The 62,762-nt window shown below is 44.3% G+C and overlaps 4 protein-coding genes and 1 pseudogene across 5 annotated transcripts; 3 read left to right on the top strand and 2 right to left on the bottom strand.

Moving 5' to 3' along the window:
• Positions 1-4,166: 4,166 nt before the first annotated feature.
• Positions 4,167-15,567, top strand: LOC118389360 (cryptochrome-2-like; annotated as a pseudogene).
• Positions 15,568-23,384: 7,817 nt separating this feature from the next.
• On the top strand, positions 23,385-26,754 carry LOC118388838 (transmembrane protein 263-like). The gene is made up of 3 exons (XM_035778353.2): positions 23,385-23,716; positions 24,484-24,568; positions 25,550-26,754. Exons 1-3 carry the CDS (start codon positions 23,708-23,710, stop codon positions 25,855-25,857), a joined length of 402 nt encoding a protein of 133 aa, XP_035634246.1. The 5' UTR covers positions 23,385-23,707; the 3' UTR covers positions 25,858-26,754.
• Positions 26,755-27,726: 972 nt separating this feature from the next.
• Positions 27,727-37,406, bottom strand: cry3b (cryptochrome circadian regulator 3b). Its single transcript, XM_052527170.1, has 14 exons — positions 36,545-37,406; positions 35,349-35,521; positions 33,097-33,205; positions 32,798-32,940; positions 32,533-32,717; positions 32,260-32,357; positions 32,026-32,166; positions 30,736-31,047; positions 30,418-30,569; positions 29,985-30,187; positions 29,700-29,798; positions 29,466-29,549; positions 29,139-29,341; positions 27,727-28,829 (listed from the first exon to the last, which is right to left on the bottom strand). The coding sequence occupies exons 2-14, from the start codon at positions 35,504-35,506 to the stop codon at positions 28,785-28,787; spliced, it is 1,932 nt and encodes a 643-aa protein (XP_052383130.1). The 5' UTR covers positions 35,507-35,521; positions 36,545-37,406; the 3' UTR covers positions 27,727-28,784.
• Positions 37,407-37,878: 472 nt separating this feature from the next.
• Positions 37,879-46,053, top strand: rbbp5 (retinoblastoma binding protein 5). 2 transcript variants are annotated; one of them, XM_035778350.2, is made up of 14 exons: positions 37,879-38,224; positions 38,651-38,676; positions 38,810-38,982; positions 39,358-39,498; positions 39,806-39,968; positions 40,096-40,205; positions 40,398-40,517; positions 40,621-40,774; positions 40,967-41,038; positions 41,224-41,341; positions 41,434-41,503; positions 41,647-41,888; positions 41,975-42,199; positions 45,381-46,053. In XM_035778350.2, the coding sequence occupies exons 1-14, from the start codon at positions 38,206-38,208 to the stop codon at positions 45,431-45,433; spliced, it is 1,686 nt and encodes a 561-aa protein (XP_035634243.1). In that variant the 5' UTR covers positions 37,879-38,205; the 3' UTR covers positions 45,434-46,053. The 2 variants fall into 2 exon arrangements, with proteins under 2 accessions (XP_035634243.1, XP_035634244.1); XM_035778351.2 differs by having other exon boundaries at positions 37,881-38,224; positions 41,975-42,052.
• A 2,439-nt stretch (positions 46,054-48,492) lies between these two features.
• LOC118389358 (uncharacterized) lies at positions 48,493-61,012 on the bottom strand. The gene is made up of 6 exons (XM_052527169.1): positions 60,572-61,012; positions 55,123-55,391; positions 54,862-54,973; positions 52,650-52,742; positions 51,972-52,474; positions 48,493-51,796 (listed from the first exon to the last, which is right to left on the bottom strand). The coding sequence occupies exons 1-6, from the start codon at positions 60,614-60,616 to the stop codon at positions 50,350-50,352; spliced, it is 2,469 nt and encodes an 822-aa protein (XP_052383129.1). The 5' UTR covers positions 60,617-61,012; the 3' UTR covers positions 48,493-50,349.
• Positions 61,013-62,762: the final 1,750 nt, after the last annotated feature.

Below are 62,762 nucleotides of genomic sequence, written 5' to 3'. Positions count from 1 at the left end.
GCGGCGTTGATGGAAGCCCGAGAGTCAGCACCAAAACATTTCTTGGGGGGGGCACACAGGAAGTGTGGTGAAGCCAGGTAGGAGACCTGCGCCAACTTCCTATGCTTTACCGGGGGGTTGGAGAGACCGGGCAGGCACCGTGTTATACTGTGAAGCGCATGGTGTCCCCAGTGCGGGTGCATAGCCCGGTGCGGTACATTCCAGCTCAGTGTATCGGCCAGGCTAGAGTGGGCATCGAGCCAAGTGCCATGAAGCCGGCTCTACGCATCTGGTCTCCAGTGCGTCTCCTTGGGCCGGCTTACATGGCACCAGCCTTGCGCACGGTGTCCCCGGTTCGCCTGCATAGCCCAGTGAGGGCTATTCCACCTCGCCGCACTGGCAGGGCGACCGGGACCATTCAACCGGGTAAGGTTGGGCAGGCTCGGTGCTCAAGAGCTCCAGTGCACCTGCACGGTCCGGTCTATCCGTCACCACCTCCACGCACCAGCCCTCCGGTGGCAGCCCCCCCGCACCAGGCTGTCTCTCCAGCTCATCCTTACAGAGCGCTGCCGGAGCCTTCCTCCTCTCCAGCGCAGCCGAAGTCTCCCGCCTGTTCGGCGCTACCAGAGCTCCCGCCCCTCAGTCCAGAGGTGCCAGAGCTACTCAGTCCAGCGCTGCCAGAGCCTTCCTCTCCAGCGTTGCCGTAGCTTCCCGTCTGCCCAGCGTTGCCGTAGCTTCCCGTCTGCCCAGCGTTGCCGTAGCTTCCTGTCTGCCCAGCGTTGCCGGAGCTTCCCGTCTGCCCAGCGTTGCCGGAGCTTCCTGTCTGCCCAGCGCCATCTGTGCTTCCCGTCTGCCCAGCGCCATCTGAGCTTCCCATCTGCCCAGCGCCATCTGAGCCACCCGTCTGCCCAGCGCCGCCTGAGCCACCCGTCTGCCCAGCGCCATCCGAGCCACCCATCTGCCCAGCGCCGTCTGAGCCACCCGTCTGCCCAGCGCCGTCTGTGCCGCTAGTCAGCCAGGGTCCGCCAGTGCCGCCAGTCAGCCAGGGGTCGCCAGTCAGCCAGGGGCCGCCAGTGCCGCCAGTCAGCCAGGGGCCGCCAGTGCCGCCCCTCAGCCCAGAGCCGCCAGAGCCCCTCAGCCAAGAGTCAAGTGGTCCTGTAGCTCAGTTGGTAGAGCATGGCGCTTGTAACGCCAGGGTAGTGGGTTCGATCCCGGGACCACCCATACGTAGAATGTATGCACACATGACTGTAAGTCGCTTTGGATAAAAGCGTCTGCTAAATGGCATATATTATTATTATTATTAGCTTCCGCCCCTCTGTCCCGAGCTGCCGCCCCTCTGTCCCGAGCTGCCGCCCCTCTGTCCCGAGTTGCCGCCCCTCTGTCCATTGCGAAGAGTTGCCATGGTTAGGAAGCCACGGAGGCGGACAATGAGGCGGACTAAGACAATTGTGAAGTGGGTTCCGCGTTCCGCGCCAGAGCCGCCACCGCGGACAGACGCCCACCCAGACCCTCCCCTATAGGTTAAGGTTTTGCGGCCCGGAGTCCGCACCTTTGGGGGGGGGATGTACTGTCACGTTCTGACCTTTATTTCCTTTATTTTGTATTTATTTAGTATGGTCAGGGCGTGAGTTGGGTGGGCAGTCTATGTTTGTTTTTCTATGTTTTGGGGTATTTCTGTATTTCGGCCTAGTATGGTTCTCAATCAGAGGCAGGTGTCATCTTTGTTTATTAAACATGAATCAATATAATAACGCTGCGTTTTGGTCCGCCTCTACTTCACCCCAAGAGAACCGTTACAGCCAGGCTGAAACACTTGCATTTTGGAGCTGCCTTACTCAAGAAAGAACAAAAGAGACCCGTTGTTTGCATACTGATGTGACACATATTAATCCAAAATAACATGCAAAACAGGCACACACAAAAAAAATGGGTAAACAATGCATTCCGAAAGTTTTCAGACTCGTTGACTTTTTCTACATTTTGGCAGCTTCAGTAAATAGTACCCGCAAAACATCAGTCTCAACGTCAACAGTGAAGAGGCGACTCCGGGATGCTGGCCTTCTAGGCAGAGTTCCTCTGTCCAGTGTCTGTGTTCTTTGGCCCATCTTAATATTTTATTTTTATTGGCCAGTCTGAGATATGGCTTTTTCTTTGCATCCCGTAGTCGCTTCTTCACTGTTGATGTTGAGACTGGTGTTTTGCGGGTACTTGTAATGGATTTCCTCCTCTTCGTCTGAGGAGGAGTACGGATCGGACCAAAGCGCAGCGTGGTAAGTGTTCATGATGATGTTTAATTAAAACTCAGAACACTAAACAATAAATGACAACGTGAATATACAAAACCGAAACAGTACCGTGTGGCCGAAACACTCACACAGAAACAAACACCCACAAGCCAAAAGTGAAACCCAGGCTACCTAAGTATGATTCTCAATCAGGGACAACAATTGACAGCTGCCTCTGATTGAGAACCATACTGGACCGAACTCAAAAAAACAACACAGACTGCCCACTTAAACTCTGACCATACTAAAACAAAGACAAAAACAAATGGAACTAAGGTCAGAACGTGACAGTACTATTTAATGAAGCTGCCAGTTGAGGACTTGTGAGGCATTTGTTTCTCAAGCTAGACACACTTATGTACTTGTCCTCTAGCTCAGTTGTGCACCGGGGTCTCCCACTCCTCTTTCTATTCTGGTTAGAGCCAGTTTGCATTGTACTGCGAAGGAAGTAGTACACGAGAACTTCAGTCTCTTGGCAATTTCTTGCATGGAATAGCCTTCATTTCTCAAAACAAGAATAGACTGACGAGTTTGAGAAGAAAGATATTTGTTTCTGGCCTTTTTGAACCTGTAATCGAACCCACAAATGCTGATGCATTTAAAGTCTAAAGAAGGCCAGTTTTATAGCTTATTTTAATCAGCACAAAAGTTTGCAACTGTGCTAACATAATTGAAAAAGGGTTTTCTAAATATTAATTAACCTTTTAAAATGATAAACCTGAATTAGCTAACACAACGTGCCATTGGAACACAGGAGTGATGGTTGCTGTTAATGGGCCTCTGTACGCCTATGTAGATATTCCAAAAAGAATCAGCCGTTTCCAGCTCCAATAGTCAATTACAACATTAACAATGTCTACACTGTATCAATGATCAATTTGATGTTATTTTAATGTACAAAAACGGACATTTCTAAGTGACCCCAAACTTTTGAACTGTAGTGTATTTCTAATTTGTATATCTTTTTTAAACTAATGTTATAATTTTTCATCCACTTTGACATTACAGAGTATTTTGTGCAGATGGTTGACAAAAAATACAATTAAATACATTTTAATCCAACTTTGTAACACAACAAAATGTGGAAAAGGTAAAGGGGTGTGAATACGTTCTGAAGGCAGCATAGATTAAGAAATTATACACTTTCTGGAGCACTAGTCATTGTCATGTCCCATCTCTTTGATCTGCCAAAAATGTTCCCTTTATTCTATTATGATACAGCAAAGGCCACTCTAACCTCTAAAGTCTGTTGGTCTCCTACCTTTTTGGGGGCACTTCCTTATCTATTCTGATGCACATTTGTATTCGGATAACTTGTAAATAAAGTGCTAGTATTACACTCTTTTACATTTACATTACATTTAAGTCATTTAGCAGACGCTCTTATCCAGAGCGACTTACAAATTGGTGCATTCACCTTATGACATCCAGTGGAACAGCCACTTTACAATAGTGCATCTACATTTTTTAAGGGGGGGGGGGGGTGAGAAGGATTACTTTATCCTATCCTAGGTATTCCTTAAAGAGGTGGGGTTTCAGGTGTCTCCGGAAGGTGGTGATTGATTCCGCTGTCCTGGCGTCGTGAGGGAGTTTGTTCCACCATTGGGGGGCCAGAGCAGCGAACAGTTTTGACTGGGCTGAGCGGGAACTGTACTTCCTCAGTGGTAGGGAGGCGAGCAGGCCAGAGGTGGATGAACACAGTGCCCTTGTTTGGGTGTAGGGCCTGATCAGAGCCTGGAGGTACTGAGGTGCCGTTTCCCTCACAGCTCCGTAGGCCTCCTACTTCCTCTCCTACAGATATTAATCAAGAGCTTGATTGTTGCTGAGCATACACACACTGTTGTGTGTTTGCATAAGAAGCCAACCAGATCCAACCATAACACCATGAGCCAACACTGAATCATCCACCTGTTCCAGAAGGGCCTGCGTCTCCATGACAACCTGTCCCGGTTGGGGGCCCTGGAGTCATCAGTGTGTGTGTGTACCCCGTGTTCATCCTGGACATGCGCACTGGGGCCGTGCGCTGGAGATTCCTCCTGAAGATCAGTGAGCTATCTTGGGTATCCTGATACAGGGCTTATAGTAGCACATACAGTTACCTAGCCTGGGTACCAGTCTGTTTTGCTAACATTCCACTCCTTGTACTCTGTGTCATACGCCAAAGATGTTTAGCATGACAGGAACTGCAAGGAGTGGAAAGATGGCAAAACAGACTGGTACCCAGGCTAAACATTATCAGGTATTTTATAAATGATATGGTTACATGGTAATTACACTGTAATAACCTATGAATTGATTGTTTGGAATTGTCCTTTGCCCGTACTTTTCTTTTTCTATAAGAAACTCAATATGTTATGAAAGGGACTAGTTGGTCTCTAGAAACGTTAATAACAACAAGATGCACCAACAGAACTGGCAAATGAGTGGTCGGTACTCACAGATTGGTTTGAAATCATATTGATGTGTTCTTCTACCTGGCCCTGCAGTGTCTGGAAGACCTCCACCATAGCCTCCAGGCCATGGGCACCAGGCTGTATGTGCTCCAGGGGCCCTACCAGGGTACAGTGATGCATCCGGTGGCCCAGTGGGGCACCACCCAGCTCAGCATGGACACTGAGATAGAGCCCCACAACACCCAGCTGGACCAGCAGCACCGCATCATGGCCAGGGAGCAGGGACTCAACATACATGCCACCGTGGCACACACACTCTATTATGTCAAGAGGTGGGTCACAGTGGTGAGTGTTTGAAAGCAAAGTACTTCAATGCCTGCTTTTCTTCTTGGCTGTGTATGTGTGCGTGTTTGTGTGTGTGTGTGTGTGTGTCTTTGTATCTCCAACTGTAAACCCTCCTTGCTTGTCTTCTGACCTCTCTCTCTCCCCCCTCTCCATACTTCCCACTCTCTATCCCTCTCTCCCCTCTCACTCTTCCCTCTCTCTCCCCACTGTAGGATATTGAAGGCCAACGGAAGGGGAACCACCTCTGACATACAAGAAGTTTCTACGCATCCTGTCCAATCTGGGGGAGCCAGACAAACCTGCCAGGGAGATCACAGCTCAGGACTTCCAGTGAGTGCAGTTTATTACTTCTGCTCAAATTGAGGCCTCTATTTAGGCCGCCATTAAGGCGGTGCTGATGTCAAACGCGCGCTCTTTAGCAATTTCGACTTGTAAAAGCGAGCTATTTTTCAACCCTGGTGCCAGGGTTCGGAATTTACCTGTCTTATCAGCTCGCTTCCGCTGAGGTGAGAGGGGTGGAAATATTTGAGATGTGTCCTTAAAACTGTGAGCCAATCTTGGCAGTCTTGTCAGTAACGCAATTGGTTATGGCTTCCATTTTGCCAGCAGAGGCACACAGTAGTCTAATCAGTAGCCAATGTTTTATTAAAATATCAGGAGCAGCAAAACAGTCAACAAACAACATGAAGGGTGACAAACCGCCCTTGCTGTCTCTGCCTGGCCGGTTCCCCTCTCTCCACTGGGATTCTCGGCCTCTAACCCTACTCCGGGGGCTGAGTCAGTGGCTTAATGGTGCCCTTCCATGCCGTTCCTAGGAGAGGTGCGTCACTTGAGGGGGTTGAGTTACTGACGTGATCTTCCTGTCCGGGTTGGCGCCCCCCTCGGGTTCATGCCGGGTGGGAGATCTTAATGGGCTATACTCTGCCTTGTCTCAGTATAGTAAGTTGGTGGTTGAAGATATCCCTCTATTGGTGTGGTGGCTGTGCTTTGGCAAAGTGGGTTGGGTTATATCATGCCTGGTTGGCCTTGTCCGGGGGTATAGTCGAGACGGGGCCAAAGTGTCTCCCGACCCTTCCTGTCTCAGCCTCCAGTAATTATGCTGCAATTGTTTATGTGTCGGGGGCTAGGGTCAGTCTGTTATATCTGGAGTATTTCTCCTGTCTTATTCGGTGTCCTGTGTGAATTTAAGTATGCTCCCTCTAATTCTCTCTCTCTTTCTCTCTTTCTCTCTCTTTCTCTCTCTCAGAGGACCATGCCTCAGGACTACCTGGCCTGATGACTCCTTTGCTGTCCCCAGTCCACCTGATCGTGCTGCAGCTCCAGTTTCAACTGTTCTGCCTGCGGCTATGGAACCCTGACCTGTTCACCGGACGTGATACCTTGTCCCGGACCTGCTGTTTTCGACTCTCTCTCTCTACCGCACCTGCTGTCTCTAACTCTGAATGATTGGCTATGAAAAGCCAACTGACATTTACTCCTGAGGTGCTGACCTGTTGCACCCTCTACAACCACTGTGATTATTATTATTACTTGACCCTGCTGGTCATTTATGAACGTCTTGAACATCTTGGCCATGTACTGTAATAATTTCCTCCCTGCACAGCCAGAAGAGGACTGGTCACCCCTCATAGTCTGGTTATTCTCTACGTTCCTGTCTTTCTAAGGAGTTATTCCTAGCCACCGTGCTTCTACATCTGCATTGCTTGCTGTTTGGAGTTTTAGGCTGGTGTCACGTTCTGACCTTAGTTCCTTTGTTATGTCTTTGTTTTAGTATGGTCAGGGCGTGAGTTGGGTGGGTTGTCTATGTTCGTTTTTCTATAATTTGGGATTTCTGTTTTTGGCCTAGTATGGTCCTCAATCAGAGGCAGCTGTCAATCGTTGTCCCCGATTGAGAATCATACTTAGGTAGCCTGGTTTCACTTTTGAGTTGTGGGTGTTTGTCTTCCGTGTCAGTGCTTGTTGCCACACGGGACTGTTTCATTTATTCATGTTTAATGTTTTGTTCCAGTGTTCTGTTGTGTTTGATTAAACATTATGGACACTTACCACGCTGCGCATTGGTCCTCCGATCCTTCTCACTACTCCTCCTCAGAAGAGGAGGACGAGATCCGTTACAGCTGGGTTTCTCTATAGCACTTTGTGACATTGGGTGATGTTAAAAGGGCTTTATAAATACATATTCCAGTTTTTAATATTGGACATTATTTTAGAAAAAACAATGTGTCCATGCACCTTGAAAAGTTGGGCTTCATTTGGCCTTTAAGTGGAATAGTCATTGAATGAAAGGTGTCAGTGACTGTAGGAAGTCTGTTTAGGAGCATCAAGTTATTACAATAGACTGATTATTGTTTTTCCTTTATCATTTTGTTAAAAAATGTGCATCTTCCACTTTCACCTATTGGATCTGTGAAGTCGGGGGAATACCGATGGCTGTCCGTGGTGCTGAATCAGCTTGTAGCCTAGACTATTGTCCTGTAGTGACAAAGTCACTAACAGGCCATATCTACGGCGATGGTAGGCTATTCTTATTATAATGTTTGGCAAATGTTCAATTGTCCATGGCTCGAACATGTGTGTTGACAAATGTTGACAAATGTTTCCATGTTAAATCCAATTTAAAAAAAAATCTGATTGGCTACATGTTTGTTATAACTAGGCCTATTTGGCCGATATACCACGGCTAAGGGCTTTTCTTACGCACGATGCAACAGCGAGTGCTTCGGTACAGCCCTTAGCCATGGTTTATTGGCAATATAACACAAACCCCGAGGTGCCTTATTGCTATTATAAACTGATTACCGACATAATTAGATCTGATATATCATGGCTTTCAGCCAATCAAAATTTAGTGCCCGAACCACTCAGTTTATAATATTTAATAAACTATATTCAATGATAGGACAAACATCCATGCTTCCTGCCGAAGAGCCCCTTAGGCCTACAGATGTCAGATCTTAATTTGACCTCTTTCATTGCAGGAGGAAAATAATCCTGCAGCAGGAGGATTTTAATATCTGAAGAAATATTTTGAATCGCTGCCAGGGGGCAGGTGGAAGCGATGATTGTATTCATTGCAGTACTGTAGCTACATTGTACCTTATGTAGGCTACATGCGTATCTCGTGTGAATTCTTATTATAATAAATTGACATATTTGCAGGGGGTAGATGTATTTTTCGTGAGGGAAAATCTGTTTAATTTTTGTATCAATTGTTTTATTATGTGTTGAAGGCAAGCAATACGTTACATTACTTTGGTTGCCTTAGTGCCTGTGTGACCTTGCGGTTACAGGCACTGACCCCAGCACACATATGCCAGAGTCAGCATGGGTTCAAATCCGCGTGGTTACAGGGTGAAAACAGAAACCACTCGAAGGTTAACAGTTTAGGCATTCAGTGCTTAAGGTCATCAGTATTCATAGTATTCTTAGTCCTTGCTTGAGCATTGTGAACCGCCGTGACCCGATGGTATAAACAGCGCGCCCCCTGGCTCTGAGCCTCGTGAGAGCTGGGCCATTTAGTGACCAGCCTAAAGACACATTAGGCCCACAAGTTCATTGAGTTTATTTAAATGTTTCCAAGAAGTGAAACGAATAGTCTAATAATTTGGACATCAAAGAAAAGTGTCACAGATCAACGAAATCTTCTTTGGATGGGCTCAAGTGCATGAACATCTTGCCAACTTTACAAATATAAATATTACTTTATAAATATTAACGCCACACAATACAGGCTTTCAATCCACACCAAAGCCCATAATTATATTGACAAATTATACATAGTCTAACTATAAAACGTGGGTGAGCATCCACACTGGAGGAAAGTTCATCGTACTACATTAGGCCTACATCTGTCAATCAACTGATGGCCCATATCAGCTCATCAACTCAGCCAGGGAAACACAAACAGTAGGCTAGTCTATTATCGTTTTTTCACACCTTTCGTTATGTAACAATGGATAGGCTAACGATGGCCTACAGAATGTAGCCTACTGGAATATAATCAAATAGCAAGGCACCTATTGAAACCATCAATGGCACAAGATTATCTACATCTGATCGTTAAACTGTGCGTGCTAAATTCACTCGCACAGCTGATCTCAATTGCAACCATTATTGTTCACCTCATTACCGCTTCCTAAAAGATGTCAGTGTTACCTTAACGTTAGTCCTGTTTGCAACCACAGTCTTTCAAGATATGTTCATCCTCTGGTTAGTATTGTAATCGGAACAACTGAATAAGGGTGATTTATCTATATGGCAAGAATTCTGTACAATATAAATAAAGTGTTTCCTCGTTTACCACGTCAAATCTACTGTGGCAATTTATCCGACACTTTGTATGAATAGAAGCTGTTGGCGTAGCTTATTGTTATTAATTGATTTGTTTCCTATTTAGACAAAAGTGTCTGGTATGGTCATTTCTTATCAAGACCGGGGGTTAAATCCATAGACTGTCCATATTTTAAATGTGTAAAGGAATCAAGTCAATTCGGGGGGGACTGAGTTAATTGTGCCAGAAGGGTGTGGGCCGGAATCAAACCCACGCTGACTCTAACCACTAGACCAACCTAGGCCACAATTGAATTTTGATACACTTGACACTTGTATGTCGTAGACTAGACCAATATCTAACTTGTATTTTTAAAACGACGGTTGTTAATGTGTATGGCTGCATTTCCGATCCATTTTTGCACATTTTAGTGTTGCAGTAATAGGATCTAGACCTAGCGTTTGAGCGAGCGAGCGAGAGAGACAATTATTTTGATAGCAAGCCCTGATCCCAATGACTCCATGGAGAGAAAGAGAATCGCTCTTTCAGGGACTCAAGACTTGAGGCTCATTTGAATTTCCTGAAGCAACAGAAAAATTATCTGCGACAAAGAGCAATCAAGTTAAGATTAAGTTCTGACTTGATTCCATTGAGAAATATTGTTGTTAGTTTAAAAAAACAGACAGAATTTTTTTAGGCCTTAGCAATAGTCTATTGAATTGAATCTTGTTTATTGAGTACGTTTTGCATATCCATGTCCAGACTGCTATTTACAGAAGGCCTAGCCCCTATTTCAAGGTGAATACTCTAGCCTATGTTTAACAATGTATTTCCATATTGAAGCCATGCATTTAGAACAATGTGGACTGCAAACATGTTCAAAACATTTTAGCGAATATGGGTCAGGCTTGTTAACGAACTAGGCTATAACGGACTAACATTCGAATGGAGTTGATGACAACGCAATACATAAAAGACAGTCAAAACACAACTTGAAGCAACCACACATTTAGCCATGGAGCACGTTTTTAAGGATCGTTGTCCCACTAAGCGCAATTCAAATAAATAATCATAAATGTTATGGATTTGAAACATTTATGTACATATAAGTGTCTTACATTGGCTGGAAGTTTAAATTCTTGTTAATCTAACTGCACTGTCCGATTTACAGTAGCTATTACAGTGAAAACATGCCATGTGATTGTTTGAGGACGTTGCCCCACATCAAAATATTTTTCCACCGGCACAGGTTTTATACATTCACAAATAACGATTAAATATTCACTTACTTTTTGAAAATCTTCCTCTGATTTGTCATCCAAAGGGTCCCAGCTATAACATGTAGTGTTGTTTTGTTGCATAAAATTCTTCTTTATATCCCAAAAAGTCAGTTTAGTTGGCGCTATCGATTTGAGTAATCTACTCATTCAACATGCAGAGAAAGGAATCAGAAAATCTACCCCTAAAGTCAGAATACGTTTCTATTTAATCCTCAGATACCCTAAAATGTAATCAAACTATATTATTTATTTTTCAGAAAGAAGTATGTTCAATAGGAAACCGATTTTAGCAGGCGCGTAATGTCTTCATGGCGCACGCAAACACGAATTTACAAGACTGTGTCCCACTACTAATAGTTTTTTAATTTACAAGCCTGAAACCTTGAACATAGACTGCTGACACCCTGTGGAAGCCATAGGAATTTCCTCCAGGGAGCAATGACCTTACTCTTGCATTTCTAAGAGTATGGTCTTTCAACAAAAAAAATAATTCAGGTTGGTTTTTCTTTGGATTTTCTCCTACCATATCTATTATGTTATATTCTCCTACATTATTTCAACATTTCTACAAACTGCAAAGTGTTTTCTTTCCAATGGTACCAATTATATGCATATCTTGGCGTCAGGGCCTGATCTACAGGCAGTTTACTTTGGACACGTCATTCAGACAGGAAGTGGAGAAAAAATGGGCCTATCCCTAAGAAGATTTATTAATGAAGGGGCTAAGCCTCGGCATAACCACAACTTGTTTATTCATCAAAACCCAGCCCTTTCGTGCCACCACCAGCTACTGCACCCATAATTCCTGGCTCAAATATTTCTGACACCCCCCAAACCTATAACTCTACCGCCAGTGCTAAGATTTACCATTGTGTTGGGTTTGTTAAAGTAGAGCACTTAGTGTCAAAAATTACACACTTATGGAGTGTATACCTAGATCAAGCAAGATATGTGGGCTCTACAGGTTGCCATACATCTCGGGTAGTCAACATGTAAGCACTTGAGATTTTCTGAGCAGGTACTAAGAAGTCACACAGTAAGTGCAGTTTTCAGTTGCCACCATAAAACCTTCCATGTTCCCCACTCAGCACCAACAGGAATGGGATAAAGAAGGATAGGGTGCACAGACAGTTTAATGTTATTTTCTATGGGTCATATGCTGCAGGGATTCCTTTTGTTCTGATTGTGGTATGAGACCCTTCTGGTCCCTTTGGGAGCTTCAGTCAGCAGCACACAGAGAGCATAATTTCTCTCCACTGTCCTCTCCTGCGAACACAATGCGTGCCAGTTAATTAGACAGCCTCTACTATAATCAACCAATATTTTGATCTAAGTAGGACAATTTAATCCAAAATACTATTTGCCATAATAGAGAATTAAAACCTCTCTCCCTGTGCTAATTGTATGCTAATTATGGCATTAATAGATAGTGTTGATTGGGCACAGCTTCTGTTGTTATTTCCGTGTGTGCGTCATTGAGTCACTGAGGGAACAGATGCCTCTCTCTGCTGCTAGATTGCTTGTGTTGGGTAAACTCGCCCCCCAAGGAAGGAATGGGTGTGTCCATATGTTCTAAAGAGATAGTTGACTGAGAAATAACCTGAGATTGACCCTGCCGGTGCCTTTTGTGTGTGTGCTTCAGTGGGAGCACTCTGTTTGTTCCGTTAGTGCTCTAATCTACAAGAAATGCCAGCTGTTCAAGCTTCAAAGCAGTGATCTCTGTGTTTTGTTTTATGTGTGCATGTATGCTATATATTTGAGGCCCTGTGACCCAGTCAAACGCAGATTAACTCTGTGAGCCAGTCAGGCCATCAAAAGCACAGCAAAACCCTACTCCCTGCTGGTCTGCTGCTGTTTGATGTGATCTGGGAGCAGTGTTCTGGGGAGACATACAGGCTTTTCTCCTGTGATGTGAACAGGTGCCACTGTTCTCTGTACATTATGAATGTGAATAGGGATAAGAGCCTTGAAGACTGGCTCGAAGCCCAGTTTAGACCTACTGGCTGTTGTTAGTGGCTGGAAATGAAGCTTTGGAACACGGAGAGGGCTTGAACATGAACATGAAAGGGTTTGTCGTCCAGGGAGAGGGGGAATAAACTAGACATTCGTGATGGGCTGGAGGAAAACAAAAATAAATATTGTGACACTGCAGTCGTGATGTTTGAAAAAAAGGAAAAGGGAGCAGAATAGAAACAGATCCAATAACACTCACGGCTGCCCAACATTATTTATATTTGTACTAGGGTAACATTGTATGGATGTTTCCCTTGTATTGTAGGAAGTGTCCTTCCCTGTTGTATTGTAGTAACGTTATAATTATGTTTCCCTTGCAGGACGTGCCCTTCCCCGGCAGCTGACGAGTAAATCAAATCAAATCAAATCAAATGTATTTATATAGCCCTTCGTACATCAGCTGATATCTCAAAGTGCTGTACAGAAACCCAGCCTAAAACCCCAAACAGCAAACAATGCAGGTGTAAAAGCACGGTGGCTAGGAAAAACTCCCTAGAAAGGCCAAAACCTAGGAAGAAACCTAGAGAGGAACCGGGCTATGTGGGGTGGCCAGTCCTCTTCTGGCTGTGCCGGGTAGAGATTATAACAGAACATGACCAAGATGTTCAAATGTTCATAAATGACCAGCATGGTCGAATAATAATAAGGCAGAACAGTTGAAACTGGAGCAGCAGCACAGTCAGGTGGACTGGGGACAGCAAGGAGCCATCATGTCAGGTAGTCCTGGGGCACGGTCCTAGGGCTCAGGTCCTCCGAGAGAGAGAAAGAAAGAGAGAATTAGAGAGCATATGTGGGGTGGCCAGTCCTCTTCTGGCTGTGCCGGGTGGAGATTATAACAGAACGTGGCCAAGATGTTCAAATGTTCATAAATGACCAGCATGGTTGAATAATAGTAAGGCAGAACAGTTGAAACTGGAGCAGCAGCATGGCCAGGTGGACTGGGGACAGCAAGGAGTCATCATGTCAGGTAGTCCTGGGACATGGTCCTAGGGCCCAGGCCAGTTGAAACTGGAGCAGCAGCATGGCCAGGTGGACTGGGGACAGCAAGGAGTCATCATGTCAGGTAGTCCTGGGGCATGGTCCTAGGGCTCAGGTCCTCCGAGAGAGAGAAAGAAAGAGAGAAAGGACACTTAGATTCACACAGGACACCGAATAGGACAGGAGAAGTACTCCAGATATAACAAACTGACCCTAGCCCCCCGACACATAAACTACTGCAGCATAAATACTGGAGGCTGAGACAGGAGGGGTCAGGAGACACTGTGGCCCCATCCGAGGACACCCCCGGACAGGGCCAAACAGGAAGGATATAACCCCACCCACTTTGCCAAAGCACAGTCCCCACACCACTAGAGGGATATCTTCAACCACCAACTTACCATCCTGAGACAAGGCCGAGTATAGCCCACAAAGATCTCCGCCACGGTACAACCCAAGGGGGGGCGCCAACCCAGACAGGCCGACCACAACAGTGAATCAACCCACCCAGGTGACGCACCCCCCCCCCAGGGTACAGTGAAGGTTAGTACAGGGTTCCCTCTGTCTGTTGAGGATCTGGGCATAGAAGGGCAGGCAGATGTGTTGTGGCCTGGAGGAGAGAGCCATGCCTTGATGAGGCTACAGAGCACAGGAGGTTGGTGGCACCTTAACTGGGGAGAACGGGCTCATGGTAATGGCTAGTGTGGATTTGTTGGAATGGTATCAAATACATCAAACACATGGTTAGATGCCATTCTATCCTCTCCGTTCCAGTCATTATTATGAGCTGTCCTCCCCTCAGCAGCCTCTACTGCTACAGAGACACATTGAGAGCCAGGTACTTTATTACAGCTACCGATTCATATTTAAAGGGACAGTGAAACATTTTGGCAATTTTGCCATGCATGCTAGCTGTTCCTATAGACTTACAGTCATTGTGCTAGCGCTAGTTAGCAATGGCGCCAGAAACTACCTTCAACTTTCTTCAAACTACACACGGAGACATACAAATGGTATCCATGAGTTCATTTGACTCTGGGTAGTAAATATTGCACTATCCATTTAATCATGTGAATCCACTCCGAAGTAGATCGACCCCAGTGGCTGCATTTTCAATAGATTCATTCGTTTTAGATGTTCATTTTGAAGACCTGAATTTATTTAAATTGCACTAACTCAGATAAATGAACATTCAGACAACATGTGTGATTGTCAATGACGCCCCTGTCCTTGTCCCCGTCTCCCTCCCTCAGGAACAGACAGGCTTAACCTGGATCAACGCCATCATGACTCAGCTGAGGCAGGAGGGCTGGATCCACCACTTGGCCAGACACGCTGTGGCCTGCTTTCTGACCAGAGGAGACCTGTGGATCAGCTGGGAGGAGGGCATGAAGGTAGGGAGGGAGGCATGAAGGTAGGGATGGAGGTGTGGGAGACATGTGGATCAGCTGGAAGGAGGACATCAAGGTATAGGTGGAGGGAGGGAAGGATGGGTAGGGAGGAGTGGGGAGACCTGTGGATCAACAGGGAGGAGGGCATCAAGGTACCAAAAAGGAGGAAAAGTAGGGCAGCGTGGCTGCTGGCTCTAAAATCGGTTACTTTGCAAGGTGTCTACAGTTGTTGGTGTGCTCCTCCAGTAGCTGACTGTGCTTCTCTCTGCATCTCCCTGTGCCCTCTGTGTGTCAGGTGTTTGAGGGGCACCTGTTGGATGCAGACTACAGTTTAAATGCAGGGAACTGGATGTGGCTGTCTGCCAGTGCCTTCTTTCACCAGTCCACACGTATCTTCTGCCCTGTACTCTTTGGGTGACGCACAGACAGAGAATACCTCAGGTAGGGCCCCTGAACACACACACACACTTCCTCAAACCCCAGATTTATATTTCAGCCTTGTGATTCATGTCTCTCTCTTTGTGTGTCTTCAGGAAGTATTTCCCCTCTAAGTCTATGAGCCCTAGATGGCTGCAGGCTTGCTGCATCATTGGTACGATGCTGCTTCTGTATTACCATAACTACTGTTAAAGCTACTAGTCCCCTTTTTCAGACTGCTGCTTGTACTGGGCATTTCCATCTTAAAGGACCCATGAGCACCAAGGTGAAATTCATAGGAACATGTCAAATTGGGTTTCAAATTAAAGCTACGAGTCAAGATTTTTGAGAAATTAACGAATACATATATTTTTCAACCATTTTCCGTCCTAAAAATGTATTCGTACTGTGATGTCCAAACTTGTGAAATACAAACTTCTATGATTGGTTCAGATTTTGTCTGGTCTGGACCAACAAAACATGCTCTTGTTTGGGGACAGAGCTCATTAAAATAAGGATATTGCATATTTCTACCTTTGTATACCTGTTTGTGATACATTACAATAATGATATTTTGGTATTTGGTATTTTATTAGGGTCCCCATTAGCTGTAGCAAAAGCAGCAGCTACTCTTCCTGGGGTCCACACAGAACATGAAACATAATACAGAATGACATAATACAGAACATCAATAGACAAGAAGAGTTCAAGGACAGAATTAAATTTTTAAAAATTAAAGGCGCACGTAGCCTACATATCAATGCATACACACAATATGAGACTGAAGGAAGTTCCATGCAGTAAGGGCTCTATATAATACTGTACACTTTCTTGAATTTGTTCTGGATTTGGGGACTGTGAAAAAAAACCTGGTGGCATGTCTGGTGGGATAAGTGTGTGTGTCAGAGCTGTGTGTAGGTTGACTATGTAAACTATTTGGGATTTTCAACACATTAATGTTTCTTGAAAAGAAGAAGTGATGCAGTCAGTCTCTCCTCAACACTTAGCCAAGAGAGACAATTAAGAGTAAATTAAGAGCAAAACGTGTGGCCGTGTTCTGGGCCAGTTGCAGCTTAACTAGGTCTTTCCTTGCAGCACTGGACCACATGACTGGACAATAATCAAGATTAGACAAAACTAGAGCCAAAACTAGAGTGGTGTCAAAAAAGCAGAGCATCTCTTTATTACGGCTAGACCTCTCCCCATCTTTACAACCATTGAATCAATGTGTTTTGACCATGACAGTTTACAATCTAAGGTAATGACAAGTAATTTAGTCTCCTCAACTTGTTCAACAGCCACATCATTCATTACCGGATTCAGCTGAGGTCTAGAACTTAAGGAATAATTTGTACCAAATATAATGCTCTTAGTTTCAGAGATGTTCAGGACCAGTTTATTACTGGCCACCCATTTCAAACCAGACTGCAACTATTTGTGAAGGGTTTGAGTGACTTCCTTAGCTGTGGTTGCTGATGTGTATATGGTTGAATCATCAGCATACATGGACACACACGCTTTGTTTAATGCCAGTGGCAGCTCATTGGTAAAAATAGAAAAGAGTAGAGGGCCTAGTGAGCTGCCCTGCGGTACACCAAACTTGACATGTTTGACATTAGAGAAGCTTCCATTAAAGAAAACCCTCTGAGTTATATTTGATTGTCACGCCCTGACCTTAGAGATCCTTTCATTTCTCTATTTGGTTAGGTCAGGGTGTGACTAGGGTGGTATTCTAGTTTTTAATTTCTAGGTTGGCTTAGTATGGTTACCAATCAGAGGCAGCTGTCTATCATTGTCTCTGATTGGGGACCATATTTAGGCAGCCTTTTTCCACCTGTTGTGTGTGGGATCTTGTTTTTGTATTGTAGCCTTTTTGCACTACAAAGCTGCACGTTCGTTTTGTTACTCTTTATTGTTTTGTTGCTGGTTCACATTAATAAACATGATGAATGCCTTCCATGCTGCACCTTGGTCGCTGCACCTTCCAACAACGATCGTTACATAGATAGATAGCTCTGAATCCAGGATATGGCAGAGGTTGAAAAGCCATAGCACATACGTTTTTTCAACAACAGGTTATGGTCAATAATATCGAACGCTGCACTGAAATCTAAGAGTACAGCTCCCATAATCTTCTTATTATCAATTTCTTTCGACCAATCATCAGTCAATTGTGTCAGTGCAGTACATGTTGAGTGCCCTTCTCTATAAGCATGCTGTAAGTCTGTTAATTTGTTTACAGAGAAATATCATTGTATTTGGTCAAACCCAATTTTTTCCAACAGTTTGCTAAGAGCTGGCAGCAAGCTTATAGGTCTGCTGTTAGAACCAGTAAAGGCCGCTATACCAGTCTTGGGTAACGTAATTCCTTTGGCTTCCCTCCAGCCCTGAGGACAAAGACTTTCCTCTAGGCTCAGATTAAACATATGACAGATAGGAGTGGCTCTATAGAGTAAGCTACCATCCTCAGTAGCTTTCCATCTAAGTTAAATTATTGATAGATTACACTTATTTTACCACCTCTTCCACACTAACTTTACAAAATACAAACTTGCACTGCTTTTCTTTCATTATTCGTTTTTTTATGCATGTATACAATTGTTCACTGTTCGTTGTTGTCATTTCCTGCCGAAGTTTGCCCACCTTACCAATAAAATAATCATTAAAATAATTGTCAACATCAAATGTTTTTGTGATGAATAAGGTATCTGATTTAGTGAAAGATGGAGCTGGATTTGTCATTCTGCCCATAATTTAATTCAAAGTACTCCAACGCTTTTTCCCCCATCATTCTTTATGTCATTGATCTTGGCTTCATAATAAAGTTTATTCTTCTTTTGTTGAGTTTAGTCACATAATTTCTCAATTTGCAGTAAGTAAGCCAGTCAGATATGCAGCCAGACTTATTAGCCACTCCTTTTGCCCCATCTCTTTCAGCCATTCAGTTTTTCAATTCCTCATCAATCCATGGAACCTTAACAGTCAGTTTCTTAACAGGTGCATGTTGATCAATAATTGGAGGAAGCAATTTCATAAATTCATCAAATGCAGTGGCTGGATGCTCCTCAATCACATCAGACCAACAAATATTTTTTACATCATCCACATAAGAGTCAGAGCAAAATCTTTTGTATCATCTCTTATACACTATTTTAGGCCCAGCTGTTGTAACATTGGCTTTCCTGGATATAGCCACTATATTGTGATCACTGCATCCAATGGGTACGGATACAGCTTTAGAACAAAGTTCTACAGTATTAGTAAAAATGTGATAGATACATGTGGATGATCTTGTTCCTGTAGTGTTTGTAAAATGTACAGCAACACGTCCCCCCATAAGCATTTATGTCTCTTTTATAGATGTTATACCCTTGTATTCCTACTGATGTATCATCAAAAGTGAGTCTCAGAAATGGCTAATATATGAATGTTATCTGATGTTAGCAAGTTATTGATTTCATTAACCTTATTTCTGAGGATACATATATTAATATGGGCTATTTTCAGCCCTTTCCTGGGTAGCTTATCAGAGAAAGACATAATACTGAAGAGAGCAGACAAAGCAGGAGAAAAATATATACATTCTGAAGTCCATTAATCAATTGGTGTGTGTGTGTGTGAGAGCGTGTGTGTGTGAGTGTGTGAGAGCTGAAGTGGGAGAAAGACAGACAGAGCAGCGAGGCACAGTTAAAAACTTCTGAGGGCTAGTCCCCTTTTTTCTCAATTTCTGCCTGAATGACATGCCCAAAGTAAACTACCTGTTGTTCAGGCCCTGAAGCCAGGATATGCATATAATTGGTACCATTGGAAAGAAAACACTTTGAAGTTTGTAGAAATGTTAAAATAATGTAGGAGAATATAACACAATAGATATGGTAGGAGAACATCCAAAGAAAGACCAACCAGAATTATTTCGTTTTTTAGGCCATGCTCTTACAATGGCAAGTATAGGGGCATACTGAATTCTAGCTCCCAGGATGCAATTTCTATGGCTTCTGCATGGTGTCAGTAGTCTATGTTCAAGGTTTCAGGCTTGTAACTTCCAAAGCAAACAAGAAAAATCAGTTTTAGTACAGGGACACAGTCTTGGAAATGTGTGTATGTGCGCGCCATGAAGACATTACGCACCTGCTAAAATCGGTTTCCTATTAAACATACTTCTTTCTGTAAGAAATATTATAGCTTTATTACATTTTATGGTATCTGAGGTGTAAATAGAAATGTATTTTGACTTGTTGAAACAAAGTTTAGGGGTAGATATTCGTATTCCTTTCTCTACATGTTGAACTAGTGGATTACTCAAATTCATGGCGCCAACTAAACTGACTTTTTGGGATATAAAGAAAGATTTTATCTGACAAAACAACACTACATGTTATAGCTGGGACCCGTTGGATGACAAATCAGAGAGGAAGATTTTCCAAAAGTAGGTGAATATTTAATCGCTATTTGTGAATTTATGAAACTGTGCCGATGGGAAAGGTTTTTTGATGTGGGGCGCCATCATCAAACAATCGCAAAGCATGCTTTCGCTGTAATGGTTACTGTAAATCTGACAGTGCAGTTAGATTAACAAGAATTTAAGCTTTCAACTGATACAGTGGGGCAAAAAAGTATTAGGTCAGCCACCAATTGTGCAGGTTTTCCCACTTAAAAAGATGAGAGAGGCCTGTAATTTCATCATAGGTACACTTCAACTATGACAGACAAAATTTGAAAAAAAAATCCAGAAAATTACATTGTAGGATTTTTAATGAATTTATTTGCAAATTATGGTGGAAAATAAGTATTTGGTCACCTACAAACAAGCAAGATTTCTGGCTCTCACAGATTTCTGGCTCCACTCGTTACCTGTATTAAATGGCACCTGTTTGAACTTGTTATCAGTATAAATGACACCTGTCCACAACCTCAAACAGTCACACTCCAAACTCCACTATGGCCAAGACCAAAGAGCTGTCAAAGGACACCAGAAACAAAATTGTAGACCCGCACCAGGCTGGGAAGACTGAATCTGCAATAGGTAAGCAGCTTGATTTGAAGAAATCAACTGTGGGAGCAATTATTAGGAAATGGAAAACATACAAGACCACTGATAATCTCCCTCGATCTGGGGCTCCACGCAAGATCTCACCCCGTGGGGTCAAAATAATCACAAGAACGGTGAGCAAAAATCCCAGAACCACACGGGGGGACCTAGTGAATGACCTGCAGAGAGCTGGGACCAAAGTAACAAAGCCCTCCATCAGTAACACCACCAGGGACTCAAATCCTGCAGTGCCAGACGTGTCCCCCTGCTTAAGACAGTAAATGTCCAGGCCCGTCTGAAGTTTGAAGTTTGTTAGAGAGCATTTGGATGATCCAGAAGAAGATTGGGAGAATATCATATGGTCAGATGAAACCAAAATATAACTTTTTGGTAAAAACTAAACTCGTCGTGTTTGGAGGACAAAGAATGCTGAGTTGCACCCAAAGAACACCATACCTACTGTGAAGCATGGGGGTGGAAACATCATGCTTTGGGGCTGTTTTTCTGCAAAGTGACCAGCACGACTGATCCGTGTAAAGGAAAGAATGAATGGGGCCATGTATCGTGAGATTTTGAGTGAAAACCTCCTTCCATCAGCAAGGGCATTAAAGATGAAACGTGGCTGGGTCTTTCAACATGACAATGATCCCAAACACACCACCCGGGCAACGAAGGAGTGGCTTCGTAAGAAGCATTTCAAGGTCCTGGAGTGGCCTAGCCAGTCTCCAGATCTCAACCCCATAGAAAATCTTTGGAGGGAGTTGAAAGTCCATGTTGCCTGGCAACAGCCCCAAAACATCACTGCTCTAGAGGAGATCTGCATGGAGGAATGGGCCAAAATACCAGCAACAGTGTGTAAAAACCTTGTGAAGACTTACAGAAAATGTTTGACCTCTGTCATTGCCAACAAAGGGTATATAACAAAGTATTGAGAAACTTTTGTTATTGACCAAATACTTATTTTCCACCATAATTTGCAAATAAATTCATTAAAAATCCTACAATGTGATTTGCTGGATTATTTTTTCTTATTTTGTCTGTCATAGTTGAAGTGTACCTATGATGAAAATTACAGGCCTCTCTCATCTTTTTAAGTGGGAGAACTTGCACAATTCGTGGCTGACTAAATACTTTTTTGCCCCACTGTATAAGACACTTGTATTTACCTAAATGTTTAATATCCATCATTTTTATGATTATTTCTTTGAATTGCGCTCCCTCCAGTTTCCCCGGAAGTTGTCCCGCTAGCGGGATGCCTAGCCCTAAGTCCCAGGGCCTTGTCTGTCTGTCTGTCTGCCTGTCTGTCTGTTTGTATATCATATCCATAATAATGGATGTCATTATGTTACCCTAATTCCGTTACCAGTTGTAAATCCTTAGCTCTGACACCAATGCAATAGGACCGACACGCCCCCCCCCCAAAAAACAATGGCAATAACAGTAAAAACACGGACCAAGTCGGTAACAAACGAGACCCTTACCCCCAACAATCTGGATCAGGCCTCTGTCATAGAGTCCCGCCCCCTCTTGAATAATTGATCAATGGCCTCCTCTTCCACCTTCAACATCTGATCTGATCTGAAAGCAGTGGCCAGCTTTTCCATGCAGAGTAGTCTTTTTCCCATCAGTGTTTTTGAATCATTGATGAATGATTTTGAGGCTGATTCCCTGACCTGTCAATGTTTTTAATTAGCTGTTTTAAGATTTTGTTATACTCTTGTGAATTCTTTTTTTTTACTAGATTGCCTATAGTTTTTCATGTTGTCTGTCTGGAATTGGGTACTGATTTGGTGCCGCCTGTCTTGCCCAGAACGCTCTTGAAAAAGAGATTTCAAATCTCAATGAGCCCTTCCTGGTTAAATAAAGGTTAAATAAAAAATAAAAAATGTCTTCAGGACAATCTCTGGTAGGAAGCATCAACGAAGCATCAACTGTGACTGCTTTCTTCGCTGTATGCCTGACGAAGAGAGGCCAGATGAAGAGGAACCATGTTGGGTACAGAGGCTGGGAACCGACGACATGTGATCAGGGGAGATAAGAAGAGTCTCCTGTTGGAGTGGCTGTATGGATTCCCAAGCCTTTGCACGGAGACTCCGCCCTTACAATCACAGAGTTGTCAGACAGTCCATTTCACTGTCAGTGTCCACGCACACAGTTGTTCTGACACTCAAGACCAGGAGTGAAATATTAGCCACATCATAGAAGAAGCTAGCAAAAGAGCAGTTATCATGATGGTGCATACACCGCCATTTCTTTGCACTTCATTGGTAGCCTTGTAGTCTTATAGGTACAGAGACTGGGAAACAGACTGTTGCATTGCATTTCACATGCACCTGTTCTGCTGCGTCTTGCTGTAGAAGGCTGGCTCTGAAGCCGAGACGTAAACATCGCAGAACATGTTCATTCAACCGTCATACTTTATCTGCTCCACAGGCCACGGTAAGGCAGGACGTCAAAGGGGCTTGAATCTAGGACGTGACAGAGAGAAGTAGGCTGCAGGTGTGACAGGCAGTACTCACATCTATTATTGGAAGAGCCACAGTTTTCTTCATTACAGCCTATATGGCATGTGACTCACTTCCGTCACAGGAGACCATTCAGCAGCGGAGAGATGTTTTTCTCTGGGCTGGCAGTGGTGCAGCTGTCTGTCTATTCAGAACAACCTTATCACCGTTGGCATGGCAACCAACACTCACTCTTATGATGTTGGTATGGAGTAACATACCAACATGAACAAATACTGAATAAATAAGCCTTATAAACAACTCATCTTTTGTGTTATTTGGGTGAATGAATGTATTACCAAAATATAAAATATGTACTGATCCTTGTGAATGAATCATATGTCATGATCTTTTTGACCAATATAGTCCAAAAGCCCACTCGAAATTCGGCACCATTACATAACATGTTCTCTTTAATAAGTGAATCCTGAAAAAAATATGTATTCCGTCTGCCCTGTAGAACACATAAGACGTGTTGCATTCATGAATAAAATAGAGAGCAGCAGCCTGTTTGAGGTGACGCAAGATCCGGAGAAAACGAGTGCAGTAGTTGAGGCGCCACGTCGGCAGAACCAACAAGATACATCCTATATTTTTTAAAGGAAAGTTTGAAACCGCGAAAGTACGATTTTACGTGCGTTAAAATACAGGACAACACGCTCTTAAAGTATAGCTTTGAAGAGAGGAGTTTGAACAAAAGTATAAAGGCACAGGCTGAAAATTGCGTTAATATTTTCAGGAAACAAACGAGCGCACCAAATATTCGTCTCAGGTGCGTAGCAGTCCGTTCTACAAGCGGACATCAGAAATTACTGGAAACATGGTGAAGGTAAGGATAAGTCTGGCCCTTTGTATCGATTTATGTATTTGCGTACGATAAGTAAAGTGATAGGCTACTGCATATAAATTGGGGTATGATAAAACCAATTGCGCACGAACGAAATAAACGGAATTGATAAGATCCGGACTGAGTGATGCACTGTGCTTACTTTCAAGCAAAATATTACCCTAAATCTACAGCCCAAATTATTGACGTTATGTGTGTTATGAAATGTCGCTTGCGTTATCGTTTGAGTGTTTTCCCTGTGCAGCCCATGTAACCATCTAATTGGAGCTTCCACAACAGGATTACTTTTTTTTATGACTCATTTTAAAAAGCCTGTAGCCTTAGCTTTGTCATCTTTTTGTGATTTTTGGTTGATATAACAAAAGGGCATTTTAAATCAACACGAAGCAAACGAGGATTGTCGTATGGTTTTGCAACAAGAGTAAGAATTTTGAACATCCAACAAGCACTGGTTTTGAATGTTTGCTTGACGGGCTCCGTCAAAATTGAACGTTTTGTGCAAGAAATCCCAGAACATAACCGTACTAATAACCTACTTATTTATGCCTTTGAGCACTGTTTCGTGGCTGCTCAGAATTTGCATCGATCTTTCAATTCAGAAAAACATTTCTACGTGTTAGATTATACTGTTTTGATTTTTCCAACAGGCGTATAGTGTTGGTGGTTTAACAATTTGTAAGATGTACTACTTGTATGAACTTATTAAATTGCATTTATTCTAGCCTAATCAATATTGTTTGTTCTTTAAGAACGTGAACGCCACCCCAGAGCCCCAGCCTGAAGGTTGTCTCGTGGAAGAAGAAGCTGAGTTTACTGAAAGCGAGCCCACAGCAGGTAAATAACACAATCATCAACAGTGCCCCCACTGCGTTGAACAACATCTCTCTGCGCTGTAGCCATCTCTCTTGGTGGGCATATTTTAAAGCCCAGTTTGTCAAGGGACAGTTGAACCATCTGGGATAAGGTGCAATTCAGGGTAAAGGGTTGTGTTGCTATTTTAAGAAACTGTAGAGATGTATTAAGGGAATATGTTTGTTTGTGATTGGCTAAGGTTGTAGCTCTCAAACTCAAGGTGGCATTCTGCCTTCTCCCTACAGTTTTGAGTCATTAGCTTCGTTCCCAAAAGACCTTGTGTACTACAATCTTGCAGCTGTTTTTTTAAACGTTTAGAAATGCCAATCATCGCTTGCAATATGGTTTTTGAAACCATATGGCCCTTATTTTTCATCAGCATAAGAATCCTTCAACAACAAAAAATATGCACACACTGTAGCAGTTTTGCACATTGGTTTCATGTACCATATAAAAAAATGGAATGTTTCCATCGCCTCTTCAACTCTGCCAATAGTTTGTCACAACTGTTGCGTTAAATAGCAAATGTGCTTACTCTGGATGATCATTCTCATACCATGCTATTTAAACTGCATGGTTTCCCAATGTTGCAGTGTGGGGGACCACACACCATGTCATCGTGTGACTCGGTTTACTTCGATATGATGGTTATGTCGTACCAAAACTTCCTGTTCTGTCACAGCTGTTTTGATTTTTATCTGGTATGACTTTACTCACATAACTGGATGGAAATGTGGTTACTAAGTAGAATACCTCCATGTATTGACATGCCTGACTATTGTTTAATGATATGATTCATTGTGTGTAGGCCAATATCCAAGCACAAAAGCTGTTTTCTCTCTGGCCTCTCTCTGCTGATGGTCTGTTTCACAAACATGATGTGTGGTCCTCACTCTCTGGTCTTTCGCTATCTTTCTAAAAACCATTTTTGCATGTGTTCTAAAACTCATCTCTCTCTCATAGATGAGGGGAAGGAGGCAGGTAAGGAGCACCCCGTGGCCCAGCCGGGTATGATCTGGCGGGTCGGGGGTGGCCTGTTCCGTGCCAGTAAAACTGTGGTGGGTGCCACGGTAGGAGGAGTCGCCTGGCTCGGTGGGAAGAGTCTGGAGTACACTAAATCAGCAGTTACTTCAGTCCCCTCGATGAGCGTCAGCCTGGTGAAAGGGGTCGCCGGGGGAGTGTCGTCGGTCGCCGGGGGCGTGTCATCAGTGGGTTCCACGGTAGCTGGCAGAGTTCCGTTCAGAGCCAAGACAAAGGACAAGGCAGAGTGAGGAGGAGATGATGACGATGATGTACACGCAACACGATGCATCGCCCCACCGACTGAGCCATAAGAGAAAGTGATGAGTTGAAGCTAGTCGCCATGTTTTCAAAGTGGATTGATTTTGTTCTTTTTTTTTCTTTTTTTTCGTTTGTACATCATTCACTAAGTTGTACCTGGGGAAACATGTTCAGTCGTGCCTTCTGTAGCCTCCCCCTTCTTTCCCTGTGTCCCCCCCCAAAAACACTTTCACTGAGCAGTGTGTACAGGGGGTCTTCATCCAAACCTACATGATCCCCTGAAGCCTTAAGACAATGTAGAGCAGTTCTATAAGGAGGGAGAGAGATAAACAGGCATGCTAGGTTGGGTTCTTCTCTTCCACCATTTAAAGCCTGGTTTGTGGTTTCTAATGTGCTGGAATTTTTGTATGGGCTTTTTTTGTGACCGCAAACCCAAACGCAGAACATTAGCTTGTTTCAAAATGCTACAGTGAACCATGTGAAGATAGCTTTTTGGGTCTTCTGAAAAGTGTTTGATAGCATTTCCAAAATAAGAGTTGGAGGTGATGTGGTTCTGAGAGCCAATAGCCCTGTTTAGGTTGATGTTGTGGCAAAATGATATGATCACTTTAATCATGGTTATTCAGTAGATCCATATGAAATGGAGACGTCATACATTTTACAGAAAATAAAATCTATTTATTGATGGACTAGTTTCTCTACTGTCTGTCTTTGGTCCTTTTTTATAATGTTTCTATGGAAACTCAACATTTCAATGCAACAGTTTGGGTTTGTTTCTGTATTCTGCCATGACTTGGCTGTTGCTGGTAGAGAATGCTGATATGACTGTCTGGCATGCATGTACTTTCCAACATAATAATAATAATAAAGTCTCGTGGGAAGTTTGACATTGCCTCTGTCTCATTCACAATTTGGGATGTACCTTGTTGTCTCAAGTCAATGCTACCGGGGTGTACTCACTAGGAAGCAAACGCATTGCAATGGTGAGAGACTTACCTGAATTTGTCCAATAAACTTGTTTTTGATAAATGTTTTCCCTTTGGAGTAAATGTTTTCTGTTGTGGAAGGTTTTGCAACTGTTAGTCTAAATGAGGCCTGGGGTGTACCCAGGCATTAAGTGGTGAAGCCAAATTAATAGTTGGAGACGGTACTAGATTTGCGAAGTCCATTGGGACTGCATTTCTTCAGTGGCAACATACTCTGGAATGTCTGCCATGTTGAAGGGCTCTTGAGTGTTGCTGATTCTCAAGGGTCTGAGTGTTTGGGTCAATTATGGGGTCCTATTATTAGCCTTTGTACCAAACCGTTACTGCATTACTTATCACTATGGACAACACAACAGGTGGACTATTCTACTGCTGAACCTAAGTGCTAGATTCAATCCAATCACATCTGCATGTATCAATCGGAAATTACCGTTTGAATGTCGATCGTACTGTAACGCAGATCATCTGCAGTCTGTATTGAATCTAGGCATTACTGGCAACCAGCCAGACATATTGAATCCTCTCTTGACGTTCTGTTGTCTGCCCTGCAATGGTGTACTTTGAAACTTCTCCATGTACTAAAAAGATAAAGTACTTGTAAGTGTTTAACTTTTGTCAAGTGTATTTAAATAAACTGCTGATAAGTCAAGTGTTGTAGCTTTCCTGCTCACATCCTTGGTGCCAGTCTGGAACCAACATGGGTCTTGCTAAAAGGCAACCCATTCCAAACTGGTTCAACTCAGAACCAGAAGCGGGCCCCAGCTAATGTATTGTACCAATGTTCATGAATTATTACCAATATCTGAAAATTAGCCTAATGAAATGAAAACATTCATGAACAGAAATGAAATTAGACAAGGAATCCCACATATGTCTTGTGTTTCAACTATTTAATTTCAGTTAAAATAATAGTTTCCAGCTAATGTTTTTTTAAACCAGTAATGTACAGCCCCAGAGGGAGAACAAAAAACAGATTTATGAAAACAACCTACATGATAGCAGCCAACATAAAATAGATTGACTTCCTGCTAGCTTTTGAAACTGAAGATTGACTTTCTGCTTGAAAGTTGACTTTACATTTGACATTTTGGTCATTTAGCAGACGCTCTTATCCAGAGTGACTTATGGTTAGTGCATTATACTATGGAAGACAGTATTAAAGCAATGTCACCATAAATACATCTTTCAGAAGCTAGTGAATCTGGGAAGAACTCCCAATGGCAGTGTCCCCAGCAGAGGCAATGGTAGATTACTACTGGGTGTCTAATACAGTAGGCCACTTGTTCACCACCAGCAGTAACACTGATCTTCCATCCAGGCAGTTCACATCCTCTACCCAGAATAACATTCTTCACCCTCCATTTGAGAAAAAATAAGAAACATGGTGAAAGAACACATGATGAACTGCTGAGGCTATTACATATACTTTCCCTACAGAGAGCAGGTGATTTGATTTGACCAATCAGCCTGCTGTGATCCTCAGGGTTAGAGGTCAAAGGTCATGGCTAGTCCAGACCTAAATATCAGGTCTCCAGTGAAATGGTTTGTCTTCAGGCTATATGGCTATGTGTCACACACATACAGTAAGGCACAGTATGGTAAAATGTCATCCACAGTCTAACTGACATATTTACAGAAATTACATCATAACATATTATAGACTATCTCATATTCAACCCAGGTGGGGTATTTAGGGTCATTATAAGCGCTCAAGATTAGATTACGAAAAACCCAAACTGATTGACCCTTTTGCCTAATTGAAATAGTACATCTTTGAGTTCGCAACTCTCAAACCTAAGATGTCTCAGGGACTTTCATGTGACATCGCATAGAGAATTTTCCCTTTTTATACAAAAAATTAAAATGTGTCTTTAAACATCTCTGTACAGTATATATCATACAAAATAATATCTATCTATGACGGCAGCAGCTTATGAAGACACAGCCATCCTCTCATCCTGTCGACCCGTACTCTTCTGAAACACAAACACAGAACAAAGACAACATTGTAAAATATTACGACATCGTTTTACCATGTTTATACAGTCGTATGTAAATACCAGAGGGGTTTATAGTTTCACAAAGCAGAAGCTCTGATAAACTGATCATGTGGAGTCTATTTTACTATGCTCCTAAAAGTCTATATTTATGAACTCAGAAATATGAATATTTAAGACTATTTAATAACTTATCGATCATGCTTTGTGACATCACCCCAGGTACATAACATCGACTTTAGAAAAGAGAATGTAAACACAAATATTGACCCCTGATCCCTGACTTACATGTTGGTGGTGTCGCTGCACCTTGAAGGCAGGGGCCGGAAAGTCGCTGCCCGCTTCCTGTTCCGACTCCCGCCCCCTCTTCCCAGTCCCGCCCCGTGCCAAATGACCTGGATAGTGAGGCACAGCAAACTCATGGGCACATCTTGTCCGACAGAGTTGCTGATTGGACGATCCTGCCTGCTCTGCGTGCGCCATTCCACAGCCTGCAGTGACCAAGAGGCAAACAGAAATAAACCCATAAGAATGTCCTCATCTACATAACACTGCAAGTGACTGTTGTGACCAGTCTGTGTCCAGTCAGATATGAAATACTGTGTCTAGACTTACTCTGAGTGCATGTTGGTCCAGGTCGTGGCCTCACTCCACTGAGTCCCAGCAGCTCCTCACCGTTCACATTTACTCTACTACGGCCTGGAGAGAGGAGAAGAGAGGGAGAGGGGAGGGTAGAGGAGAGGTGGAGTGTGGGTTAGAGTGTGCTCACTTTGCAGTCGTGGTGTGATATTATTTGGGATAATGTATGAATGGTATCTAAGGAGGTTTAGGCGAATGAGCCTTGCTCACCATGATGGCTGTTGAGCCCGCTGTGTTTTCTACCAGTAGAGGGCGATGCCACCGCATTCAGATCCTCAATGGGACTGGTCGGCACAGCTGCTAGTAAGCCTATTGGGCGAGAGACACACGTTATAATGAATTACCAAGTGTGAGAAAGAGAGCGATAGAGACAGACAGAAAGAAAGTGTGAGAGAGAGCGAGAGAAAAAGAGAGTGGGCAGGTGATAGGAAGAGAGTGAAAAAGAAAAGCGAGAGAGAGTTCAATACAAAGTGAGGGAGGGAGAAAAATACTTACTGAGTCCTCTGTATCTGGACAGCTGCTGGTACATTTGTCTCATCCTCTCTATGTTGAGTCGGCTGGCCTCTGCATGGTTCACCATGGGTTTGGGGTAGTCCACCCCGACCACACATTTGGCCGCCCGCTGCACCTCTATGGGGGCGTTCCAAGGGTCGTAGATGTACTTGTCTGGCATGTCTTTCAGGACAGGTAGGTAGTGTCTGCAAGCAGAGGGAGAAATTAAATCTCAGCACCTCGTCACAACTGCCAGAGGAGTTGGTTCAGCATAACATACAGACAGTAGTCAGACAGAACAGCCTTGCTAATGCATATATATATATATATATATATATATATATATATATATATATATATGTGTGTGTGTGTGTGCGTCTTGTGTGCGTCTTGTGTGTGTGGGTGTTTGTGTGTGCGTGCATGTAGCTATACCAACCTAACGAAGTCTCCTTCGGGATCTATTTTTCGTCCAAAGCCCACGGGACAGTAGCAGTGGAAGAACTGCTGGAAGAAGGAACTGCAGGAGTGACACAACCAGCTGCCTGCGTTCACACTCCAGTCTGCATCCAGGAGCAGCTCCTCAAACACCTGACAGACACACACAGAACAACAACACGGTCATTCACACATAACATGTATCTCTTCTGATTCTTCCCCCTTCCCTCCCCTCTCTCTACCTTCATGCCCTCTTCCCAGCCCTCTTCTCCTCCACCCCTCCCTCCCTCCCTCCACACCACCCTCCGTCTTTCTCTACCTTCATGCCCTCCTCCCAGCTGATCCACAGGTCTCCTCTGGTCAGGAAGCAGGCCACAGCGTGTCTGGCCAGGTGGTGGATCCAGCCTTCCTGCCTCAGCTGAGTCATGATGGCGTCGATCCAGGGGAAGCCAGTCTTGGCTTCGGCCCACTTGGCCAGCGCCTCAGCGTTGCGGTCCCAGGGGATGCGGATACAGATAGGGTTCCCATCCATTTTGTCGAAGCGGGGGTTGTTGGTGGCGGCCATGTAGAAGAACTCACGCCACAGCAGCTTGTCGTAGAGAGAGATGGGGGGACTGCCGTTCGTCTTCACCTGAGAGAGAGGAGAATGTAATCGTGAGGAGCAATCTTATGTGATAGTTCCCTGCGATAAGAGTTGGTGTTGGTGTTAGGTAAGGATACGTGTGTGTTGGTGTTAGGTAAGGATATGTGTGTGTTGGTGTTAGGTACGGATACGTGTGTGTTGGTGTTAGGTAAGGATACGTGTGTGTTGGTGTTAGGTAAGGATACGTGTGTGTTGGTGTTAGGTAAGGATAGGTGTGTGTTGGTGTTAGGTAAGGATACGTGTGTGTTGGTGTTAGGTACGGATACGTGTGTGTTGGTGTTAGGTAAGGATACGTGTGTGTTGGTGTTAGTTAAGGATACGTGTGTGTTGGTGTTAGGTAAGGATACGTGTGTGTTGGTGTTAGGTAAGGATACGTGTGTGTTGGTGTTAGGTAAGGATACGTGTGTGTTGGTGTTAGGTAAGGATACGTGTGTGTTGGTGTTAGGTAAGGATACGTGTGTGTTGGTGTTAGGTAAGGATATGTGTGTGTTGGTGTTAGGTAAGGATACGTGTGTGTTGGTGTTAGGTAAGGATACGTGTGTGTTGGTGTTAGGTACGGATACGTGTGTGTTGGTGTTAGGTAAGGATACGTGTGTGTTGGTGTTAGGTAAGGATACGTGTGTGTTGGTGTTTGGTAGGGATACGTGTGTGTTGGTGTTTGGTAGGGATACGTGTGTGTTGGTGTTAGGTAAGGATACTTGTGTGTTGTGTTAGGTAAGGATACATGTGTGTTGGTGTTAGATACGGATATGTGTGTGTTGGTGTTAGGTAAGGATACGTGTGTGTTGGTGTTTGGTAGGGATGGATGTGTGTCGGTGTTAGGTAAGGATACGTGTGTGTTGGTGTTAGGTAGGGACGGATGTGTGTTGGTGTTAGGTAGGGACGGATGTGTGTTGGTGTTCGGTAGGGATGGATGTGTGTGTGATAGTATGTAGTAGGCGTAGTTATGTGTGTGAGCTACTGTACCTTCTTGTAGAGCTCTGCCAGTTTGCTGTAGAAAAGTCGACAGGACAGACATCCAAAGCGGAGGTAGGGGCTGAGACCTAGAGGACTGGGCAGCAGGGGGCTGGCGGTCTTCCTGGTACTCTCAAAATTCACCTGCCACGCCTGGAGAGAGAGAAAGGTGGAGGATTAATATATGATACATCTATGATATAATTGGACAGTGTGAGTGTGTGTGTGTGGGGGGGGGTTACATACAGTGGAGAGGTCAGGTCCCAATTGTCTCTCTATCCTGGTGAGAGCTTCACTCTCTCCTCCTGGCCACACGGCTGGGGCTAAGCCCTCTGTATCAAAGCCTGGGGAGAGAAACACAGAGCATGTTTAGACACTTCAGGTAAATTATCTCGAAAACGTGTTTTTTCCGCTCCTAAGAACCATTCTGGACAGACTCGAAAGAATTGCTAAAACAGTTTAATGTTCAACTCCATGAAGCAAGTATGGACACCCATTCCAATAGAAAAGGTGTCTTACCCAGCTCCTCCAATAGGGGTACTCCGTACTTGTCCCTGTGGTTGTCTGAGACAGGGGTGACACATCGACCCATGCTGGCCCGGGACAGAGCCCCTACTGGGGCATTGGGGGGCAGCATGGAGCCAACCAATGTCTGGAAATGCTTGAAGGTGAGAGGAGGATGACCCCCGTTCAGCTCTATGATCCTGCAGAGAGGAGAGGGGTTTCAGTTAGGGCTCTTTTTAATCAAAACCTCCAAGTGATGTCACCCTTGTGTCCCACTCACTTGTCCAGGTCGTAGAGAGTGTGTGAGATCCTGCTGATGACCTCCACTCCGGCCTCTGTGGCCAGTTTCTTAATGGCTGCATCCCGCTCCTTACCGAACGGCTCAGAGTCACACTCAAACGTCAGCTGGGAGGTGTTCCAGTCCTGAGAGGACAGGACACAGCAGACACACACTGGGGTTAAAACAACATATACCGAACGGCTTTGAAATGGTCGGCAAACACTGATACAGCATGGTGAATATTTGCTGTCCCTGGGGGTGAGAGAGGCTGGGGAGAGGGGAGGGAAAATGGTTCTCACCTTAAAGAGTCGGGGGAAGATGTTGGCCGGCTGGCCTCGGATCACAAACAGACGGGAGTTGAGCTTCCGAAGGCTTGCGTCTAGATCTTCCAGACACTGCAGCAGGAACCTGAAACACAGGAGGGACGACGACCGTCACTACATGGCCATGCTGGAGAGGACACTGCTTCAGGGGCATTCTCCGAGCGCAAAGAGACTCATGTTTACTACTTAGACCTGACACCATGTTTACTACTTAGACCTGACACCATGTTTACTACTTAGCCCTGACACCATGTTTACTACTTAGCCCTGACACCATGTTTACTACTTAGACCTGACACCATATTTACTACTTAGACCTGACACCATGTTTACTACTTAGCCCTGACACCATGTTTACTACTTAGACCTGACACCATGTTTACTACTTAGACCTGACACCATGTTTACTACTTAGACCTGACACCATGTTTACTACTTAGACCTGACACCATGTTTGATTGAATGAAACCCTAACAAGTCCCACTCAATAATACATGATATAATACATGATAAGTAAATTAATAGTAACATGTTTGTTGGATCAGGATATAAATACATAAACTCTTAATCCCTTTCCCAGAAGCAGACCGACGCCCTTTGACCACATGTCCATCATTTATGTTATGACGGTAATGCAATGATGACATCAGAATTGTTACATCACCGCACGTATAACGATGCCGGTTTCAACAACTATTATTTCACGCAAACTTTCTGAAGCTCACATTTGCCTTTTCGCATTTACGTCCCCTTTCCAGCATTTACGCAGTAAGTCATGTCATTGGGGCACCGATTCAGTCCTCACGGTTGCATATGTAATATTTGGCACGGAAACTGTGCCATGGTTGAGTTAGCGGCATCACAGCATAGCATCCCAGGTGACTGAATGACTGACTGAACGCAGTCACCAGAAAATGCTGTGATCCTTCTGCTCAGCGTAAGAACAGCCCCCTGAGAGAAGAGCAGCAGGTGATACATGGTGTGTTTGTCTGGTGTTTGAGTAAACACCTGAACACCTTTGAAGACAACGATAAACACACCGCCTGTGGAGAGAGACAAGATAAGCCGATAGGCCTGCTATCTGTCTGTTGCGTCACACTAGCAATTTTCCAGATCAAATAACAAAGTATAGGTGTTAACAGTTGAAAAGGTGGCTAATCCAGCTGCGGATCTGAGGGCCACTACCGCCTCCTGCTGCTTGAGCAGTTTAGAGATCAAGCTAGGCCGATCTGCCACTGCACAGCCTGCTGGAAAGTAGGTCATCCCAATAGCAACCACTGACTCAGGAAATGTAACTCTCTTTTTTTTGGCACACTAAACCGGCTCCCTGCATGAACGATGCCATTTTACAGGCCTTGGCTCTACGCTCTTTAGTCTTTGAAAGATGCCAGAAAGAATGTCCCCAGAGAGGATTTATTAAATTGTACAGAACGTGAAAAGAACATTTTGTCTGGCCGAGGCAACGGTAAGTACTTTGGAGGGAAATATTTATATTACACTATTAATGCTCTCTAACTGTCACCGGAAAAGAGAAGCTGTTGCTTTTGCCTGCTATTCATCCCATTTGTATCCCTCCTCTAAGTTAAAAGGACCAAGGGATAAGCACCACTGCACTATTTCACGTGCTCGCCATCAACCAATGTTTAAAAGAGAATAGCCTAGTAGATACCCAAAAGAAGACTCAAACATAGGATCCACAAACTTTCAGAACCCACCCTAATAGCTACATACAGAAGTCACTACTTTCATCTTGAAAGCAGACATCATTACAATATGGGCCTACTGCTGCCATCCTTACTCTGCTGGGCCCAAACAACTATCTGATGATGTCAGGGTCCAGGCTTTCCGCCGGCACATCTGATCACTCCATACTACCATCCTCTTTAGCAAGGCCAGATATTGGCAACTGTGTGAATGGAGCTGTTCTGAGAACCACCACAATGCTATAACCACGAGAACACCTGGGTCTGGGACAATTCAGTGTCATTGATGTTCAATAAAGATTTGTACAAAATCTTGAATTGGACTTTCAATTCACTTCTTGAATTCAAACGGAACAGAGTTCAACCCAACCTACCTCACCCACTCTGTAATAACCATTGAATTGTATTTATGGTAATAACACATAAGTGTCCCGAGCATGGAGAATTCATTTAAATCTACTGGGACAATATAATCGTATTGACTGGTTGGTTGATGGGTGAATAGGTACTGTTGTTGTGCCTCACCTCCACCGGTTGACCCCCAGGTTGGAGGAGCCAGCGAACCAGGGGTCTAGGAAGTATACACAGCGCACCGTGTCTGAATCACGCACAGCCTCCAGCAGGGCCGGGTTGTCATGGAGACGCAGTCCCTTCCGGAACCAGTGGATGGAGTTTTTGGTCATGTTCAAAAACAGGGCCTGGAAAAAAGACAAGAAATGTTAAATATTTAGAAGCACAGTACGTACTTTAGGGAATGGGTCACATTTTTAAAAAATGGAAAGAGTTAAAGACTCTAAAAAGAGAACTGATTATTAAATACACTGGAAGTTAGAAGATTAATATTAATATTACACAATTCAAAAATGAATGGTTCATAATGTAATGGTTATTGGAATTAAATTGTACATTTGCATGTTCAGTTGGAAAATTACTTTTGTTAGAAACAATGTACAAAAAAAGTATACAATTGATTATCGTATTTCTGTTACAGACTATATGATGCACAGAGCTGAGAGTCAAATGGGACTAACACAGTACAACTAGCCTAAACCAAGCAAAGCACTGCTTCAAATCTCAGTCTCCAATTAGTTTGACTTATCAAATATCAATAGAAATAAATATTGCCATTATATATTTTTTATCAACTTGCAAAAAAAAAACAATACCGTTAGTCTCGCAACTTTTGAATGAAGTTATATCACACTCAGATAGTACAGCTTGTGGCATGCAAATTTATGACACAGTGTAGGTGATTTGGTCACCGTAACATCAGAAATGTTATCAACATAATATACACTGCATAACTGCACACAAATTGTTCAGAAAGCTCAGACACACACACATACATACAAATGTTATGCCGTACCAATGGTCAGACAACTTTGTTTTTTGATAACTTGGAATTATTAGGTTCTATATGCATCTTTGCCAATGTCAGTTAATTTCAGACCGCCTTGTTCTGTACGATGGTCTACATAGTAGTATACTCTAAATACCAAAATTCATAAAAATAAAAAAATTATATATATATCCTCACACCATTCAAACCAATGAGGGTTGTGAATTGTAAATCCAATTAACTCAGAATAATTCTCAGGTCACGAGTTGCCAAAGCACAGCCTCAGAATCAGGTCAGTTACATGTACCTTATGTAAGGACAGTACGTGTGCATGGAAGAAAAGAGACCTACATTCTGATAAGTAATAATGTCCATCGCTTACCTGTAATGTGCTGTCAAGGATGTGTCTCTTATGTCATTACCGTTGACAGGACCGTTTAATTCCACCGGTGCTCTCTCCAAGTGTGAATCAAACAGTCGGGGTTTTGTGGTGTACAGTTAGTTCTACCAATGCAAGAACAAGACAGTTGCATAACTGTTCTAGCTACTGCGCATGGCCAATGTTCCAGAACAACACGTGATATAGAAATATAAATGAATAAATGTGATGTCTGTTTCCAAGCACAGTGACTTTACTGTCTAGTTACAAAGTTATATGCTCCAAGCAACACGCCCCAACAAGCAATAAAGAAGCGACCTAGAAATCCAATTGGTTGACGCAGTAGGCCTTTCCTCACGTTTTTGCGGCATGGAACTATCAGGGATACTTTTTTGAGATGCATCCAGCTGCAGCCTCGAAGCATAGCCTGTGACTAAAACTAGCCTGTCACTAAAACCAATACTATCTACGGGCAGTGGTTAATCTCTACCACATACACGTGAATTTATTTTATTTCCTAGATTACTTTCCTTGCCCCATTTCCTTTCCTATATTCCTTTCCTCTCTACTGGCCGTGATAATCCCTACCGCATACATGTGAACTCCTTTTCTTTCCTTGATTCCTTTCCTCGTTCCCTTTCTTTTCCTGATTTTCCTAGCTCCGTTTAATTTCCTCCTTTCCTAGCCTTCTTTCTTTTCGCACTTTTCTAACTTCATTTGCTAGGTTCCTTGTCTTTCCTCCTCTTCTTTCATAGATTCCCATTCTCATTTCCTAGCTCCCATTCCTCTCCTCCTCTTCCTCCTTTCCTAGCTCCTTTCTTCCTTTCCTAAATCCGTTCCTAATTTAATTTCCTTCTTCCTTTCCTTTCCTACTTGTCTCTCCTAGATGCAGAATGTCGGCCAAATTTCACCTCGTTTCATCATCTCCACTACTCGCGACCGGACTTCCTCTCACTACCATATTTGGTGATGAAAAAATGTGTAAATGCTGCTTCAAATTTATAGCCCCCTGTGACATCTCTGGGGTTCCCCTTCTGTCTGTGCGGGTAATTTTTGTGACTGGCTGCTGCCGGGCTATTGACTTTCTAGTATTTAGAGGTGGACTTTTGGTGGACTAGATATGATTTCTTATGTAGTTTTCGTGCCATTTATGTTTTCATTGTAGGTTGAAAATATGTATTTTATATGGAATAACTTAATTTCTATAACCTGAAACCCCGCCCTGTTTTTCCGTGTATTTTGTGATTGGTTACATTGGGAAAGACCCGGATGTTCACGGGTGGTCGGATTTTAGAGTCCTGTGTGTAATGCAGTTGCCTGATAAAACATGGACACAAGAGCAACTGTGTCGGCCTGGATGGAGGATGTTATGAATTAAATAACGTACACGTTCATATATTCAGATGTTGAATAAGTATCTCAAAATCATGCGTACAAAAATCAAAAACATAATTGCAAATAGTTTACTTTGAACATACGATAAAATGAATTAAATCCGTATAGATTTTAATTTGGGCAGTTTCAGCGTCACTTTGTTTGGGGTCCTTCGTTAGCTAGGCGCCAGTCACTCTCTTGTTAGCAACAGAGCTACACGTCTGTGTTTTGGATACATCGACTTGAATATTGTTTATTTTTGATATTCGTGGTCTCAAAATTGGTCAGCGATGAATTTAGAGTTGCTCGGTAAGGATAATATATAATTCTTCAATAATTTATTGGGTGCAGGACTTCACGTAAAGGAGGATATTGTAGCTTGGCAGCGCTAGCATGCTAATTAACGAACGCCAAACGCTATACAAAGCAGTCGGAGTACAAGTAACGTTAGGGATAAATACAATCTATTTATTTCTAGAGTGTTAATCTTACCTTCTAACTACAAGGTGAAATCACACCGCAAAATAGCAGGCAACTACTACTATTAGACGTTAGCCATTACATTAACCAATGAACGATCTTCGTATGTATGGTACTGTCATTTGGACTCAGATAATGTAAACAGTCAGTAAAGTTAGCTCGTCTGTGAATTGTGTGTTCTTCCAGCTGTTATATGACCTAAGTCAGTCTATATGTACTAGAGAGCTAACCACATGATTTGTTATTTTTCTATAGAGTCGTTCGGGCAGAACTATCCAGAGGTAAGCCATTCCAATCTTGTTCTACATGTTTACTTGTCATTTACATTGCAGACGCTCTTATTCAGAGCGACTTCCTGATGAATACATCTGTGCCTGTGAGTGTCTTCACATATAGTTGCGATCTCATTGACAGGAGGCCGATGGCACTCTGGACTGTATCAGTATGGCTCTCACATGCACCTTTAACCGCTGGGGTACGCTTCTGGCGGTGGGCTGCAACGACGGACGCATCGTCATCTGGGACTTCCTGACACGGGGCATCGCCAAGATCATCAGCGCTCACATTCATCCAGTCTGCTCACTGTGGTGAGAAAGCGAGCCGCAATCACGAGAAAGGGAAAACACCAGGGTTGGGGTCAATTGAAATGACTAATTAATAATACACTGAAATTCCAATTTTCTTCAATACTTTTCAATTAGGAAGAATTAGAATTGCTGTTTGGTTTACCTTATGAATTGATTGCAAATGGAATGGACCCCAACATTGTAGCACAAACACTTTTTAGAATCAGCAAATTATGCTTACATTTATATATGTTAAAATGTTCTTCTTTTATTTACTCAAACCCATGATTTGGTCCTGGAGCACTTGTCAAAAGGTGTTTTGACTGTGGTTCTGAATTGTTTTTAGTGTGGTTCTGAATCTTAACTGTCCTGAACCTTAACCTTGTGCCTCTGCAGTTGGAGTCGAGATGGTCACAAGCTGGTGAGTGCGTCTACAGATAACATAGTGTCCCTATGGGATGTCCTGACGGGAGACTGTGACCAGAGGTTCCGCTTCCCCTCGCCCATCCTCAAACTGCAGTACCACCCCAGAGACCTGTGAGTTTCTATATGTCTAACTTGTCTTATACCTCAGCCTAGTCTTGTCCTTTCTAACTCATAACTCCTAACCCCATCCATTAAAGTACAGTTAGTACCACCGACCCCACCCACCTTGGAATATATATCTATACTTCGACCTTAGCTCAGCCTACACCTCAGGCCTCTTATGATTCCTAATTTATAGTTACGCCTAACCTCAACCCTTACATACCCAAAGGTCTGTGAAGTGGTAGTTTATCTAAAACGGTATAAGGGAGTAACGGTATGGAAAAGTATAGAAATCCCAACCTGTCCTTTGTTTCAGTGACAAAGTCCTGGTGTGTCCTATGAAGTCCGCTCCTGTGCTGCTGACCCTGTCCGACTCTAAACACGTGGTTCTGCCCGTGGATGACGACTCTGACCTGAATGTGGTGGCGGCCTTCGACCGGCGGGGAGAGTACATCTACACCGGCAACGCCAAAGGAAAGGTCAGAGGTCACTGGGGCCTGGGTTTATTTATTTGTGGATCAGACATTTTGCCATATTTTTCTATTTAGCACTTTATAGGTTGTGTGTGTGTGTGAGCTTATTGTTCTCACTGATATGACCCTGCAGATTCTGGTGCTGAACACGGACACACAGGATCTGGTGGCATCGTTTCGGGTGACGACAGGGACCAGTAATACCACAGCCATCAAGTCCATAGAGTTTGCGCGCAAGGGCAGGTGAGAAGACTGAGAGGAAACCAATCAGTGTGTGTTGGTGAAGGCTGAAAGGCAATAGGACTATGTTTTTGTGGGAAATCATTCTGGTACTTAGAAGGTAGTTGTGTGCCTCTTACGGAGAATATTTCATAGTTCCGTCAAAGGACTGATCGTGATCCACTCTCTCCTCTCTTCCTCTCCTCCTCTCTCCAGTTGTTTCCTCATCAACACAGCAGACAGAATCATCAGGGTGTATGACGGGAGGGAGATTCTCACATGTGGGAGAGACGGGGAGCCAGAGCCCATGCAGAAACTACAGGACCTTGTCAACAGGTGAACACACACACACACGCATGCCTTCGCTGTTGCATACAAACCACACACATGCTCACTTTGATTACATCTCTTTCCCTCACTCCTTCCCCTCTCTCTGTAGGACTCCCTGGAAGCGGTGTTGTTTCTCTGGGGATGGGGAGTACATTGTGGCCGGTTCAGCCCGGCAGCATGCTCTATACATCTGGGAGAAGAGCATTGGCAACTTGGTGAAGATCCTCCATGGAACCAGAGGAGAACTACTGCTGGACGTGGCTGTAAGGAACCACCCAAAACCTTTATTTTTCTAGCCCTCTTCCTCTCACTAGCTAATTCTCTTTTTTTGCCTCGTTTCTGGAGGATATGCTGCCTCTGTTTTGAATTGTCTGTACTGGAGATTCACAGAATTGACAGTAACTCATGGTGCTGATGAACTTTTTCCTGACCTATGAACCCTGACCTCTCTGCAGTGGCACCCTGTGCGGCCAATCATCGCCTCCATATCCAGCGGAGTGGTGTCCATCTGGGCTCAGAACCAAGTGGTGAGTGACACACAATACAGGTTGGACCTGAGTTCTACACCCCGGAACTGGTCTGGGTGCTGGACTGGTCTCTTTCTGCTACTTGGCTACCTAGGTTTTGATTTCAGAGAGTGATTCCTCTGCCTTTGCAAGCGAATCTGATGGAATGGATTAGCTAACTCAACGCTATGTGTTTTTGTGTTCAGGAAAACTGGAGTGCGTTCGCCCCAGACTTCAAGGAGCTGGATGAGAACGTGGAGTACGAGGAGAGAGAGTCTGAGTTTGACATAGAGGATGAGGATAAGAGTGAACCTGAACAAACAGGTAGACGTGCGCGCGCGCACACACAGGCACACGCACGCACACCCTTGTATTGTGACTAGTCAGGGACTGATTTGTGTGTGTACGTGTGTCAGGTGCTGATGCTGCGGAGGATGAGGAGGTGGATGTGACCTCTGTTGACCCCATCGTTGCATTCTGCAGCAGGTAAGTGTGTTTGATGAAGGTAGACAAGTCTTTCAATGGTGACAGCCTTATAGCTTTAAATAGGCATTGCAATTGAATAGAAAAGTCCAATAGTAATACAAGGATTAATATGGATTGTGGTCTCTGATCTCCCCCTGTGTTAGTGATGAGGAGCTGGAGGACTTCAAGGCCCTGCTCTACCTGCCCATCGCTCCAGAGGTAGAAGACCCTGAGGAGAATCCATTTGGTCCCCCTCCGGATGCAGCCGGCCAGACCACCCCCGTAGAAGATGGTTCAGCCCACACAGGTAGTGGGGACAAGAAGCGCCAGCCGTCCTCAGAGGGAGTTCCGCCCAAAAAGAAGGCTCGTACCACCACCATCGAACTACAGGGGGTGCCTAGTGATGGTGAGAGTAACACACACACAATATGAACACTATACTTTTTAATCATGAATTAGTACCCTGACCTGTGTTTTCTCCCACTATCGTAGAGGTGCACCCCTTACTGGGGGTAAAGGGAGACAGCAAGTCCAAGAAGAAGACGGCAGGGCGGCCAAAAGGCTCCAAAGGTAAAGAGAAAGACTTTCCCTTCAGGCCCAAACCCTACAGGGGGGACAGGGTCTACCCTGACGGAGCGGTAGCGGGAGGAGGAGCAGGAGGAGGAGGAGGAGGAGGAGGGATGAAGGGCAGAGCGGAGGGGGGCCTGACTGCAGCAGGTAAGGATGCAATATGATATGAAGCCAACATGAGGAGCCATGCTAATCCTGCTAGCTACGACGCTTCACCAGCCCTCTGCTCCCCGCCCACCACACAGACAGACATTGACACCCCCCCAGACCGTCAACCCCTGCACACCACAGCCTCACAACCTGCCTCTAACTACTGATTGGGAACTGATTCTGGTCCAGATTAATAACCACAAAATCCCATCAAGAGAGATTCTCCCCGTTGCGGGGGTTAGTTTTGATTCTGATTATTGGGTTTGTTTAGTTTCCAACATGACTGCCGGCCGGCTAGCTGGCTCTCTCCTGACCTGACCTGCGGCTGGTTTGTCTACTTGCTGCTTGCCCTTTGACCCTCCTGCTCCGCTCCTGCCTCGCTCTCACTAGGGCTTGTGTGTCTATGTTGGGTGTGTGTCTCTGTGTATGTTGTGTATATTTGTGGAATCAAGTTGTCTGCTCAAAGATTGGTGATGTTTGCTGTGCTTTGTTTTGTTTTTAACAACTGTCAAATCATCCAGCCGGACCACAATGCAAGACACTGAGAGAGGAGCAAAGCTGAGCCGCCATAGGCTGTGCTCGAATGTCTACTCGTTTTTTATTGGTGCATTGCTGTCCATCATGATCTTGACACCAGGGCTGTTCCACCATTTTGAAACCCACCATCTGATTGTCCTGAAATGATTGGTCATGTTAGAAACAGATACGATCAGTGTTCTTGCAACATTATTTTGAAATATAATATTGAAATCTGAGAAATTAAGCTAATTGATTGCATCCAAATTGGCAATTTTATTAGTTTATAGGACTCATATCATATTCAATAACTATATTACGTAACATCTGATTTGGACCAAACGTTTTACTAACAATGAGTCAAACATAACAAACTCCCACCACAACGATGAGTATATAGTATCCGTTTTCTGTGTCTGACAAGTAGTATGGAGTTGTGGCTCTGAGGATTGTTTCTTCATCTTATGTAATGTATTCCCAGTAAATTTGGTAAAAGTTATTTTTTTTACTCATTGAAGTTGTTAGGTTTATGTCCCGTCCTACATCCAGATATTATGAGATTCTGACCACTATATGGTGCTGTTCCCACGATTAGCATTTGAAACAGCGGCCAGATAAACAGAACCAAAGCATGTGTTCTTTGGTTGCTGCCATACCTTGTCCATAAACTGCTGACTCTTCAGCTCCACTATACACGTTGCGTTTCTTTGCTTTGGTGATGTATGTAATGCTATGATCCTATGTAATGCTAGATAGAGCGCACGAGTCGAGACCAAAGTTGGCACATTTGCAATTTAACCCTACAGTTTTTGTGACAAAACTATTGGTAGATTTGAAAATGATGGAGACAGTGAACTTGAGATTTTTATTTGGTACACAAAAGCTTAAGCGGAGAAGTACATTTTGTGTGCACTCGCACTATTTAAAATAATACAATTTTAAAAACCTGTTTTTATCTGCAATAAGTCTGTTTAGTGGAAATGCATCACTGGTGGGAAAATGCGCATATTTTCTTTGTGGATTCTAGAATATTTGCATGAAAATATGTTGTCAATTGGATGGAAACCTAGCTACTGTTAGAAAAAAGTTTGGTCAAAATCAGATGTACGGTACTATATTATATGAACGCTATAAATAAAAATGGGCAATTTGGGTGCAATCAATTAGCTTAATTTCTCAGATCAAATACTATTTAAACAAAATAAGGTTGAAGGAATGCTTATCTTATCTGTTTCTAACTGCAGAAGCGATTTTCAGAACAATCTGAGATGGTGGGTGTTGTGATTTGCTGAAATGACATGGAACAACCCACCAGGCGATTTTTAAAAAGAGAAATTGACTTTTTTTTAACCTTTTATTTAACTAGGCAAGTCAGTTAAGAACAAATTCTTATTTACAGTGACAGCCTACCGGGAAACAGTGGGTTATCTGCCTTGTTCAGGGGCAGAACAACACATTTTTACGTAGTCAGCTTGGGGATTCGATCCAGCAATCTTTCGGTTACTGGCCCAAAGCGCTAACCCCTAGATTACCTGTCGTCCCTGTTGGAGAGTGAGGGAATTTCTTCTTTTGAATCACATTTTATTTTTCAATACACTAAAAAGCATCTCTTTTTCAAGTTGCATTATTGTTTCAATGCTAACTTTTGCTGTTGCAAAGTGAAGGAATGTATTATTTTGAATCCCATTTAACTTTCTAATGCACCGCCCATCACTCTTCAAGTTGCATTGTTGAGAAACTCATTATGCTAAGAGCCATGATATACCTGTAATGCCTCTGTATTGAATTGAGTGTTGAGTTCACGTTGATACTGTCTGCTCTGGGAAAAATTTGAAATTCATCTTGATACACTAATTTCTGGACCTGGGAAGGTCAAATGGGCAACGTTTAATGTGTTCAAGGACATCATCTCTGACTGTGTTTCTCCGACAAGAAGGTATGTTGTGAGCTATAATATATTCATTTTATGTAGCGCTTTTCGTTACAAAGACAATCTCAATGAACAAAACGAATGCAGAGATCTGGATGGTCTTGGGCAACAGTCTTCCACAGCTTCAGGTGTTGTTCAGAACGGCTGTGCAGTAGCTTAAGCGGAGGGAGCATCGACGGCACAGAGAGGGAGCACCGTCGGTTAGTTGCGCAGACAGCTCGTCGTCAGTCACCTCGTCCCCCCCTCCCCACCCCCTCGTTTGTTGGTAGGCTGGATAGTTCGCCACTGAAGTAGTGCGGTGATGCTTCGGCAGCTATTAGCGCCGTGAAAGAGCACCGCACCGCACCTCGGCAGTAGTCAGGACACAATCCCATATGAGGCGGGCCTCAACCCCTTGCGCCGCTGTCCACATCATTCATGCAACCTGGGCAGGTGGAAAAGGCTGGTGCTGATGCGTCCTTCAAATGCCTAGCCAAGACGAACAAACAGTCTTGCCATTAGTCGAGCAACTTTCATGGGTCAAAACCACCAGATATTATATAGAAACACTCAAAGAAGTCGGTGTAAAAAAAAAATACTTGTATAAAAAAAATTATACTTGAAACAACATATTTTAGAAATGTATAGAAGCTCTCTACCTATGCTTTTTCTAGTGGTGCCATGGCAACCATGTGAGTATTCTATTCATGGGGTTCTCTATTCTGTGTGATATTCTTGGTGTCTTTCCTACAGGGAGCCTGGTTTCACAGTCCTACAAGCAGCATGATATCGGGGGACTGGACTGAGCCAGCACCATAATCATCATCGCCCCCTGTGGTTCTGGAAGGGGAAGGACAGGCACCTAAATTCGGCCTGTTTTTACACTCTCCTAAAATCAAGACTCTTTGTGATATCACTCAAGACTGTCATTGTGGTATCACCCCCCCACCACAACCCCAAAAGACTCATTATGACATCACAGCCTTCTATTGCTCAGGCTGTGACTTTCCCTACCGGCTGTCTCGCTCTGTCCTCGCTCTGTGCTGGCTGCTATGGTTACCTGGATTATCTCCCTCCTGTCAAAGACTGATGTATGTGACCTGATGATGTCACAAGTTTTAGATGAGAATTCTGACTAGGAACTCCTGCAACATAGCAGATTCACACTTTCTCATTTTCACGTTTTTTTTTGGATGAGTAACAGAAACAAACCAAGAGAAGAGGGATGCAACAGTCTGCAATAGTATAGGGTCACCTCTCTTCTCTACTCTGTCTTTTTTTTCTGTAGAATGACTGATATACAGATACAGTACAGGAGTTATTACATGGAATGTGTCCCAACTGGTCTCCTTTTAACTGTGTTTCTGGACATGTCTTTTTGTGTTTCTTTTTATACATGTTATTAAACCATTTAGATTGTTTTTGACTCGACCGCTGTATTATTGAGTCATCCTGACTAGAGATTCTCTGTGGAAGAGCAATTTCTCACTCTGCTTACCGCTTCCCCCCAGGAAAACCCAATGCAAAGGCTCACTACAGTTACAACTCATACAGTAGTATCCTCTCCACCAATCATAGGTAAGCAGGCCATGCACCATTTTGTAACCGTCAGAATGGTTATGACAGGTTTGTGGCACAAGATGGCGCTGCTACAACGCCAATCCCCCCCACCCCCAACAGGACGGAGCCTGGTGAGATACAGCCTCACTCACTGCCTGGCAGAGAGCTAGGTAGTAATAATGAAGAGCTTTTTCCTGTCATTTGGATTCCATTTTGTGCTACTGCACAGTTGGGTTCCATTTTGCCTTTATTTTGTAAGAGCCGACCAGGAACAAGAGGATTCACACAGGTGAATAATTCAGAGTATGGAGCTGATTGCGGTCATCCAGTAAATGAATATATATGGCCCTATATCCACTGCAAAAGTAGTTTATTTAAAAAAAAAAATTGGAGGAAAAAAACTAATTGTGATTGAGAGAAAAGAAAAGACACAACAGCTAACTGGCTAGTTAAACCTTCCCAGTCCCTGTGTGTTCATTGCTTATCTGGTAGAGTGGACCAATGTTGCAGATGGAAATGTGGAAGGCCTATAGGAAAGATTAAAGTTGGGTCTGACTGCCTATGTGTTGACAGCTGTTCACCCTCTTAGGCTGTCAGGGTAATAAAGGAATGTGTGTATGGGCAGAAGGTGCATCTCCTCAGCATGGCTGACTGGCTTATCATTCACACTGGTTATGTAAGACCAAGCTCATTAGATAATTGGCCAGGCGTGGTGTCGCATGCTGCCGTTGTGGTGAGGGATGGGTGGTGCTGACTACATGAGTTTGGAGTCAGACCAGGGACAGGATATACGTATTTAAACCAGGTAGAAGTCACATTCCGATCGATGTCTGGGCCTCGAATGACGACATATGCTACCATTGCCCATAGAATGTACTTCTTTGATTTTGAGCGGAGTGTCTGTGGTCTGTATGTGAAATAGGGTGTTATTTGAGGTTTGTTTAAAGAATATGTTTCCCAAGGGTGTCAAGTATTTACTGTAAATCCTTCCAGATATCAGATCACCATGGTCAGCCCTCACTAAGTTATAATCATCAAAACTGGTTCGCTCGCCTGTTGTCAACTTGACATGAACTTTCGGAGGACCTAGAGGATCAACAATGACCCTATTGATGGGGTGGAATGGGTCAGTTTAGAGGGGTGGGATCCCTCTACTTGTGTCCTTTTAGTTATGCACACACTGATGGGAAAGAAGTTGACAGGTGGAACCAAAGTCCATATTGCGCTCTGGTCTCTTCAGATCAGGTAGGACAGCTCAGAGTGGAGGACCACATGTAAATGGATGTGGAAATGACTTCATAATTAAACAGGTTTACAAAATGGCTGGAGGAAAATCGGGAAGGAACGGAATAGGTAAGGAGGCTCTGTATGGAAGGCAAGGTGGAGCTAAATGCACTCGTCTGATCACATTATGGAATCAACAATTCAAAAACTGGGCGGGTTTTAGTAGCTAATTAAAATCTCTTTATTACAACCACATGTACATCATCATCCTACCCCCAAAAAGAGTCTTCTGAAAAGTGAAAACGAACAGAACCAAAGAGTTGCGCAGACACTACGGTGTGGGAGACGTTTGGAGCCCTGTCCGAGGGGAAACAGTATAGTGAGAATAGGGAGAGGAACCAGAGATGTGCACCACTTTAAATCACAAGTCCCCCCCTCCACCCCAAGCGTCTCTCCTGTGCGATTTCACTTCTCACAGTAAAGGAAGGCTATTTTCAGCCTTAATAATCCTCATCATACAGTATATATAGAGAGAAATGGAGGAGGGGATGGAGGGAATAAATCCTGTCGTTTTTCATCCATTATTCTGAGCATTTGAGTCATGCCGAGTGTGACGTGGAACACCTCGAGGAGAGAGCGACGAATCCATCACGCTCCCTCTCTCCATCCCTCCCTCATTCTCTTTCTCTCAGTATTTATTTCCCTCTCCCTCTATCTTCCATTTCCCTCTTCCTCTGCCTCTCTCAGCTCACACACCAGGCAGGTGTGAGTCTTTCTTGCTGTGTGTGTGTGTGTAAGTGTATAACCACACGCGGTGTGAGAGTGTGTGAGAAACACACTCACTGCATTAAGGTGTGTGATCCTGTAGCGCCATGTGCCACTAATGACGAGTGCTGACGACACTAATCACAAAGCAAATCACACCTATTATTATTACATTAAGTTATCAATGACAGTGTGAGTAGTACCTACCACAGTGAACCTTGAGTTAACAGGGCTGCATAGCCCTGACATAATCCTGCATAGCCCTGACATAAGTCTGCATAACCCTGACATAAGTCTGCATAACCCTGACATAAAGCCTTTTTAAAATTTCATTTTTTTATTATACATCTGACCCCCATCTGTCTTATCAATCAAGGGAGAAATACAATTTTACAGACATTGTGGCCCTTGGCAACTAGAGCCTAACACCCCATTGTCGACACTGTACCCTAGCCTTGTACGGTACGTTCCATAATGAATATGTACAGAAGAAAATAACACAGAAGGAACAAGGCTATACATAGCCAGCTAAGACCAATATACAGAATCCTGGTCCGCTCCTTTCAAACCATTAATAAAGCCAGACTCTTTTCAAACGATTAAAAAAAAAAGTTTGTTGTTTCCATGGATTGTGAGTGTTATATCTGGAAAGGCTCTACACCACTACGACAAACAATTTCATTCGTAATCTTCCATGAATGCTTTGTGATCTAAATAACAACAGCAATAGATCATTCTACAGTCATTCCACTGGACAGTGTCCCTTCCCTGTACAGTCAATGTTCTGTGGGTTAACTGTAAAAACACCAGCCTCTTTCCTGGGCCTAATTGACTCCTAACCTGCAGAAGCCTCCAAGTACCACAACTATTTACCATTAACCTCTGGCCAGCCTCAGCGTCAGCTTACTCTACTCCATCTATCTACTCTACAGTATCTATCCCCGGAAACAGGTCACGTAAACGTCAAGCCAACGATAGGGTGGAGAGGGTTGGGTTGGTTGTTGCGGAATCAAGGGTACCAGGCGGGTTGAGCACAATCACATCAGGTACTGGTACAAACATCTTCCACTGCAACACCCTACCCCTATAAGACTGTAAACTGGATATCGGTGTCAAAAACACGTCGATTGAGCGCACGTCGATTGAGCGGGGTGGTTATCAATGAACACACAGTGCTACGCTTGCTGTGCTGTGGCATCGGTGTCAGATGACATCTTATCTCACGTCCAGCGAGCGTTGTTCTGGCGGATTCTCTTACGGTGCCGTATTGCTTTTTAGAAATCTCAGTCACGTTTTTAGTTGTGGCGTAAAAGTCAATGTTTCATCAATGTCACCAGTCCCGTTTTTTTTTTACATAAAAAAATGACCCAAAGATAAGAGCAACAACATGACATGATACTGTATAGAGCTCGCCAGCTTGTAGTCTTAAAACCCGGAAATAAGTTACCTCTGGTTCTTTCATCCATCCCGATGGGAAAAGTGAATGGGGAAAGAGTTTCGGAACAAATACCCAATGAGATAATAGCAGTCAGTTAACGTGACCTTTATGAATTATGTGATTTATGTTTTTTTATAACAACAAAATTCACAAAAAGTTGCATTAGCTGATGAAGATTCTCACAGAACAAAATGTATAAGATCTCCTAAGCCAGCGTTTCCACACAGACCTTATTTTCGGGATTTATCCAAAACCCCTACAAAAACGCCATTCATTTTCCTCATCGGCTTTGTTCAACGAACCATGGCGGAGTTAGTGCCTACAAAAAGACGCCATTACTATTTCTCTCTATTGTGTTTTAGAAAACTGTTTTTCAAACCCCATGAGCATGAGGCAGCCAGACATGGTGCAGACACACACACACACACACACACACACACACACACACACACACACACACACACACACACATCCCGCTCCTCTCTCACACAGACTCACAGATTGTAACAGACACACACTTGCAGTGTGTTACAGTATTCAGTTAGTAAGAAGGTCATGCACTGACACACACACACACACACAAAGCTATTGTCCGTGGTGCTTTATAGTGGAAAACACGCATGTACACACACACACACACACACACACACACACACACACACACACACACACACACACACACACACACACACACACACACACACACACACACACACACACACACACACACACACCCTATACAGTAGTGACAGTCAGTAGTGAGCTGGGACAGAGGGACATCTCGTCTCGGGTACCCAGCCTCGTCCCATGAGTCAGCAGCTCCTCCACCGTCGTCCAATCATCTAACAGCTTCCTGTTCTGCAGACGACTCAACTTCCTTTGGCTGAGCTCCAGCACCGTGTTGCACCGGCCATCTCCCAAAGACCCTCCCCCTCCAGACATAGCCTCTTCCTCTTGAATAACTCCTCTCCCTCCTCCTCCCATAGCTCCTCCTCTAGTGTTGACGCCTGCCTCTCTCAGAGAACCTGATCCTCCATTGGCTCCTGGCCTTGTGTAAGCCTGTTGCCCTCGAGCCTGCTGTTGTTGCTGTTTCTGCTCGCGGGCCAGTAGGAGGTGCTCCCGTCTCTCTGTGCGGCTCCAGTACCTCCCCCTCATCACCTCCTGACTCTCCTCATCCGTACTCATCCCGCTGCGCTCGTCCGCTAGCTGCGACGCCCGGTCTCGAAGAATCTGGTTCCTCACAGCTCTCGGGTTAGGATGGTTGGAGTTAGTGTTGGGGGTCGGGTTGGGGTTAGGATTGGGGCACTTCCTGGACCCTCCACCGACCCCAGCCCCGACCCCAGTGTGGCCCTCCAGGGTGCTGTAGAGGCCCCCACCACCCCCTGACCCCTGGTGGGACAGCCGATTGGCCGGTTTAGGCCATGTCTCATGGATGTCCATGGATGTCTGGGGAGGGTGGCTGAGGGTGCTGAAGCGGCGCACCTCTCTTCCTCTTTCTCTTTGTCTTTCCCGCTCTCTTTCTTTCTCTCGTTCTCTTTCTCGCTCTCTTTCTCGCTCTCTTTCTCTTTCTCGCTCTCTTTCACGCTCCCTCTCACGCTCCCTTTCTCTTTCTCTTTCTCTCTCTTGCTCCCTCTCCCGCACTGGTATCTCTGACATAAAGCTCCTCTCCTGCTGCCTCCTGTCGTTAACCAGCTGATCACGACCTCCACTATTGTCGCAGTAATGTCCCCTTGGTAAGGGTACAGATCCTCTGTGTTCCCCCAGAGAGGTTGCATGTTGCTGGGGTGAGAGGGCCAATCCTGCTGGGTGTGTGAGGAACAGTTCTGATTCTCCCTCTTCAGGCAGGCCCAGCTCCAGGCCTCTAGGTGGCGCTACCCCACAATGCTCCAGGGTGGCATAGGAGGGGGATGACGGGTGACTGGCCCGTCTGACACGTTCCTGGGGTGGGCCACGGTGGTGCAGGGTTCTGCTTCTCCGCAGTTGCCCCATTGAGCTGGAGCCCTGATGCTGCAGTGGAGGTGGCGGCCTGCGGTGGCCGGATGGGGTACTGCAGGTGGAGAGGACAGGCGCATGGGCAGAGAGGGGCGCAGGGGCGTGGTGAGGGTTGAATAGGGAACCGCTGCTTGAGCTGTGTCTGCTCAGACAGGGACGATCCGCCTTCCGGAACTGGACGGACGACACCCTGAAGATACAGAGGGCAACAGGAGTTTTAAATGCGATGAAACAGTGACGAACAACATGCATTATCATCGTTCAACACTGGACTGAGGAAACTTTGAAGATGGATGGCTATGGATCACGTTATAATGGAAAATTAAGACAATCATAATGATCATTGTCTGGTGATAAACCCCTACCTGAAGAGTCCGTGGGGTGGGGGGCCCATGGATGGAGCGGCCAGGCCAGGCATGGAGCAGGAGGGCTGGGGCTGCATGGTCAGTGCCTCAGGGATGGCTTCAAGCAGCTCTCTGTGGTTCTTCTGGCAGCTGTCGCGGCGCTCCCGCTCACACACCTCCCTCTGGTGGTGGAGACGAGCTTTGTACAGGCACATGCGCTTCTCTAACAGCCTCTGGAAGCGGCGGAACTCTCCCGTGCTCACGCTGTAGAACCCCGAGTCACTCAGCTCAGACGAGATGAAGGACTCAGAGGATGGAGACCCCCCACCTCCACCCCCTCCTCCACTGACCGCCAGGCCCCCTCCCCTGGGGTGACATTCCTCCAGACCCCCCTCCTCTGTCTCCAGGCCAGAAAGGTCTCCCTGGTGCAGGCTACCGTCGGTCCAGCCCAGGCCACTGTCCAGCTCATGGTGGAGTGGCAGGTAGCCCAGAGGTTTCTCCAACATATAGTCCTCATCCTCAGTCTGAAGGAGAGAGAGAGAGAGAGGGAGAAAGAGAGAGATAGAGGGAGAGGGAGAGAGAGAGGCTAGCGATAGCATACAGTCACACACACAGTATGCAGCTATACAGTACATACACACAGACATGAACACCCACCCACACACGCTCAAGCACACACACACACATACATACACACACCTGGCTGTGGTAACTGTTGGGCTCTTCTAGGTTGTTGCAGCAGCCAATCAGACAGCTCTGATCCCTCGGAACATGACTGGCCAGCTCCAGGTCCTTAGAGAGAGAGAGGTCCCCAGAGAGGGAGAGAGGGGGGTGGGAGAGCCAGCGGTTAATCAATGTTGAACTAACTATGAATAATGTGTGCTTACGTGAATAAACAAGCATCTGATTTTTTGATAAAGCTAATTAGAGAACTTTGGTTATGTAATTTCCATTTTCAAATATAATTGTATTGGAGCAAACAAGCCTCTCAAAAAAATCCCCCCTAAATATCCCTTTGTTATCAAAAGTCCTGATTATTAAGTGTGGGCGTTAAATGCAAGTCAATTGCATGTTGTAGGTTTGCAATACAGATTTACTGCACTGAACTGTAGGTTGTGTCTGGCAGCAGTATCTGCATCAGCGTGTGCTGTAGACTGTAAACGAGTATGTTTGTAGATGGGAGAGAGGAGTGTATTTTTCCCCTCTGTATCCTAAGCTGAGCATCCTTCCATTCTCCAAGGGGATTTCATGAGGCGCAGCTCACATTCCGCCCGCTGAACACGTGAGCGCTGTTTGTGGTTGTGCGAGCCTGTGCACGCGGGTGTGTGCGTTTTTCGCTGAGTGTGTTTGAGTATATACTGTATGTGGTGTGTTTGTATGTGCTTGATGACAAACGTGTCGATGATTTAGATGTAAATTGGATCAGGCTTTCGATTTGGTTATTCTTCTATGTATACAGTGGCAAAGCCCACTGACTGTTTGTGCCTGAGCAATCCTGCGTGTGTGCGCACGTGTGTCTATAGTTCCATCTCAGGTCCCTAATGCTTGTCGGCAGCATGAATAATTCCAGACTGGGTTGGCTGAGGGAAGCTGCTCCATTTTGAAAAAAAATGCACCGTTGTACAGCCCAGATCTACACTCTGGTACATAGTCAGCCGCTCTGGAAAATAAAAGGGCTATTATTAAATAAAAAATGCGTCAAAGCCTTGATCAGCGAACTCTTAAGGGTGCGTTTCCTTCAAGAGGGATGCAATATGGACCAGACGGCTAGAATTGCTCTTCTGCATGCTGGCCCTGGTTGAGACGCAACTCATTGGAAGAGCTGGGGCCCTATTCAAACAAAAAGGCTATCCCGATGTTTACAGTTTCACCCCCCCCCCCCTCCCTGTTCAAAGAGCGCTGTGTACACTCTCACCTCCAGAACCATACAACCCACTACTAAATCCACGAGCTTCCCACTAGTCCCGGGGTCGTTTTCTTCAACAGATAGTATCCTCTCAATGGACTTGCAGAACAACACAGACACAGACAGTATTCTGTTAGGTCTAGCTCCTTTCCTCACATGTACTGTACCATACAGTATAATGGGCTAATTATCTTGGCGAATTCTAATCACCTGTCTACAACACAGGAAGTTATACCAGTCACAAGAATGAGTGAGGTGCAGGATTTAATGATTGTCTCTACTACAGGTACTGAGTGATGAATGGTGGTCCAATCACAGACAGAGTACCCACGCACCACAGTCTTAATCATAGGGCAGGGCATTGGCTGACAACATCAAGTGATTGATCAAGTTCATACAAGTTTGATTGATCAAGTTCATACAAAACCAAAGGAAAAGCTTTATAACATTACGCTACAGTGAAACTACAGTGAAATGCTTCCCTTTCAAACTCTACAAAACAGGGCAGTAATCGATATCAAAATCGTATGACTAACGAAACACCTGCAGTACCAGTCAAAAGTTTGGACACGCCTACTCCTTCCAGGGTTTTCTTTATTTGGACTATTTTCTACATTGTAGAATAATAGTGAAGACATTAAAACTATGAAATAGCACATATGGAATCGTGTAGTAACCCAATTCAGTGTTGAGCAAAAACTCTTGGCATTCTCTCAATCGATTCTCAAAGAGTGTGCAAGGCTGTCGTCGAGGCAAAGGTTGGCTACTTCGAAGAATCTCAAATATAACATACATTTTGATTTGTTTAACGCTTTTTTGGTTACTACATGATTCCATATGTGTTATTTCATAGTTTTGAAATAAGAAATAAGAGAGGAAGCTATATATACAGGGTCAGTTACAGTACCACATTTACAATGTGCAGGGATACTGGAGTACTTGAGGTAGATATGTACAGATATGTAGGCGTGTGTGTGTGTGTCAGTCAGTCAGTCAGTCAGTCACCTGGTAACCAAGTGGATCCAACTCCTCTATGTCTTGTGGAGCGGTAGGTAGATACTCATATCTCCCGTTGTCACGGTGATCACGAGGCAGACTCATGTGGCTGCAGTAGTGTCTGAGAGAGAAAGGAAGATAGAAGAGAGAGAATAAGAGAAGAGAGAGAGATATGCAGTCATCAAATCTAACAATTAGTGGAGGAAGATATTAGTGCATTTTTATAGACATTTGAAGTGTGTGTGTGTGTGTGTCTATCTGTGACTGTACCTGTCCTGGTAGGCAGGGTTGACCCTGGGCATGGTTCCGGCTGTTGTGACACCCAGACTGCGCAAGGCCAGGTGGGGGGGCAGGGTGAGAGGCTCCCAGTGTCTCTCAGTCTGCGTGCTGCAGTCCTGTAGTCCATAACCCCTCCCACGCTGGCTCTTGATCTGCAATGTGATTGGCTGCTCATAGGCAGCCAGGATTCTAAGAGCATCGCGTTTGCTCAGGTGGGAAAGATCCCGTTTGGTCAGTTGACTCAGATCCCGCCCACTGACCTGTGAGGAAACACAAAGAGACACATGACACCCTATTCCCCATATAGTGCACTAGGTTACATATTGTGGGGGTTCAGAGTTCACTCATCCACTCTGTAGAGCACTTCATCACTACTTGTATTTCTGAGAGGTATTGATATGTTGAATGCACTGAGCTGCCTGTTTGAACTACTGGCATACAGCTCGGACACCCATGCATACCCCACAAGACATGCCACCAGAGGTCTCTTCACAGACCCCAAGTCCAGAACAGACTATGGGAGGAGCACAGTACTACATAGAGCCATGACTACATGGAACTCTATTCCACATCAAGTAACTCATGCAAGCAGTCAAATTTTTAAAACAGATAAAAATACACCAACCTCTTGAAGATAGGGGGCACTATTTTTATGTTTTTAAAAATAACGTTCTCAAATTAAACGGCCTATTTCTCAGGACCAGATGCTAGAATATGCATATAATTGACAGATTAGGATAGAAACACTCTAAAGTTTCCAAAACTGTCAAAATATTGTCTGTCAGTAGAACATAACTGATATTGCAGGCGAAACCCTGAGAAAAATCAAACCAGAAAGTGGCTTCTATTTTGAAAACTCCACGTTCCATAGCCTCCCATTGCTCCATTTAAAGGGATATCAACCAGATTCCTTTTCCTATCGCTTCCTCAAGGTGTCAACAGTCTTCAGACATAGTTTCAGGCTTTTATTTTGAAGAATGAGCGTGAATGACCACATTGCGTAAGTGGATAGGTGGGGGCTCTGAGTGAATTGTGCGCAAAAGAGAAAGGCGGCCATTGTTGCTCCCGGTAGTAGTGAAAAGCCAACTGTCCCGGTTGATATATTAACGAATAGATATTTGAAAAACACCCTGAGGATTGATTATAAAAAACGTCTGACATGTTTCTGTAGACATTATGGATATAATTTGGAATTTTTGTCTGCGTTGTCGTGACCGCTCTTTCCGGTGGATTCCTGGGCATAACGCACCAAACTAACGGAGGTATTTGGATATAAAAAATATCTTTATGGAACAAAAGGAATATTTGTTGTCTAACAGGGAGTCTCGTGAGTGAAAACATCCGAAGATCATCAAAGGTAAACGATTCATTTGATTGCTTTTCTGATTTTTGTGACCAAGTTACCTGATGCTAAATGTACTTATTGTTTTGTCGAGCGATCGATAAATTTACACAAACGCTTGTATTGCTTTCGCTGTAAAGCATAATTTCAAAATCTGAGACGACAGGTGGATTAACAAAAGGCTAAGCTGTGTTTTGCAATATTCATGAATATGAATATTTTCTAGTAATATTATTTGACTGTGGCGCTATGCTATTCAGAGTTGCTGATGACAATTATACCGGATCCGGGATGGGTGGTTCAGAGAGGTTAAGGAACAGCGGGGACTGTGAAGCAACACAAACACAGGCACAGACACATGCTTACAAACACACGATAACACATGCACTATACACACGTGTACACATTGATTTTGTGTTGTAGCTATGTGGTAGTAGAGTAGGGGCCTGAGGGCACACATTTAATATGTTGTGAAATCTGTTGTGAATGTATTGTAAGGTTTTCCAAAAAATGTATAACTGCCTTAATTTTGCTGGACCCCAGGAAGTGTAGCTGCTGCCTTGGCAGGAAGTAATGGGGAACCATAATAAATACAAACACAAATACAAATCAAGGGAGGGGATGCAAAGATGAGAACTAAGAGCATATCAGTGTTCCAACCCAAGAGGACAAACAAAACCTTTGAAATTCAATATCTGGCTTCTGCAATGAATCACTCCCGATTCCAAGCATAGCACCAGAGCCATGACACTAGAGCCGCGAGCCAACAACACCATAACCTAACCAGAGTGACACAGTTGTACACAGCATCTCTTAACTACAGTACATCACTAACACGACTCACCACCTACTACAATACACACAGCTACAGAGACAGAGAGAGAGAGAGAGTAAAGAGAGGGAGAAAGAGAAATAGAATGAGAGAGAGAGAGAGAGAGAGAGCAATAAATTGATTTACTGTGAAGGTTGCAGAGAAAGCATGGTGTGTGAGGATATCGTCTATCTCCGTGAGTGTAACGGCAAAATGTGTTGCGTTTACAATTGAATCACGTGTGTTTGTGATTGTGTATATGAGTTAGAGCTTGTTTGTGCATCTGTGTGTCGACATGATCTGGAGCGATTTTCCTGACATGCTAGCCCCACGAGGAGACACCCAGCCAAGCACACATCCAGCCTTATCTGAGGCATGCTGTAACACACACACACACACACACACACACACACACACACACACACACACACACACACACACACACACACACACACACACACACACACACACACACACACACACACACACACACACACACACACACACACACACACAAACACACACAAACATACACATTTCACAAAGCTAGAGAGATGTCATTTAATGGTTTTATCCATGCAGTCCACTGTCCACACACACTCTCACACACAATGGCAGGATTATGGTGGCCTTTTACTGCGGACCATGTGCACTGATACAAAATGCCATCTGTACAGAGAAGCTCTGTGGGTGAAGGGTCAGGAGACTGCACTGCAAAACAATCTTGTTGTTTTTACAGTACTATACAATAACACTAACAGTAAAGTTACATATTCATTATTTACGGTAAATTGCTGTAAATGGCAACGCACTCTGGGTGATATTAGGCGTAAACAGTTAATGATCATGTAAATTCCTCAAGAAACTTTGGTTTAACAGTACATTACTGTAACCACACAGCATTGTGGTACTAGCAATTGGTAACTCTGAGTGATCGGATGGAGCGACATCAAGGTCTGAAGTGAATCAACCAAACAAGGTGTGTACAACATTTATATGATTTACAAATTAATTACACTGAATATTACACTTAAATGGAAAAAAGTTGTACATTTATTAACAGTAAAATACTGTCAACGGCATATTGTAAATGATGGTGCATTGTGGGAAAATGTTGTGGGCAGATAAAGAATTGCTTTATTTCGAATTCCACCCCACAGAATACATTAGCGTACTGTATTTTTGGAGCGCCAAAAGCCTTTTGATCACTAGTTGTTGCATGGTATTGTTTTTTATGTCTCATTCACATATTTTGAGGCGTGCCTTGTAAGAGGCTACATTTGTGCTAACCGTTAGTGAGAGTGCTGTACCAATTTGAGCCTGTAATATGTAACTTTTTGAGTGACCTGACCTGACCAAATTGACATAGAATTGTAGATCTGTCATTCCCATTGAAAGCAAGTCTAAGAAGCAGTAGATCTATTCTATGTGCACTATTTCCATGCGCACCATTCTTAAGTTTTGAGTCTTTTACTTTGGTTTTGAACACCAGCTAAAAAAGCTGAAAATACAATATTTTGGGTTTTGGAAAATATATTTCACAGCTGTTTAAATGGTACAATGATTCTCTATACTATACTTGTCTGTTTTGTGACATAAACTGAAATTAGGCGATCTATTAGAATTTTAGCAAACAGGAAATGGTTGAGCGATTTCTGCATAGTGCACCTTTAACTGCTATGTGGTACAGTAGTAGTGCCGCAACAATTTAATGGTTGAGTATTTGCCATGTCATTTCGTCTGTTTTGCCCTCTAGTCCCAATTTATTGAAAACATCCAATCTGCTTGCACCAATCCCATACATTACGGTGAAATACTGTAAAATACAAACCCCTTCTCCCCTCAATTGTTTATTGTTTACTCCATGTGTAACTCTGTGTTGTTGTCTGTTCACACTGCTATGCTTTATCTTGGCCAGGTCGCAGTTGCAAATGAGAACTTGTTCTCAACTAGCCTACCTTAAATAAAGGTGAAATAAATAAATAAAATGAATGAATTCATCCATTAATTCATTACAATTACTGCAAAAATATTACAGGAACGCACTGTACTGTTGTTTTACAGTAACGTACAGGCAGCCAGTTGTCTGTAAATTATAGTAAAAACAACAGTACGAAATATTACAGTAACAGTATTGGATACTGTAAAATACAGTACGGTAATATATTACCTTTTTATGGTAACTTACAGGCAACTGACTGCCTGTATGTTACTGTAAAAGCAACAGGAAATGTTGTAGAGTGTATGCATCACCCCACGGCAGATGGAGGGGGGGAGGAGAGGAAAGGAGAGGAGAAGAGAAGAGGGTAGAGGAGATGATGAAGAGTAGAGATGGAAATATGGAGAGGGATAAATGGATAAGTGAAGAGAGAGAACGTGAGAGACAGGAGGGAGAGGATTGAGAAAAAGAGGAGGGGAAGAGTGAAAGAGAGGAAGGAGGAGAGGGGAGAGAGAAAGCGAGAGAGATAGAGAGAAAGAGAGAGGGGGAGAGTCAGAGCGTCACAGCTCTCAGTGGTGTTGGATGGGCAAGGCTGTCACTGCTTGTAATCATCAACGCTGGTCACAAGAGGCTGCCACACACACACTGTCACGCACCCACAATTGTACCCACACACACTGTCATGTACACATGCACACACAAACACACACATACAAAACCTCAAATTCCCCATCACAGAGCCTCACTATAATACACAGAGCTGAATGTTGCTGGAACCGAGACAGCAGAACAGACACGATATACGCAATCTTTCTGTAGACACAATCATTCTAGAAAATAGAATAACTCTTTCACACATATGACATTTCTCTTATAATAAGATACACGCCCATCTAACTCTTATTCTGTATTCTCACACACCCACATGCTTGCATACACATATGCAAGCGTACACACACACACACACACACACACACACACACACACACACACACACACACACACACACACACACACACACACACACACACACACACACACACACACACACACACACACACACACACACACACACACACACACACACACACACACACACACACACACACACACACACACAGCAGGGCAGCAGGCATCATGTCATGGTGTGTATTCTGTTCCGTTATTCCCCATTTCCTTGATCATGTACATGACACCCACACATCACCACAACCCTAACTCTATATCCCATCTACACAGATACGCCACACACCCACATAGATGCACATACAGTACGCACGCACAAAGCATACACACACACGAGCATGCACACACACTCACACACAGATTTAGAAGGGTGCACACTAACCCCCAATCCATCGCCGAACCACGGCCCTGAGAGCCGACAGCCCATTGCCACGGCAACGGATGAGCGCCAAGTCTGAGGTTTCCCTCTGTTCTAAAGAGGAGTTCGGTGAACGAGAGGAAGAGGAGGAGAAAGAGTGACGAAGTATTCAGCATAGATCCTTGTGCTCCAGCAGAGATCGAGAGAAAGATCACGCTCTCGCTCTCTCTCTATCTCGCTCTCCCTCCTTCGCGCTCTCTGTTTCTTCCTTGTTCTCTCTTTCTACTTCTCTCTCCTCCCTACCAGAGGCAGAGGCAGCCTCTGCTAAAATCCAGAGAGACAGAAACAGCTTCCACTGACACACAGAGGATCTCAGCACTCTCTTCTCCTCAGCTCTCTTTCCGCTCTCTCTCTTTCTCTCGCCCTCACACACACACAAGCTCGCATCCCTCTCTCAGCTGTCATTATACCCCCCCCTCTATCTATTACACTCTCTCTCCTTCCCTCTCTCTCCCTCCCTCCCGCTTTCCCTCCCTCCTTCTGTGCCAGCCTTGTGTTGAGGCTCCACCCCTTCTTGCATAGTAACCCGGCTGGAGTGTGAATGTATGCACGCACACACGCACTCTCACACACACACACACACACACACACACACACACACACACACACACACACACACACACACACACACACACACACACACACACACACACACACACACACACACACACACACACACACACACACTGTGATTGGTCACCTCTCACATGGTGAGACTAGGGGGTAGAGGACAGGAGAGGAGGGGTACCCTGCCCCCTCCCCCTGCAAAGTTTTCCTCTGTTGGAGGGAGATTCTTCTCTGTCTAATAGAGGTTCTCCCCCTCCCTCCCTCCCTCCCTCCCTCCCTCCCTCCCTCCCTCCCTCCCTCCCTCCCTCCCTCCCTCCCTCCCTCCCTCCCTCCCCTGTTCTTATGCTCTTATTTTGTCTCCCTCTCCATCTCCCTCCTTTCCTGCATAATTCTCTCCTTCTCTCTCCTGTATCTCCCCCTCTCGTTCTCTCTCTTCTGTATCTCCCCCTCTCTATTTCTCTCTCTCCTGTATCTCCCCCTATCTCTTTCTCTTTCTCCTGAATCTCCCCCTCTCTTTCTCCCTCTCCTGTATCTCCCCCTCTCTCTTACTCTCTCTCCTGTATCTTCCCCCCTCTCTTTTACTCTCTCTCCTGTATCTCCCCCCATCTCTTTCTCTCTCTCCTGTATCTCCCCCCTCTCTCTTACTCTCTCTCCTTTATCTTCCCCCCCTCTCTTACTCTCTCTCCTTTATCTTCCCCCTCTCTCTTACTCTCTCCTGTATCTCCCCCCTCTCTCTTTCTCTCTCCCCTGAATCTCCCACCCTCTCTCTCTCTCCTGAATCGCCCCCTCTCTTTCTCTCTCTCCTGTATCTTCCACTCTCTCTCATTCTCTCTCCCCCTGCTTCTAATATACAGTTATCCTCCTTGTTATCCCTCCCTCACCATGCTCACTCCCTCCTGCTCTCCCTCCCTCTTTCTCTCCCTCAGGTGCAGGAGTATGGCTGCAGAAGCTGTTTATTATGTACAGGCAACATGAGCTAGAGTGGGGAACCCTTTTCTCCCCAATTGAACATAGGAAGCAGCTCACATATGAACAACAATATTGTATGCAGTACCAGGACAGATATTGTATACATTATGTTGCTCCCGGATGTGTGCACGACACACCACACACACACACTCACTCTGAATAACCAGTTCACTGTAGCAGCGCTGCATGCTAATATGAACAGGCAGGCATGGAGATGACGGATGGATGAGAGAAGGAGTGATGATATAAATATGGAGAGATTGATAGATGAGAGATGGATGTAGGCTTGACTACATCTGACTCATCCTCTGTGGCCCCTCGCTGACTGTGTGTTGCCCTGGATACCAATGTCTGCTCGATGACTGAATGTAAACCTTGACTGTAAGGAAAGTGTGTGCTTATATGCACGTGAGTGTATGAATATGTGTGTGGGTGTCCAAAAATGTATTTTGAATTTGAGTGTGTGTGTCCTCCAGAAATGTCTGTGTTTAAGGTGCTGGCATTCTTGATTATGAGTGTGTGTGTGTGTGTGTGTGTGTGTGTGTGTGTGTGTGTGTGTGTGTGTGTGTGTGTGTGTGTGTGTGTGTGTGTGTGTGTGTGTGTGTGTGTGTGTGTGTGT

The sequence above is a fragment of the Oncorhynchus keta genome, chromosome 10 (assembly GCF_023373465.1).
Source record: "Oncorhynchus keta strain PuntledgeMale-10-30-2019 chromosome 10, Oket_V2, whole genome shotgun sequence".
Taxonomy (NCBI): domain Eukaryota; kingdom Metazoa; phylum Chordata; class Actinopteri; order Salmoniformes; family Salmonidae; genus Oncorhynchus; species Oncorhynchus keta.
The sequence above is the reverse complement of the archived record's forward strand: the minus strand, read 5'-3'. Positions and strand labels throughout refer to the sequence as shown.

Coding starts and splice junctions, on each gene's coding strand:
- LOC118388838 (XM_035778353.2), top strand. Junction 24,569..25,549: donor TGAAAGCGAGCCCACAGCAG/GTAAATAACACA, acceptor TCTCTCTCATAG/ATGAGGGGAAGGAGGCAGGT.
- cry3b (XM_052527170.1), bottom strand. CDS start 35,506: ATGACCAAAAACTCCATCCACTGGTTCCGGAAGGGACTGCGTCTCCAT. Junction 32,167..32,259: donor TGGGACCTGACCTCTCCACT/GTATGTAACCCC, acceptor CTCTCTCTCCAG/GCGTGGCAGGTGAATTTTGA. Junction 30,570..30,735: donor GCTGGGAGGAGGGCATGAAG/GTAGAGAAAGAC, acceptor TGTGTCTGTCAG/GTGTTTGAGGAGCTGCTCCT.
- rbbp5 (XM_035778350.2), top strand. Junction 38,677..38,809: donor TCGGGCAGAACTATCCAGAG/GTAAGCCATTCC, acceptor TCTCATTGACAG/GAGGCCGATGGCACTCTGGA. Junction 38,983..39,357: donor CATCCAGTCTGCTCACTGTG/GTGAGAAAGCGA, acceptor GTGCCTCTGCAG/TTGGAGTCGAGATGGTCACA.
- LOC118389358 (XM_052527169.1), bottom strand. CDS start 60,616: ATGGGCTGTCGGCTCTCAGGGCCGTGGTTCGGCGATGGATTGGGG. Junction 55,392..60,571: donor GGTTCGGCGATGGATTGGGG/GTTAGTGTGCAC, acceptor GTTTCCTCACAG/GTCAGTGGGCGGGATCTGAG. Junction 54,974..55,122: donor AACCCTGCCTACCAGGACAG/GTACAGTCACAG, acceptor TTTCTCTCTCAG/ACACTACTGCAGCCACATGA.